At 42.9% G+C, this 72089-nt stretch overlaps 1 protein-coding gene across 1 annotated transcript; it reads right to left on the bottom strand.

Moving 5' to 3' along the window:
• Positions 1 to 15512: 15512 nt before the first annotated feature.
• SYDE2 (synapse defective Rho GTPase homolog 2) lies at positions 15513 to 64422 on the bottom strand. The gene is made up of 7 exons (XM_084848219.1): positions 62649 to 64422; positions 51729 to 52436; positions 38944 to 40040; positions 35542 to 35668; positions 25991 to 26172; positions 22567 to 22798; positions 15513 to 16003 (listed from the first exon to the last, which is right to left on the bottom strand). The coding sequence occupies exons 1-7, from the start codon at positions 64204 to 64206 to the stop codon at positions 15513 to 15515; spliced, it is 4395 nt and encodes a 1464-aa protein (XP_084704345.1). The 5' UTR covers positions 64207 to 64422.
• Positions 64423 to 72089: the final 7667 nt, after the last annotated feature.

The following is a 72089-nucleotide window of genomic DNA, read 5'->3' as shown; positions in this document are numbered from 1 at the left end:
AAAGACTTGTCAGCCCCGCTTGATTACAGCAGGGGGATATTTCAAATGTGGTGTTTTTGGTGCCAAGTGAAGACCATTTTATTTCCCCTGGCTTTTTACGCCTTCAGTTTTGTTTTTAAATGTGTTGGTGTGTTTTAGATCCTTACACTGCTGCTGGCTTTTACCCTGGTTTTTACTTGGGTTTTATTCTGTTTTAAACTTACTTAAAGGTTTTATATTTTGTAATGTATTTTATCATGTATTTTTGAAGTTTGAACTTTTGTGACCCACCCAGGGAGCTTTGGCTATTGGGCAGTATAAAAATGTAGCAAATAAAATAAAAATGAGTGGGAAGCTAACATTAAAAATATAACAATTATACAAGAACTAAAAAGACACAAACTGACTAAGGCCATTTAAATTTATCTTTCTCCTCCTTTCCCCTGTGCAAATAAGGATCTTTCAGTAATTAGCTCTTTGATGTGCATGTTTCTCTCTCCCGCGCTTGCTTGCTTGCTTGCTTGCTCGCTCGCTGTCTCTCTCTCTCTCTCTCTCTCTCTCTCTCACACACACACACAGATAATACAGTGAATAACAAAGACAGCAGAAAAAACGAAGGTAGCCACGTTTGCATTTAAAAAACAAAACAAAATTCATGTTAGAATAATACCTTTTATTGAGCCTGCTCAAAGGTCACAAAATGCTTTGCAAGCTGTCGAGTTCCCCAGAACTCTTCATCCTGCAAGATGTTAAACAAAGAAAAAAAGGAGGAGGGAGATAAAGGGGCTGATGTTCAAGCCATGGAGTCTACATCTGGCTACAGTCTTAAGATCAAAAGTGGGAGGAGGCTGCAGACATTCAAATGAGGCTCTACCAGGTACTGAGTTGGTGTCAGGTTGTACCTGGGACTCTCCCAAGGGTTACTGGGAAGAAGAAACAAACAACCAATGGCTGATCCCCCATTTTTAAAAAGATACAATCCAGCTGTTACTCAGAAACATCTCCATCGTATAGATATAGTTTGATGTATATATACACTCTTTGTCTGAGAAGTAATACATGATTCTGGAAACACATTTGGATCTTAGGGCATACACAATCATTTAAAAAGATGGACAAGTAATGCCCTAAAACTATGTTCACCATCCTCCTGTATACCCAGCCAGCGAGACTAAAGTGCAGGAAAAGGTGGATTCCCTTTTCAAAATGTACCCACATGGCTCAAGTATTAGAGAACAGCCACAACTGCCATTTTTTAAAAACAAATCGACTATTGTGGACAACAGCACGCTGCAAATCTTGTCCTTGTGTGTTGTGTGCTAGACGAGCCCTCTAACATTAAAGGTTTGTTGCCTGGCAATCGAACTACCAGATGGGTCCCAAGTTTATCAGGTTTATCAGATTTAGAGATTTATGCTGTAGAAATCCCAGAGGATTGGCTTTTGCATGGGAAGTTTCCAACTATTTTTAGAATATCCATGTAGCCTTTTTTCTTTTTTTTAACTGGCTGGCCCATAAAACACTCGTTTTCTCAGTGACTTTTGCAAAATGAACTACCAAGGTACCCAAAGAATTAACTCAAAGGTTCAGCCCCGATTAAGACATATGGACCCTCCTGGTGAACCATATGGTGTGTATGTGGGGGGGGGGGGCTAGATCAATAAATGTGTACTTTACAATGTTCCCATCTGTCAGCAGGCATGCACAAAAGGTGGGCACAGACAAAGGGAGGCAGATATAGTGGGTGTAATTCAGCGATCTTTCTCAGACTCTCTGCTCTTATTCCTTTATTCACCATTATGGAATATGGGACAGCCACTCTAAACACCGAAGGGGGAAACTGCTGCAAACAGGAACTTAGCTACAATGGACATAATTGCAGTGTGTGGATTTTACAAAAAAGTAGTCACGCTGGGAAAGGCATTAAATGCATTTACTTCAAGCAAAAAAGAAAAAGGTTAAGAGCACATGCAGCCTTCAACTGAAGTTCCACGTGCACTGGAACTTCCACTGAAATAAAATAAATTAGACTTGCTCCCATGGAGATGTATTTAGAACTAAGGCATTGTGTTGCAGAGGGGCAGAAGAGATGCAGGTGTCTTTCACACATGAAAAGGACTATTCTATATAAAGGAGATTCTGTGCAGTATCCAATAAGATACAATCACTAACATAAATTAAGTTGCACTAATGATACGGTCTTCTAGCACAACGCCAATAGGGTTAACTGGCATGATGGGATTCCCCAGAAAACTGGTCATGCCAGCTAATGCGACTGGAAATGCGCTAGCACAGGGGTAGGGAACCTTTTTCAGCCTGAGGGCCAAATTCTATTTCAGATAAGCTTTCGGGGGCCGCATTCCAATTGTTGCAGAATTTCATCCTTCTGCCGGGCTCGGCCAGAGAACAGACACCAACTTTTGTTCAAGCGGTATTATTACCAGAACACCAAGGTGTGGTGCAGTCAAGAGTTGCCAATGTGGCCCCCTGGGGCTGGACCCAGAACAGTGCGCAACTTTGGTATTTATACAAACAAGTAACAAGGCACATGACGTCAGCTTCGGTCCCTATTTGGCGCAGTGCTGAGTCAATGGGCTACGAACGTCCTTCAGAGGAAGTTTTCCGGTTTCCAAAGAGAAGGGCCCTGCTAGGCATTGTGACTCATGCATAGTAAGTTAATCAGCCACCATCCTCTAGTACTAATTCAATCACTGCCTCCTTTTTCCTATGTGACTCTCGGCACCTCAGCAACACATGCCCATGCTAATAATGCATGTGGTATTTTTTCCACTTCACAGTGGAGGACGAAGGTAAAAGGGGCAGGGCCAACAATATCAGCATATTTTAGCTTAAAGCTCTTCCTGCCAGGAACAAAGCCTTAAAAGAGGCATTTCAACCTTTTAGAATGGGGGAAAAACTGCACAAAAGCCAGGAAACCAGCTGTCAGGGGAAGAGGGTGAAGCCAAGGGAAGGGGGAAGAGAGCTTCAGCTATTGGGCAGTATATAAATGAAATCAATCAATCAATGACTTTCTGGGGATCCCCAGATGGCTGGATTGGGACCCCAGGAGGGTCAGATTTGGCCACTGGGCCTGAAGTATCACACCCCTGTGCAGCGCTAGAGGCCCCTTATGCTGGCATGAAGTAATTTACATTCATATTCTTGTCTTATTGGATACTGTCCACTGAGGTGACATGGACATGGCAGGATAGGATAGGATAGCTAAGGGCGTGGGAGGCTGAGGAAAATGGAGCCAGATGTAGGGATGTCGTGGGCATCTGGCTGGGACTCAAGGACTGCCGAGGAACCACTGGCTCAGCCTCCTGGATGCCAGTCCGTGGATCCCCGCGTTTGCCCGACTCGACGCGTGCCAAGTCAGCAAGTGTGAGGATCATTGCTCCCTTCCAAGCAATGGTGGTTCGGCCTTTTTCATAAAAGCCGATTTTATGCAAATGGTGGCTGTAAAGCAATCATTTACGCAAGATCATAGGCATAAATGGCCAGTTACGCCTGTAATCTTGTGTAAATGGCTGCTTTATGGCTGCCATTTGTGTAAAATCGGGCTTTATGAAAAAGGCCGAACCACCATTTTTATGCAAAATGACGGCTCAGTGAGGGATCAGGCAGCCACGCACCGTTCACCGTGAGTGGCAAGCAGGGGTGGCCGGCCGGTGGAGGTCCAGCGAGTGGTGCACAACCCAGACCACAGTGAGTTTGCCCATCCCTAGCCAGATGTGCTAGAGGGGTTTTATTTATTTGTTTATTTATTTATTTATTTATTTATTTCATTTCTATACCACCCAATAGCCGAAGCTCTCTATAAATGTGTGTGTGCGCCTATATACATACACACACACACGCAATCAAGGAGGTGCTGAGAGAAAGTGGGCCCTGAACTTTTCATTTCTGCTGTTTTGTAATCCCAGAAATAGAGGGACTTTGAAGAAGCCAGGCATACTTCAAGATATAAAATAATAAAAAATGAATAACACTCTTTTCTCACAATACGCAAGTGGCCTATGGAATATACTGTGTCTTGCTCTGGGGTCCTGTTTCTGTCAGGGCCCAGTCAAAATTGATTCTTTTAGATAACCAAGAGGAAACAAAGCCACTTGTGCAAAAGAATGACAGTTTATTGATAGAAAATAGACGCAGAATAAATATGCAAAGAAAGCTCACACCTCTCCTCAGCCAATGAAGCTGTCACAGCTGGGTGTCTATCTGGGTCCCCAAGATAGACAAGAAGTTGTTCCTAGAGCCACAAGTTTCTCCAGGCTGGTATCACACTTTCCCCCATGAAGCGAGACCAGAAACCAAAACTAGCCTGCTTGATTGTATAGTTTTTTTCTCTCTAAGCCCAGGAGTTGATGGGGAGAAGGGGGTCTTGTCTTCCCATAGGAAGTGAAACTGATCTTCTAGGATGACATAATCCAGCTGACCAAAACAGCTTCCAAGTGAAGCTGCGAATTACTAGCCTGTGTGAAAGGGCTTCTTAATTAACTAGAAAGCTGCCAGCTAGGCCAAACTACACAAGTCTCTAGGTAGCTACCAACAACATATAGGATATGCTATGAAGTCCACCATATTGCTCACCAGCAAACTCACTACATACTGCTAAATGCCAATTTATACAGTAGCATTTAAAAGGGCTAGATCAGTTCATAAATACGTAAATGGGAAGCTGCCTTACACCAACCATGCCAGACACCAACCGTGCCTTACACCATCCATCTAGCTCAATTGATTGATTGATTGATTGCATTTATGTCCTGCCTTTTTTCCTCTTGCAAGAAACCCAAGGCAGCTTACATTTTCCTCCTCCTCTCCATTTTATCCTCACAACAACAACCCTGTGAGGTAGGTTGGGCTGAGAGTCTGTGACAGGCCCAAAATCACCCAGTGACCTTCCATGGCTGAGTGGGGACTAGAACCCGGAACTCCCAGCTCTCAGTCTGACCACTACACCACACTGGCTCTCAATATTGTCTCCTCCATGGCCTCAGGCAGAAAATCCATCACCTGCTACTTGATCTTTTTAACTGGAGATGCCAAGTATCGAACTGAAGACCTTCTGCACGCAAAGCATTTACCCAACCATTGAGTTATGACCCCTCCCATTAACCCTTCATGGTAGATGTAAAAATCTGTCAATTATTATTTATGATAGCAAAACCAAATATGCTCCTCCTCAGATCTGAATCTAAAAAGTCAGTTAGCAGAAACCTTAGAACTTAGAACATCTCCCACAGGTACCTGCTCAGACCCTTTGGTCATCTTCAGAGGCCCTGCTCCAGGCGCTCCCTCCAAAGGAAGCTAGGTGGGTGGCTACAAGAGAGAGGGCCTTTTCAGTGGTACCACCCCACTTTTGGGAAAAAAACTCCCCAGAGAGGTTTGCCTGGCATCTACATTGTTATCTTTTTGCTGCCAGGCAAATACCTTCCTTTTCTCCCAGGCATTTTAGAGACCTAGTTCTAGGTTATGTCCGTTGTATTGATTTCTGTGCTGTTTATTGTTTTGCATTATATTGTATTTTATTCTTTTAAATATTTGTATTATTGAAACATACTTAGACAGAAAAAAGGCCTACAACTCCCAGCATGCCCATGCTGGCTGGGGCATGCTGGGAGTTGTAGGCCTCTTTTCTGTCTAAACATGCATAGGATTGCACCTTTATTCTTTTAAATATTTGTATGTGTCTTAAAATGGCATTTAAGTTTTTTAACTGGTTGTAATCCACCCAGAGAACATTAGTTATTGGGTGGATTAAAAATGTATGAAAGAAAGAAAGAAAGAAAGAAAGAAAGAAAGAAAGAAAGAAAGAAAGAAAGAAAATAAATAAATATCTCTCATGTTACCTTTCGATAGGTGCACCGAGGAAAAATCTGTAGGGAGCAGCATCCATGAGGATATACCTGAAAAATGTTTCCTTTATGGGGAGGGGGAAGAGAGAACACATGTGTAGCATTGCTTACCACATGGATCCTCTGTTTCACGCAAGGAACCCACATTCCTGTTGGTAGCTGGCACTGGTATAGAGATTCTTGATGCAAAGCAAAGGGTCCACATTATCAGCATTACTTCTCACAACTCCTGCAGTGAAAAGCTGCCGTATGAAAATGGTTAGTGGACTCCATGTTAGTGGAAGACTTAAAATATAGGTAGATCCAACGGTCACATCCCTGAAAAGACACAGAAACAAATGCGGGTGGGGGACACAGATGACCCTGAACTGTAATAGATGTGCCTATAAGAACACAGGAAGCTGACTTATTCCAAGGCCACCCATTGGTCCGTCTTGCTCAGTATCGTCTCTACTGACTGGCAGTGACTGTCCATGGTTTCAGACCAGAGTGTTTCTTAGCCATACCCAGAGATGTCAGAGGCTGCACCCGGGGCCTTCTGCGTGCAAAGCCGGTGATCCGCCACCAAGCTACGGCCATTTCCCCATCTCGAAGAAGTATTGGGCCACATGTATGTTCTTCCTGAGAATTATATTTCTAGGAAAAGGGTGGTGTTGTTTGGCAAGTAGGTTGGAGTGCTGGAGAAAGGGAGATGCGGCAGAGCGAGTGTGGATGCCGCAGGAGGAAAGCAGGCCACCGAGGAGCAAGTGACCCACGAGGCTCTCTCGTGCTGCTTCTGGTGCAGCTGTTCCCTGCTCCCCCAAATAAACAAAGCCAACACAGCGCACAGTGTGCCACTTCCACCCTCCCTGCACAGAGTAGGGGAACGCTGCAGGATACTCCATGGCGGGTGCCCTACAGATGCACCCCACCCCCCTCTTGCTTCCTCCAGGTTGACAAAGGGAAGGGGAAAGACTTGCTGAGTCAGAGAGCTGCAGTGGGAGTGAAGGGTGGGCTTGCTTTGATCAAAATGAACACATGGGTCCAAACGGCTTCATTTAAACCCCTAGGATTTCCCCATGAAAAATCGAACTTCCTAGACTGCTCTGCTAGAAGATACGCTTATTCCCCTTCACTACAGCAAGCCTGTCTGATCCTTGCATTTACTGTCACTCGTATGCAACTCTAATTTGAAAGGCCCATAAGCTCAGTGGGTAGAGCAGCTCCTTTGCATGCAGAAGGTTCCAAGTTCAATCCTGGTCATCTTCAGGCTGGGAAAGAACCCTGTCTGAAACCCTGGAGAGCAGCTGCTGGTTGGTGTAGACCAGCCATGGCCAACCTGGTGCCCTCCAGATGTGTCAGACTACAACTGCCATCATCCCCAGCCGGTAGGGCCTGGATGACTGGATACGATGGGAGCTATAGCCCAACACATCTGAAGGGAACCAGGTTGGGGAAAGCTAGCATAGACAATACTGAGCTCAATGGTGCAATGATCTATATAAGGCAGCTTCAGATGTTCCTATGTTCTAATCCTGTTACTTAAGAAGGAATCTGTGTTACTTTGCCTGACTGAAAGATGTACATGCCTTTGGCCATGTTGGCTGGGAATTATGAGAGCTGTGGTCCCACACATCTGGAAGGCCCCTGGTTGCACTGGACTAGATCCTATTATATAAACCATTACATAACTAAGAACAGATTACACAAATACGTATTACCAGTTTGGATTATCAATTTTTTTTTGCAACAGACAGGTGGCATTTGGTACACATGCAGTGTAAGACAACCTTACTACAAAAAAGCCTGAAAATGGAACCAAGGCATAGGACTCGGTCCTGCATTTATTTACTTTACCAGCCATGGATCTCAGGGTTGGACTGCCAGCTAGGAATGTCTTTATACTTGCAGAATGAACACTGTGTTCACTAGGATAGAATTTAGATCCCCTTCTTGGTAAAAACAGTGTGATTGTTACATGGGATGGAGCATTCCAGAAAGCAAATAAGCACATCAAAACAAAACAGGACTTTGCACATCCAAATTTCCACCCATCTAATAAGTCGCAATCACATAGGTGCACAATCTATCCCTAAGTAGGGATTTACTGAAACATCTAAAATAGATTTGAAGTAATTTAATACAGGCTATCAAGAGGATCGCATTTTAATTTAACAAATACATTATCCCATTTTATCTTCACATATGAATTCCCATTTGGGAGACACATGTTTTCACATAAATTATTTTAGACCTTTTATTTTAAATTGTGCTCATTTCAACAGAGCAGAAACCATTCATATTAAAATACCATAATAAATAGCAATGTTCATGTACAAAATGTAGATATTTCTAGTACTTAACAGAAAATATCACACACACATATAGAGAGAGTGGGACCTAACAGAGCAGTAAAAAAAAAAAAATCCTCCTAATATGCCAAGAACTGCTGGTCAAACTACTGAGACACAGTACAGGAAATCTTGAAACTCATTCATAGAATTTACCCCATTAAGGCCTTGTTCATACAATACTGGGCTACCGAGTCTCTTCACTGGGTGGAGGAATGCACCTCCCTGTGAAGACTGCATGCAACTGGTCCTGCAAAGCGGTCCAGGCCAGGACACATTTCATTTTACTTATTTATTTAATGCTGACACTACTCACTTAATATACTCTAAATCTGAGGTGAAAACTCCAAGACCTATGGGTTAATTTCCTGGGCAAATATCTTCTGCATTCTACATTGGACAAACAGGCCAGTCTCTACACAAAGTAATAAATGGACACAAATCTGACACCAGAAATGGGATTATTCAAAAAACAGTGGGCTAACATTTCAACCTCCCAGTGACACCCTGTCACTGACCTTAGAGTGGCCGTTCTTGAACAAAGGAACTTCAGACAGAGTGCTACCCCAAACTGCTGAATTACAATTTATCAAGGAGTTCAGCTCTATCTCCTGTGGCTTGAACAAAGGCTTTTTATCACACTACATGAGTTCATCAGCTTACCGCTGTAGGGATGTCTGCATCACCATCCAACAAGTGTTTTGTGACTGGCTACTGCTAATAAGATAATTATCTCTATCTGTACTTTCTGCATTTCATTTCCTTCTGACCTCGGTTACGATCCCTCCCCTTTCAACGAGGTGTGTACTTGTAACTCAGTATAACACTTCGTGCATCTGATGAAGTGGGCTGCAGTCCATGAAAGCTTATGACATAATGAATGTATTAGTCTTTAAGGTGCCACAAAACTCCTTCTTGTTTCTTTGATGGAAAGACATTCCAAAGCTTCAGGGTAGCAACAGAGAAAGCCCTTCTTCTTATGGAGACCAACCTGGTACTTTCATCAGGGCCTCCTCAGTAGATCTTAACTCAACATCTTAGACTGCTCTGGGGTTACTTCACTTGAGTCCAAACACAATGGGCTGAGTCCAGACTTAAGTGTGTGCAACAGGGCTGGCAGAAGCAGACTTCCTGGCCCCCTACTCCCTATGGTTTTCAGGGAACCCCTCAGCTCCCTGCACCACAAGGGGCTGGGAGGGCTACTGTAGGGAAGTGGGGATGGCAAGAGTCCACTTTCACCAGCCCCATTGCATGGTCTTGAATCAGAATCTAACCCATTTTTTTTCAATAGAGGCCACTCACATTCAGTGTCAACTTATCAACTGTTAAATAATCAAGTGAAGAGAAATGAAGTATTGTACATGTGTATATCAGAAGTGAGAGGAAAATACCCAGCTAGATGATTCTGCTCTCCTATAACAAAAGGAAACCTTTTTTCTCATCTTCTCTGTGGTGGTTTAGGCAATTATTGGTAGTAGTAGTAGTAGTAGTAATGATTTTATTATGGCATAACAAAGTGACATATGGTAGTAGATTAAATAAGATTTACAGATCACAAGGCAAGTCCCCTTACATGACAATCCTACACATGACTATTCAGTAGTCCCACTGAGTTCAGTGGGGCTTACTCCCAGGTAAGTGGGTACACATTGCTGCCTTAGTAAAAGATCAAAACTCCTTACTACTATGGGAGTACCTCCACAGGGGAACGTTCTTTCCCTTAATTCTAGTACACTTTTTAGCGTAAGCTTCAAACATAGGACAGAAGAACTGATGCGAGTCAGGTTTTTGATGGAAAACCACATTTTCCCTTATGGGCTGTAAACTGTACATAACTCACAATTCCCCGCATGTGCCATAGTAGGCGGGGGGGGGGGATCAGGGTGGTCTATGTTTCAGGTTGAATAATTGCACCCAATATCCCCCTGCCCCACCCCAAAACGAAACCTCTATCAAGAAGCTTTCTTGCTTTCATTTGGTCTGCATACAAATATTAAAACAAAATTTTATGCCCCCCACCAAATATAGCAAGATCATCTGCACAGGACAGTTACATACATTTTTCTTTAAGCCAAGGGTTTTGTGCCTTTGGTAACATCCTCACATTTAACTGCTGAACATAAGCAGCTTTATACTAGAGATGCACATTAGTTCATCCCCACAAGTGCATCGAACAGTAGAAATGGGACTGCACCTGCTGGCCACACATTCAACATTAATGAGAAAGGGCTGCACGAGAGCAGGGATCTTCCTTGCGATCAGCAACCTTGAATGGCCTAGTGCTCCCATTTGTGAGGAAGACGCCTACACACATAGGACTCTCTCATTAATGCTGTACATGTAGCATTACAAGGGTGTGCCTGGGAGGCACATTAGCATTAGGGCAGGGCTAGCAGGCACACATGTTCAGTGAACATATAAGAGAGTTGTGTGAAGAGCCCTGTTGATTCAGTCCATTAGCATATCTATTCTACTTTGGATCACTAAGGCCCAGGGACTCAGGCCTGCTACATTTAGTTGCAAATGCCAAGGACTGGACCTGGAACATTATGCATGCAAAACATGTGCTATAACAAGGATTCATTTATTGAACTGGACTGGAAGATAAAGCTGTCAATGACTACTAGTCATGATGGCTAGAGCCTTTTCTCTTTTTCTGAGAAAAGCTTCTGAATTTTAATAACAACGGCTATGCATTACCTCCAGTATCAGAGGCAATATGCCTCCAACTGCCAGCTCCTGAGTCACATAAGTGGGAGGATGCTAATGCACTCATGTCCTGTTTGTGGACTGTCCATAGGTATCCAATTGGCCACTGATGGAACAGAATGCTGGGCTAGATAGGCTTTTTGTCTAAACATAGAATGATAGAATAATAGGTTTGGAAGGGGCCTATAAGACCATTGAGTCCAACCCCCTGCTCAATGCAGGGATCCAAGTCAAGCATCCCTGACAGATGGCTGTCGAGCTTCAACTTGAATGCCTCCAGTGTGGGAGAGCCCACCACCTCCCTACATAATTGGTTTCATTGTCATATTGCTCTAATAAAGCACAGTTCATCTTACATTCTTAAATATGGGTGCCCCTCTTCTGATAACATTGTGGGTGCTAAGCTTCGCCTGACTCCATCCCCAAACTTACTAAACGGCACTTCTGGGTGAAAGGACACAGCATCAAAATCACCACCCAAACTCATCATGAGATTAGGCCTGCGACCTCCTCCCAGTTTCAGTGTATTCAATTAACAGGTCTGAAAATATGAATAATTCTATTCATGCCCCTAGCAACTTTTGAAATAAGTTTTTCAATATATTTTTCAAAATCAGAAATATGTATAGGTCACAAAGACATCCCTTCAAATAACAGCAACATTTAACAAAATACAATCCCTTTTTATTCATATTCAGGTTTTATTCAGAATTAACATTTATAGTTCAAAAATAATCCATTTCCTGTACATATATTTTAAAAAAATACATCAGCTTATCAATAAATGCTTCAGGTTAAAATTTTCAAACAGTTCCACTGTTACTGTATTGTAATGATTGTATTTGTGTATTGCCACAGTAATAATAATAAATTAATAAAAGGAGACTGGATAAAATGCTGAGATATTTAAGTGGGAAAATGTGGCAAAAATCATGCACCAAATTTGGTCACCCTATCATAAATAAATAACTAAATAATAATAATAATAATAATAATAATAATAATAATAATAATAATAGACAATATACAGGAACAAGTTAAATAGCACTTACACCAGGTCCATAGAAAAGACAGGGGCTGTCAATGTAAGAAAACAGGAGAAAATTAAGCCCAACCGCGTAGAGTGAATAAGTGAAATTCAGAACACTCTTTAAAAGATAACCAGCCCCCTTTGCTAACTGGTATTTCTAAAAGATTGCCATTTTAAAAGCATGCACATCTATGTTACTAACTCAGACTTTGTATTTTATGAGGCAAGTGATCGTATAATTTTTATTGCTTGGATCTTATTGCTAGACAGAGGATAGGAATTCAGTTTTCATTTAGACTTGTGTAAGACTTGTGTTTGCTTTGGTTAACTACTAAGGTATCAAGCATTTGAGGACAAATTTAATAAGGGTTTATCACATTCACCCTTCCAAGGGTAGGGCTGAGGAGATGCCAATGCTCATTTAAGACAACTGGCAAAATAAACAGTAAATTGATAGTCTTAGTATGTAATACTTTATTTCTGGTATTAAAGAAAAATCAACAACATTTGAACCCAGAACTTCAAAATGTTTTCAGGCCTTTTAGATATATTATTAATTTTAAAAGGCACTCTCTCTATTCACATATCAACCTGAAAATGGGGATAGTCTTTGGGGGAGGGGTTCTTACAATGCTATAATTCTCTATTAAGCTTGAAGAACATCTGAAAAATCCCACTCATACCAATATGACTGCCTCTCCCCCTACACTCTCCCCCTACTCATATATCTGTGCACGTGATGCACAAGAGCTATGCAGGTGGGCCTACAGGAGTAGACCCAAGAGACTATATTGCAAGATGCGGCCTCCTTCCAACCATTGTTGTGCAAAGGAAGGGCCAGTTCACAACAGATTGGCATGTAAAATGTACATGCAGCACACTGTGGGAACCTTAGGCTTGTGCACACTTTCTTACAAACATGCACGCACACATAGAATGTGCATTACAATTGGACTCATACATGCACATATCCCCATAGTCATACACCCTACGTTGGGATGTTGAACATCTTTCAGCTTCAGGGCCAAATTCTGTTTTCAAGAAGCTCTCAAGGGCAGCATTTGAGTGGCCAAAGGAAAAGGGGACTGGATCAAAAATACCAGCATATTTTAGCATTGTTGCCAGTAATGAAGCCTTCGGAGCGGCATTTCAACCTTTTAGAATGAGGAAAAAACTGCACAAAAGCCAAGAAACCACCAATGGTTGGTGGTCTGGGAAAAGGGAGGGCTGTTTGGCCCCTGGGCCTGAGGTTCTCGAAGCCTGACCTACATAGACAAGCGTAAGTTTGATTGCAAGACCCCCTTCTACATGTCTGTGAGGTTAGGGACTCCTGCATCACCTCAGGACTTGCTCCCACATGCTGCTTTTTGTACCACTTGCATACCAGGCCATTTTGTGAACCAGCCTGATAGTTCCAGAGAATCTCAGTTTTTATGTCTTACTAGCCTTACGAGCAATGTTTGAACACATTAAGATAGGCCTGAATTAGCCGTTACACTAAGACCACAACCCTAATTACACTGACTACGGAGTAAGCTCCCTCGAACTCAGAAAGACGTCTGAATCAATACACTTGCTATCATGCTGCAGGTAACCTATGGAATACAACATCTGAATCAATATGCTTGCGATCATGCTGCAGGTAACCTATGGAATACAATTACAGCCTAGCTGTGGTCCCCTTATACTCATGTAAATTATCAACTTTTGGGGGAGAGTTATAGATTTTGCCTGACTTGATCAACATCGTGGACTCCCTTAAAATCCCATGAGCTTAGTCCTTAGGGGCTGGTTCTTCGTCACAAGACAGAGGGCCAGTTGACAACATTCCCAACTACTGGGAAATTTTGAATTCAAGCAGCCAGCCCTGATGAGCATGAGAAAAGGCAAAAAAACCCTATACAGGAAACATTGGGGCGGGGGGGGGGGGCACAAGTAACGGAGGACATACATACCAACATGCCAGCCTCCCAAACCCTTGAATTAAGTCCAAAGGTTGAGGCTCAAACAGAAAGGATATTAAGCCCCCAAGCCCAGCCTGCTTTAAATCTCATCTCTCTCTCTCTCTTTCTTTTAACATACATCTAACTGATCTGAACATTTGGCATTATCAAAGCCAGGGCCATTGACGATGTATGAAATTATTGCTTGGGCTATCATTAGAATCTGGCTGATCTTTGTACAGGTCACAAAAATGTGTATTTGAGGGCAACGTGCATTTTAAACAATGTGCACATTTGTGAGCAATCACAGTGTGAAACTATGGACAAACAATGGACAAACAACCACTCATCTCTAAGGCTCCTCTACAAACCCCCCATATCTCACTGTGGAAATTGCACAAATGGCAAAATAGGGCAACAAGCAAACCATTAGGGACAAGTTACGATTCTGGGCCAATTAAAGGAATTAGCTGTGGCCCTCAAACTCCTGAAAGATGTTCAGCAACTCCCCTCTGGTCCAACACACCCCACCACTGCTTATGAGGCTGCCTACTTTGGCATCACAAAATGAACGTCTCTTTTAGAAGTTGGGTTCTTATTCAAATTTAATATGCCCCTTACCCAACACAAAGGGCTTGATCCAGGCAGCCATAGTATCCCCGTACAGAGCATGTTCATTAGGGCACAACCCTGACCCTCCCTCCCCCCTCCCCCCAGACTCTAGCCTCTTGACTATGTGTGGTGGGGGGAGGCTGGACGGGATATCGGAGTGCTGCACATTCCTCCGGTTTCCCACAATGGCCAGGCCTGCACATGCATCCATGCATATACTCTGCATCAGAAGTGGGGTTCTCCTATGTTATGCTCTATTACGTCCTATGGCGATTGCTCAATGCACTGCATCCAAAGTGGAACAGCTCAAGTCCAATGTTTTTAATACATAAATATGTACAAAACAAAAGTTAGAAAAATATTTAATTTCTGCAATTTTAAATAATTGCTGGAAAGTGTTAATACAGGAATACATTAATATTTGTACAATTAAACTTTTTCATATATATATATATATATATATAGAGAGAGAGAGAGAGAGAGAGAGCGAGCGCACGCGCGCGCAAGCTTCATTTTTCATAGCAGCCTTTGCATTGCAAGTGAAAAGGTGTCAAAATATGGTAGAATATGATCTACCTACAGTTTGCGCTGCATATTATCGCATAAGCAGCAATATTAATCCTCCCTTCTGGGAGAACATCCGTACCAGGGCTAAAGTTTCAGGAACAAGGAGTGCTGTTCCTGGGTAATGTAGACAGAGCTGATGCCTTGCATATCTTGCATAAACCATCCGAATTTCATAAGTGCACAGTACTTTGAAGGGGAAGGGGGAAATCCTAGAATCATTTCACAAACATATCAATTTAAACCCAGAAGGTCAAGCTGACACCTTCTTCAAATGAGAAGGGGGGCGGGGTGGACAGAGAGAGAGGTACTATCAATGCGACAACAGCCTGTGCAATGGGAACGCACTTACGCTATGGTGGAACAAAGCCACTGCACAATGCAATTACAATACCAGCACTCCACCCAAGGTTGGGTGCTTTCCCCACTCTCTCTTGGGGAAAAGGGCATACCAAAAAAGGAGGTGTTGCCAAGGGAGAGTATATCAGTAACTAATATTGAGCTTGTTTTTATTGAGTTCCTGTTCCAGATTTCCTATCAGAACATCAATGCTTTCCTGCAAGTCTTTGAGGTTTACCCGGTGGTTCACTGTAGAATCCATTGTTTGCATTGTCAAATAAGCCTGAAATGTATGTTCTTTGGACATGCAATTGGGTCGCACAAGCAACTTATCTGAACCATCCACTCTGCTGCCGTCATCCCCACTTTCTGCATCTTCGGAAGGGACGTCGTCATAGTCTGCTTCATTCAGAGCCTCTTTGGGGCTGATAAAGTACCTCTCTCCGCAGCCACTCCAGTCTCCAGCATAGCGGTTACTTGAAGGGCTATCCAGTCTGGCTGGTCTGGACCTTAGGATCCCAGACACCTCGGTACCACTTAAGTTCAACATTTGAGGCCGCTGCTTCTTGGGTCTCAGATAATTCACTGAGCACTGCTGCTCAGGCACAGCAGATCCTTTGGCAGTCAAAGGTTGCACTAAGACAAAACACAGTTTTAATACATATTAGCTGAACTTCATGTATCAAAAGAAACTAGCAGTGCAACGGTTGCCATTCTTTCCGCTTTGATACAACTTGGAACATGCATTTATGCATGCAGATTTAACAGCCAATATATTCTACTATTTTGGTTTTGGTACTAGCTAGTAATCTTATATTAGGAGGGGAAAGCCTAACAGAAAAAGTTCTGTCTAAAAACTACCATGCCTTAGTCAATCTACAACTGCAGGAGTCCATTAAACTTAGAAGTGCCTTGATTAACTTTGCCAGTTAATCACAATCCATAATCACAATACAGTTCAAGTAAGAGCTGAAGAGCTTCCATCTGCCATCCGCATTCAGTTGTGTAAGAGAAAGCAGGCACAGCAAGGGTTAAATCATTTGTAAATAAAGTCACCACTCTAGAAAGCTGTCCTTTTGGGATCCAAATGTGTGCAAAGCCAGCTGAAGCTTTCCAATGTTTCTTTCTAAGCAGCCATTAACTCCAGCTCAGAGGGAGGAAAAATAAACTCAACACACATTTGGTATCTTTATTACCTGGACTCATGGTTTTACAGCCCAAGAAACTAAGGTCTCCTCTTGTTACCGGCTTCCTACAGTAAACAGTACAAATGTTTTATTGATCAATCACTACTGCATATTTCAACTGCAAATTCCTTTGTCCTGTGGGTATTGCTATTACTAATGCATCTACCACCACGCCAGTTTTGTGTAATTTTAAGATGCGCTGGCTGCTTTGTGGAACACGAAAGGGGCACCATTCAGGCCCAGAAGGCTTAAATCTATCAGTAGGGGTTTGTAAGGGATAGGGAAAAGGAAAAGGTCTAAACAGAGGAGACGGAGCCTCCAGATGTTGCTGGACCACAACTCTCATCAGCCCTAGCCAGTATAGCCAATGGTTAAGGAATATGGAAGCTGCAGTTCAACAACATCTCAAGGGCCGCATGTCCCCCACCCTGGCCTAACAGATGACAGCACAGAATATTGAAGGTTATCAGGATCCAGAAGGAAGCTGAGAGACCTGGGAACAGTGTGCCAATTATAGGGGGAACAGAGGGGGGTTGGCCCCCTTATCTTTTGTGACAGCTTCCCCAGCTACTGTTTTAGAAGGCTATAGGTGTGGGGGAGGGGGTGCAATGATTTGGCTAAAACTGATAAGAGTCCAGGGGTGGGCATTGTGGATTTCATTACACAATCTTTCCCTCATAATTCAAGCACTGGGTAGCGTGAATTGGTCCAAGTAGGGGGATGGCTTGTTAGAAGGCATGAAGATGGAAGAAACAGGGCTAAGAAACAGGGGAGGAAAGGATCTTGCATGACCTGGAGTTTGTAAGAAGAGGAAAAAAGAGAAAAGGGTGAGAGAGTTTGAAAGAAAGTATGGGCTTTCACATACAACACTTAAAGGTACATTTCAAGCTTTTTATGCAGTGTATGCATCACGTGGTAAAGAGTGCAGAAGATAACGTGATTGAACATACTAGCAAGTATAGTTTTGGCAAATGCACTACAGAAAGCAGCAGTACAAAACCACTTATGTGGGGGAAAAAATCCTAAATTGTAAGGATTAGGAGCTTGAATGTGAACAAGCTTCCTTGGGCAAAAGGCTAGAGAAAAGTGGTAGAAAACATACTTTGTATGCGGAATGTCCCAGGTCCAATCCTGGCATCTCCAGGTAGGTTTGAGTAAGGCTCCTGTCCAAAACCCTAGAGGACTACTGCCAGTCTCTGAAGATGATACTGGGCTAGATGGAAGAACAGTCTGACTCGGTATAGGGCGGCTTCCTGTGTTCCAAGTGCAGTGAATATTACTATTTAGAAATGCAACATGTGCATGTAAACAGAGGGAAGAAATCCAGCTCCGCTTTTCTTTCATTAATGACCACTAATTTTAAGCATAAAACAGGCCTAAAGAGTACACGACCATTCTTCACATTGGGCATCAGGCAGAAAAGGGAAAAGTGTTGGAAAAGCTCCTTCTGTTTGAGGCACAGAATGGATACTACATGTAACCACTAGTGTGCGCAACATGTTATGTCTGATACACAACTACAAATTATTAGACACTTTTCTACTAGAAGTATCCAAAGTGGCATACTTTTAGTAGAAAAATAGAAAGGTCAGCATGGTGCAGTGGTTAGAGTGCTGGACCGGGACTCAGGAGATCTGTGTTCTAGTCGCCACTTGGCCATGAAGTTCACTGGGTGACTTTGGGCCAGTCACCTACCTCACAAGGTTGTTGTGAGGATAAAATGGAGAGGACGAGGACTAATTAAGCCATCTTGGGTTCCTTGCAAGAGGAAAAAAGGTGGGATATAAATGTAATAATAAACAAATACAACATAAAACAAGCAAAACATCTTCTTTTCAAAAATGGCACCAACCCACTTGTGAAGCCACTGCTGTTTTCCCCCACCCCCCATTTTAATCCAATGCCATTTTTAGGTTTGTACTGAAATTTGATGGGTTTTTTTAAAAAAAATATTCTATAACGGTAAACCACTGTGGGAGTTCTAACCACTTTGAACTGAAGGAGGTGATATCAGATTTTAAAGAAATAAAGCAAACTGTAGTATTAAGTCTTGGAAAAGCAACATTTGCAGGAGTATACCAAAAGCCAAATCCTGCACAGCAGCAGCATGACACAAGCTAGGAGCCAACATATGCAAGTGTTTACTGTGGCCACCACTTTTCTAGATGATAATGTGAACGAGCTCTCGTTTGAGCCCAAATGCCTCCCTACAGAAGTGAGTCGGGGGGGGGGGGGTGTCTCTTCTTAGTCTTTAACAGTTCTGCTTTTTTTTTTTTTTTTAAGAAAAGGAGGGGGGAACACCCTGCACATCAACAAAAGCTCTTCTGTTTAGGCTTTGCTCTCTTAAGGCAAAGGGGTCATGTGTTAAACCTTAAGTGCCAGCTTTGTTACGCTTGCTGACTTAACAAGGACTATGTGTTTTCTATTTATTAAAAAAATGAGGAGCTGAACTGGGGCACAAGCATGTTATCAGGTTTTCCAAATCCATAGGATTAATTCTGGAGAACTGATGCTCTGGCGTTGTTTCCTTCAGAGCAACGGAGCTCACTCCACGATGTTTAATTAAATTCTTGAAGAGCCAAAGGACACTGCATGATACCATGCAGCTACAGAAGCATTAGAAATTCTCTCATTTATGCCACCATTTGCTTCTTTGACAATAAACACATAGCTATACAGAATGGAGAAAAGCCTTGTCCTCACATGTGATGGTTTATAACTCCACTTTAAATCAGTGATACATCAATCCTAGGCCAACCATATGCAACCCTAATTTTCTAGGCATTTTACCTGGACAAACAGGTTGATTTGTCCAATTGCTGATAAAACCTCAGCTTTCCACTGTTAATTGACATCCTGGTCATCCTGGCTGCAACAGACTTTGAATGTAGGGCTGCAGACATCTGTGCTGTCTCACACACTGGCATTACACACACGGCCACCAGAAGATGCTGCTGCTGAAGCACAGTCACATTGCTCAGAAAGCACTTTCCTCTTTCAGCCTGGCCTACGCAAAGCAGTTTGGAAAGCAGCTGCCTTGAACGACTACTAGGCTCAGAGTTGCATTTATAAGGGCCTGCCTTGAGAGGATTCAGGAGTAACGGTTGTGAAAAAGGTTATGGAGAACAACAAGTAGAGAAAAAGAAGGGAGTGGCAGAGGCTCTCCGTAACAAGGTCAAAGAAAGGCAAGAGGGCCCATAAATAGGATTCTTTTCAGGATATGCTCTTTGGACAAAGGGTGTTATGGTGGCAAGAGACATAGTTACTGAGCCAGTACTGACAGGGATATTTCAAGGCATTTGGATAATAAGTACATGTTCCTAGATATTGAACCTGTGCAGGGGCTTGGACCTGTCAAGTTTTTGTCTTCTTTGCATAGGGGCATCAATACTCTCCTCTGCCCCTAATTCTGTAAAATTTAATTACAGAACCTGCTTGCTTGTATATTAACACATACATCCAGAGAGAACACACTCATGAAGTTGTTAAGCATTGGATGGATCCACGTGTAGATAACAGAGAATCATCTGCACACCACATAAGTTGGCAGCGAAGGTGCAGTTATTACATACCTGTCCTTACCAACCTGCCCAGTCACTGAGGTCATCAGAGGGCATGTCCCTGGTGGTTCCACATGGACCCACGGCCTGACTGGAGTCCACCAGGAAAAGAGCTTTCAGTGTGGTTGCCCCTCCCTATGGAATTCCCTGCCTTTGGAGGTCAGACAGGCGCCAATGTTGTGCTGCTTCTGATGCCTCCTGAAGACATTGTTAGGTCAGGAGGCCTTCCTTAAGTGACCAGCCACAGTTGGTCAAAACTCACTTTAAAAACATTAATTATTTTAACACAATGTTTTTATTATTTTATCCTATCTGCTGTTCACTGCTCCGAAATCTTTGGATGTGGAGCAGTATACAAATATTGTAAACAAACAAACAAATAAGACACTAGACAGCCGGGCAGGAGATGGAAGATCAAGCGCTGGCATTGTTACTCATGCAACATCTGTCTCTAAGACTGAGCTGGCTTCCTGAACATTACTGACCTCCAACTTGTGCAGCACAACGAAGTTAGAATTTTATTCTGCACACTCCATCTTTCCTGTCTTCATGACTGATGACAGAGCTTGAATGGGAGGAGACAAGGGCAGCTTCTAAACATGGTTCTAGGACCTCAAAGCCAGTTGAAGTAGAGCGGCATTGCAGCAAGTGTTCCATTCCCTCTGTAGTCCATATCAACCATCAGATAGGAGCAAGTGGGTAGCACCAAGGAATTCTCTACCCCCTTAGGGAGAATTCAGATGGCCCATTTGATCTAGCAAGAACTTATCAAGAAATGAATTTGTCTGGTAATCTTTAATACACCACAGATATATGACAAGGTTGGAAACTGCAGTAAATCCACGTGGAGCTTTGAATTGGTTCCCTATCCTCATTGCTTGTCTTCTAGAGGGTAACGTCGTAAATCTAACGCTGTTTTTATAATCCCACACACAGCCTCAGGGATTTGCTACAGCAGCCTGGAATGGGTGCAAAAAAAGAAAGGATACAACCTTATCTTTCAAAAATAAAAAATCAAGGTGGAAGAAGGGGCTCAAGACCAGCCTGACATTAATTAAATTTGTCTACTCAGTAAAAAAAAAAATGTGTTAAAACCCAATCTATCCCCTACAAAACATTTGTTCGTACTAAACACATTGTTGAGAATGTTCTGTGAGCATCTCTTCAGCTTGTGTTGATTAACCAATATCACACTTAGTTTGAAGATATATAACGCAAGTATCACTTGCACAAAGGTCCTATACTATTTCAAAGAGACATAACACTTGATCACAGTTAACCTTAAAAAGTTTGAATTGCAATTAGCCCATCTTAATAAACTCAAGGCATGGCTCATTCAAAACTGCTACTCCTCAATACAAAAGGCATACAACAACAAAAAACACTTATGTAAAAATGACACTATCTTCCACTGCGCAATCAGATTTCCCAGTCTGTTTTGCCTACTTGATTTACTGGGATCATCATCTTTACTCCTGACTACTGAAATAGTTCTGCTTGAAATGGAATTAAGCTCTTGATACCAAGTATTTTTGGCTTCAGCAAACATTCTGAAAATACTCCTAGGGTGTAAGTTATCTGTTGAGACACAAGTGACTGGTGAGAGGGGGGAAAGCAAGAAGAGAGGGAGCCTCTTCCACCACTGCCACCCCAACTATATGAGTACCAGTGTTCTGAAATGCTACAAGTTATATTGAAAACATGGCATTTTTGCTAAACTACTTTCCAGTAATTGTGCAGGGAAAGAGCACTTTAGCCTACATTTCCTATTTTTCCACTTCCTCTACTGCAGCTCACGTGCAACAAAATTAGAAGTTATTACTGCTACCACCTTTTATTTAAAATATTGTTTCCCCTCTTTCCTCACAGAAACTCAAAAGGAGTTTACAATAAACAATGCAATAAAAGTTAAAAACATTGCCTCCTAGGACACTGTTACTGACCTTAAAAGTGGCCATTCCTGGGGTGGGGACTTCAAATGGGAGCCTCTAGCACAAAACTGAAGGCCAATTACAACTTACCAGGAAGTTAAATTCTATCATCAGTGGCCTGAATTGAGATAATGAGTTTTTATCTTGCTACAGACATTGATTAGCTTACCAATGCCAAGATATTTGTGTTACCATCAATGCTGCTTTTTGAATGGTCATTATGACCATATTACAACATAACTGTCAGTCTATACCTCTGCATTTTATTTCCCTCTGACCTCAGTGCTTACAAATTTCCCCTCTCTATAAACACGGGTGTATATAACTGCCACCTTAGGATAACACTGTGTGCATCTGATGAAGTGGACTTCAATCCATGAAAGCTTATGCCATAATAAATTTGCTAGTCTATAAGATGCCACCACACTCTTTGTTGCTTTTGCTGCAATGGATTAACACAGCTACTCCTCTGGAAACAAAAGTGAGATCTTCTCAACACACACGCCGCTAAGACTTTTTACCTGGCCACAACTGGAGTAGGTAATGTAAAACTTCTATGTGTTTTTTGAAATCCAAGGCACTGGCAAGCTCTTCTGAATCTGTGAAAACTCTGTTGTTATGATTGGTGGTTTCCTGCCGCTGGCTCAGTAACACAGGCCCGAAACATACAGCTAAGTTCTGGCACGTCATTCTGTTTACTTCATGGTGTGAAGCCACCAATTTTAGATGGTCCAACAGCATCCTTAGAGTTGCCTAAAATAAATTTTGAAAAAAAAGAACTGTTTTGGTTAGTTATCTGCAGAAAAAAAGAGCCAGGTTTTATCTTCCTGAAGGTCTTGTCCTTTTAATGTAGCCACAACATTGTCATTTATGCACAATGCCAACAGTCAACAGAAGATAACCTTCTGATAGTACCTTTGTGTGTGTTAAACAGAAGGGCACTGGTGTTTTTACAGCTGCTCACTATTCTGTAATTCCTCTTCCAGGAAAGTTTTGTAAAGGGTACTAAGCTGCAATCCCATGCACACTTATCTAGAAGTAAGCCCCACGCAATAGAGTATATGCACAGAATTGTGCTGTACAACATATTGGATGCGTAATTAGTGACAGACAGGCATGGGGCCATTTTAGCTATGGTTCATATCATCTTTAGTCCAGAGAGAGAGGCTTTTACAATCAGCCCAGTCCCATGAACTGCTTTAATGGCAACCCATTGGATTAATGTTTAAGATTGAAGCCAAAGCTGATGGATGAGGAAAGGGTAAGATAATAGAGAAAAACATAAATAGTCCTTTTTGTAAGGCTTCAGAGTTAAGTAACTCTGCTTAGAAAAACGTTGCCAATGTCTAGCTGCCTGCCTATAAAATGGTACAGCTGGTTCTTTTCATTGGAGTCCTTGACAGAAGGTTAGAATACCACATTGCAATAAAGCATGTGCCGACTGTATGTACAAAAATGAAGCAACCGCTTTTAGTTAGAAGTGCCTGAACATCATAGTGCAGAAGGAAAAAGTCACCATCTGGTAGCTTATCAAGTCACTTAAAAAAAAACACCCTGATATTCAAAACAGGTACATGATTGTTGACTGATGGTTAAATATTCACTGTGTTCTACTTTGTTCAAAATCAATTTCTGTTTCTATCAACAACATTGAATTAAATCCTTTCATTTATGTTTAGTCACTCACAGCCATTGCACAATCTCACTCAATTTCATAAACCCTATGTAACGTCTGAGTATTTATTTCTCGCTATGTGAAAAGGACCACACAGTACTGTGGTCCTTTTCTCGCTATGTGAAAAGGACCACAAGCTGTTCTGCCTGACAGGGATCTAAAAAGGGGTATGTATGTATGAAAGAGCTGGAGCTTTTTTTTTTTGTTTTACTGCTGAAGAGGCAAGCCATGGTTCAGTTTAGAGAACTGTTTCTCTCTTTAGTAGAAGGAACTGTGCAGCAAATAAACAAATATTCAAAAGTGGGACTGCAGCTGCATGTGTTGTTTGCTACCACATACATATGTTTCTTCTTTGGCTCCTGCATCATTATATACATGGGAATAATCCACCAATGCTACTGCATTCATAGGGTACACAGTAGCTGAGCTTGGCGGATTGCTTCAAATATCTATAGTTCACTTTGCTCACTACTGGTACAGGTGCTGTAACTGAACACGAACCTTCTTTCACCACACAGCAACCTGACACTTCATTGATACACTCGGCAATTCCTGGGTTGTTTAACCCAGGAATTGCAGGGACAAGAACAGCATGCGAACCATGCACTTGTTCTTCCCATTTTTAATTAACAATCCAGGAATGACTGGTTCCTGGGTTGTTTCATGATGTGTGAACCCAGAAACTCTGGGTTTATGGATTAAACAACCCAAAGTTAGCCCAACAACAAACCATGGGCAACTGCTGGGTTAACTCTGGGTTGTTTAACCCATAAACAACCCAGAGTTTCTGGGTTTGCACATCACAAAACAACTCAGGAACCGCGCGTTCCTGGGTTGTTAATTAAAACTGGAAATGATGAGTGCATGTCTCGCACTCTCCACTCATCCCTACAATTCTTGGGTTAAACAATCCAGGAATTGCCAGCGTGACATGAACTGGCCCATATTCTCTGCAAAGTCTGTCCCCATGCCTTTAGGTTTAGGGAGATATGGGACATTTTATAAGGATTAGAGAAAATTAAATTATTTCCTCAGCATCAGAACTTGAGATCTTCCAATGAAAGTACCTGGCAGTAGGTTCAGGACAAACAAAGGACCCTGGTCTTTAATCTTTAAGCAACACGGAATTGATCATAATACTTTGGATTTCTATAGCATTTTAGCTAGGTTTTCAAAGCATTTAATATACATTAGCTTTATAATAATTACAACCATCTGAAAGGCCAGTAATGTCCTCTCTGTTTTACAGATAGGTGCCAAGATAGAGACAGTGATTTGCTTAAGGTGATTCTACTTCATGGTTCAGCTTATACTGGAAGCAGAGACTCCCAATATGCTCTGAAACACCACGCCGCAACAAACATTAATTTACAAAAATGGTTTTCCATCTAGTGATGAACACCAGCATAGATGGATTTTAGAAAGGATCAGGCCTATTTTCCTTGACAAGGTAGCTAAAATGGAGCTTCCAATGCACCCAGAGGTTTATACATTTTGTATACATTATACAAATGCTAGGGACAAACAACGGGTATCGGGGCTGTCTCTAGGGAGATTCAGATGACACCCTCATGTATTGGAAGAATATGCGAGGGGAGGTAGTGAGGCTGTGTGGGATAGCCATGCTCCCACACACTGGCTCATCAAGGGGCTCTACACATGTAACTGGGTCAGGGTTCTCCTTCCTTGAGTTCTACATGTGCACATCAGTAAGTGTGTAAAACCCCTTCACATGCCATCCGAATGCACAGATGGCTGGGTGACCAGCCAGATGGGCGAGTAATAAATAAATAAATGGCTGGGGGGCTAACCCACACAGCCCCCTCACATGTTCTTTCAATGTGGGAGGGGGGTTGTCTGAACCTCCCTTCTATCGTGCCTTAAATGTGAGCTGCACAGGGACTGGCTACTTTTGGAGGCAGAATATAGGACTCTAGCAAATTCTTCTAATAAGACTTGAAAGCAAGTGCTTTGCATGAGATATGCCAATATAAATGTGGATAAAGATGTCAGCTAATGCTGTTTAATATTAGAGAGAAAAAACAGCAATAGAGAGATGAAAACAGCATAATATTGCCATGAGTAAGGGCGGATTCACTCAATGGGATATTTGCAGTCATCCCATTGTAAGATTCATGTAGTCCATCATCTTTTGAATGAACCCACTTGGCTCAGATGATGACACAATTTAATGCAAACTTCTTTTCTTTTAAACTAAGAGAGAGATTTGGCATTATATAAGCCATCCACAAGAGACCAATAATACTTACTTTCTCGACTTCTGGCAGACAATCCAAGAGAGCCACTGTATGCTCAGAATCACTAGGGTCATTCTCACATCCGTTTGCTGTCATTTGCAGGGGTTTTTTCACCATGGCATCCAATACTGCTTCGTAGAGTTGTTTGGTGATCAAAGGAGAAGGCAATTCTCTTAAATAATCCTTGAGGACACCTTCGCAAGAGATGCAAACAATGTGCAATGAACTTCCTATGAAGTGACACAGCAGCAGGAAACTCTGTGGGCACCCTGGACAAACTATAAGGTGGTATACCATTCTGTGTGCTCCCAGAACCACCACAAGATCTCAAATCATGTGCATGAGCAAGCATCACTACATGGCAAACTACTATTCGCAAATCCTGAAAATAATTCTGATTCTCAACTCTGAAAATGATTCCTAATTCTGATTTTAACTCTTCTCCCCTAAATCCTGGATTCATTGACCTAGTTCGTAAGCCACTGTGGCTTGTTTAAGCTGTGGTGAGCTTGTGAACTGGGCCAATTTTGTGCTTCATGAAGGCTTGCCAACATAAAAATAATACCTAATAATTAATATTTTAACACCTACATTTTGTTACTCAAAACATTTTAAGAACAGCCCACTGTATAAATTACTATCACTAAGAAGTGATCATTTTTCTTATTCATAATGCAGATCTTTCCACCACAGGTATCCTACCAAATTGTACCAAGTATCTTGATTCCATTGAGTTATGTCATATGATGACAGCCTTCCCCAATCAGGTGCCCTCCAGATGTGTTGGACTACAACTCCCATCATCTCCAGTGTGGTGTTGTAGGCCAACCCATCTGGAGGACACCTGGTTGAGGAAGGCTGTCATATGGTAACAGTAACCTCAAAATTGGACTTTCAGGGCAGAGTCACATACTCCCTTCTTTTTGCAGATTCTTTCTTCCGTCATATATTTTGCATCACAGAATCTGGTTTATCTATGCCAGCTTTCCTCAAGCTTAGTTTCCTAGATATTGCTGGACTACAACCCCCATAATCCCTGACTATTGACCATGCTGGGTGGGGATAACGGGAGCTGTAGTCCACCACATCTAAGGACCCAAGGTTAGGAAAAGCTGCCCTATGCTTTTTGGTAGTACAAGACAGGCTATGGTCTTATGTCAAGATTGCCGTTCCCCATATCAACAGATCTCGTTGTAGTGGCAGCAGCAGCTCTTGAAAACTGACAGGCTCTTTCCAGAAGTAAAAGTACTCTATAACTTTACCATTGTGACACTATCCAAAGCCACAGAACTGGCAGACTCACAAAACCCACAAAAATCACCCACTCACATCCGGGGAGGGGGGGATTCATAGCCTGAAGCAGCTGCTGCTCCACATCATTCCTCTGACCTGAACAGTACAGTGAGGATCATCCCAGATGAAGGTAAAAGATGAAGTATAGATTACAAATTTATACACTGTGGCTGGATCTACACCTGCAGTGAAATGAGATGGCAGAATAGACTACATTACTTCAAGCTAAAAGTAGAGCATCCCATTTTTGACTGATCCCCTACATAAAAATCTCCAAGGAAATGGAAAACACACTGTCTACCCCTTTGTCTGCTGTGCTGCCATTATTATTATTATTATTATTATTATTATTAGACAGTTCTTGACATAGGGGAGCATTCAAAAACATGGTCTCCCACCTGAAGTCTGAAGTGGTTCGGTCGATTCTGCCACCTTGTTCTGTTGCATGGGTAGACAAGACCCAAGATTCCATCTGCCACAGGAACGCATAAAGTGTTGTGGCTGTGGACAAGGAATTGGACCAAGGAGCGATCAGGAATTTCTCCCACATGCCCACTATTGAAAGAAGTAGAGGGAAACCTTTAGCAGCTACTGAATTCCTCTGCTACAGTTTACATTGGTTCATTGCCTATATGTCTTATATGGTGCCTATTGAGCCAAGACTAACAGTAGAAGCCTCACTAGGCTTTCCCCCTTTAACATAAGTAAATGTTCATTTAAACACAACGGGGACTCTAAACAGATTCCACATGGATGGATGGATTTTAAAATAGTATTCACATGTCTATGTAAGATTATTTTGTATTTCAAGCATTTCATCTATTTTGCATCACAGAATTTGTAATACTTTTTATTTCAGGCCCAACACTTGCTTTAAGAAACTCACATCAAGCAGCCAGGATGAACAATACACCATAGGCAAACCATCACAAACTCTTACAACTGTAAAATTTTAATCTGCTCTATCCTACTTATTTTAGGAATATCCAAAATCCCAGTCAAAATCTATATTCTGTGGTACAAAATATCTAGGCACAAAAATCAAAGCATCTAACTTTATAAACTGTTAAAATCTCAGGTCAGTTACCCATCTTTTAAATTAAAAAAACACACCTTTCATAAACATTTAAGAGCCGTTAACCAACTCGGTAGGCACAACCTGTGCTCCAATAAATAGCACCATTTAATGTAGAATGAAAACAACGAGAGCTGGAAGTAGGAAGCTGAGATACCAGTTTAAGTATCTGCCAAATAAAGGCCCTGTTAATCCCCGAACCATGACAGAAATACCACTGCTGAGTGTTCTTTAACAAAGCAAGACTTGTTGCAAGCCTCAGTGTGCCTACCACAAATCCTGCCCTATGACCCAACTGTAATGTGAACTGTGTTAATTGAAGACTTTGTTAAGAGCAAAATCCTTAAGAGTAAAGTGAGGGATTCCATCTTCACTCTTCATTAAAGGGGGGCTCAAAAAGCCCTAAAGACTACATAATTTCAGTGTCAAGGAATACTGGAACCAGTCAGAATGTAAAGACTAATTGTATAATCATAACATGACAGTAAACAGCTCCTTATGAATTCCACAGCTACTAAGAGGCACAGGAGATCCATCAGACACCAAATCTGCAAACCCAATTGGCAAGCGAGGGGAGTTTGCTGGTTTCTTGCAACCCAAAGGGCTGCATTTTACACAATTATTTTGAGTGAGCAACATAAACCAACACAGGGAATAAATGGACAGAAACCAGTCCTTGTAAATTATCGGTTTACACGGTGAAAAAAGTGAAGATACATAAAGTACCTCAAGAAGAGTTCTGCTACCTTGCTGGAAAAAAAAATGGTCTTGTAGACGACTCCAGCACCAAATATACACGTCAGGGAAAGCAATCTATTCTACAGTTTTAAAGCATTCAATACAGAGGCACTACTTGGAACATCTATTAACAGCATCAGCACTGAGCTATGCAACAGAGTCACCTGGTATTTCCTTCTCAAAACACTTTCTCTTGCTTAATTCCTGAACAGAATAACTTGTGAGCCCTCTGACCCACCTCCAAATCCTTTTACTAACTGAGCCCTGTAAGAGATGGCAGTTATTTTTATGGACCTGCCTCTTCTGACAGCTGCATTTTTCTTGATACAACCATTGTCTGCACCAAACCAATTTAGGCAGCAAGCAGAAAACACATACCTCCCCCAATCCACCTCATTAATTTCTCATTTTTCTGACCCGCTGAACTGTTAACTGTATGACATGTTTTACTCCAAGATGAGAGTTCACATGGCTGGAAGCAGACATGATGCAGCAATATCAGAAAGCAGCCAGCTTCTAAATCTAGCAGGGCACATTATTCTGAATCACATGTGCATTTAATTGCACGTAAGCCAGTGCCAGCCATAGCAGCATTTCTCAGTCAAGGTTTAATAATTAAATGTGCATTCCTTGACCAACTGGGGAGCTTTTAACAGAGAATGCCTTTAAAGTCTTAGGGAAAAAATGGACAATAAAATACCACATTTTAAAAAAAAAGTTTTAAAGGAAAACACCATCAAACAAGAAGAAGCTTTTTAAGAGCTACAATTTAGACTGAGGATTCAACAAAATACTTTTAACAAGAAACATGTGTATCATATTCTTGTATGCATCAGTTTGACCGTTACAAGTATAAGAGCTAAAACTGTCTCTAACCCCCAAAGTGCAACTGCATTCATTTCACTCATATAGCTAGAGATATTTCTCTCCCCACCTTCACAGGTCAGCAGATGCACCTTCTAAGAACAGAATTCAATTCTGATGTTGAATGCGGCACCCAAAGAGCCACAGTCTTATTTTTACAAGGCAAGCTTCTAGTCCTCATGGTTAAGAGCTTGTAAATGCCTAGGATGTGTGCAGGCCCTTGAAGGAGTCACAGGGTGGGCTTTAAAGAAATACAGTAATCACTGTTTTCATAATTACTGGCCTCCCGGCACAATTAATATGTTTGCCGTTTCCATGTTCTCTCCTCTCTTTTGGGCATCATAGGAGTCTCCTCTCTCTTTTTATCAGCACTTCATTTGGAAACCGTGAGTGAGGCAGAGGGTGCCATTTGGGTGTTGCTGGCAAAGGCTCTTGGGATGCCTTTGAGCAGTGGCAGCCAAGCAAGCTCCTTTGTTCAGTGTTTCCTGCTCTTGATCAGGAAAGGCAGGGAGGGGAGTTTGCCACAAAGGTGCTCCAGGGGCACTGGCCATACAGCTGCCAAACAACCCTCAGCCTTTCTCCCAACTCTGGAGCTGACGAGAAGGTGGAAATCTCAGTGCAACCGCCGGGATGATCCCCACCCAGCCCTGCAGCTTTGAGGCTGGAAGTCTGGTTGCTTGTCATGCTTGCCAGAGTGCGGTGCCACACTGCTGTGGCAAACCAAAAATGCCAGTGGTTCTGCTTTACCAGATATGACCTTATCACAAAAAAAATTCGCAGGCTGTTAAAAACCTGATCACCAGAAGCAGAACCACTGGCATTATTTATTCTGACAGTAGAATTTTGATTGTCTTAAGAGCATCCCAATTTGGATTTTTGTTACAGAGTATGCATAGGCATTTATTGCATGCATACTCTCAATGCATACTCTCACTTATTGCAACAAATGGCACAGGCCTTATCTGAACTGCTGCTGAAGTTCAAGTTAAGTCCTTGCTGACACACAGGGTTGTGTATACTGTCCAACTGGCGGTCTGACTAGCCTAGTACTGTCTACTCTGAGTAGCACCACTCTCCATGGTTTTGGGAAGAATCTTTTCCAGTCTTGATATCTGAGATCCTGTTAACTGGAGATGTCAGGAACTGAATCTGGGACTTTCTCTATACAAAACATGTACTTAACCACTAAGTTATAATTCCCCCCTCCACACACTTTTCTTTTTTTACTCTGATTTCTGAGCTTTCAACAGGTGCTGCTTTGGCATTAATTATCAGAGAGCTTCGGCTATTGGGCAGTATAGAAATGAAATAAATAATAAATTAATGAGGACTAGAACATTAATGCATCTTTTAAAAACATTAATGCATTTTTAATTGAAAATTGAGATACCTAGGGTGCTGAACTGTATGCTCCACACCGTTTTTTATGTTTGCATAATGCAATCCCAAAATTCACTCGACTCTGTCAATGTCTGCAGAATAAATCACTAGCAATGAGTTTTGAAGACTAACAATTCAGTTATCATACACACAAGTTAATCCACATATTACTGACATTTGCATCAGCTGGGAGGTAACTTTCTTTTCTTTTTTTCAAAGAAGGCTACCTCCTAAATTAGGATATAGGCACTGCAATGTACACTGTAGCTGTGACGTATCTGATATTTTCACCCATTCTCAACTAGAAAGTCATATTTTAATATAATATATAGGTTTCATTAGACTAGGTAGCTTTTTTCTTTGAAGTTTTAGACAAATTCGTGTCAGGCTGGGAGACACTAGAGACAGGGACTTCTCAGTAGTGACTCCTGCTCTGTGAAACTCCCTCTCCAAACACATAGAGCTGGCCCCATCTGTTCCTGTTTTTAAAACTTATTTCCCTTTAAGCTTTTGACTGAAGGTATTTTACACATGCTGCTTTTGCTACTGGTTTATTTTAAATTGGTTTTTAAATGATTTTATGAACTTGTTATTTATATAGAATTGTATGGTTTATGCTGTAAGCCTCCTTGGGAAGACTGCAATCTTGAAATGTGGTTAAGAAACGCATTTTTAAAAATAACAGCTATTAGTCACGGTAGTCAGATGGAACTGCATGCCTCTGAATACCAGATGCTAGGGACACACTATGGTGAAGGCCTATTGTTTTCATGCCCCACTTATAGGCTTCCCATAGGCTAGACACTGGTGGAAACAAGATGTTAGCCTGGGTAGAACCTTGGTCTAAGCCAGCAAGGCTACGTAAGAACATAAGGAGAGCCATGTTGGATCAGAGCCAAGGGTCCACTTACCAGCATTCTGTTCACACAGTGGCCAACCAGCTGCCTGTGGGAAACCCTGAAGTAGGATATGAATGCAATAACACCCTCCCACTCATGTACCCCAGCCACTGGTGTCCATAGCCATATTACCTCTGATACTGAAAGCAGTATATAGCCATCAAGACTAATAGCTATTGACAGCCTTATCCTCCATGAATTTGTCTAACCCCCTTTTAAAGCCATCCAACTTGGTAGCCATCGCTACATCTTGTGTTTGCGAATTCCATCGCTTAACTATGCTCTGTGTGAAGAAGTCCTTCCTCTGATTTGTCCTGAATCTCCCACCAATCAGCTTCAAGGGATGGCCCTGGGCTCTAGTATTATGAGAGATGGAGAAAAATGTCTCCCTATCCACTTTCTCCACACCATACACAATTTTGTACACCTCTGTCATGTCTTCCCTTACTTGTCTTTTTTCTAAGCTAAATAGTCCCAGATGCTGTAATCTTCCCCCATAGGGGAATTGCTTCTGCCCCTTGATCATGTTAGTTGCCCTTTTCTGCACTTTTTCCAACTCTACAATCCTTTTTTAGGTGCGGTGACCTGAACTGTACACGGTATTCCATGTGTGGTCACACCATAGATTTGTATAAGGGATTTGTGTAAGATATTGGCAGTTTTATTTTTGATGCCTTTCCTAATTATGCCTAACATGGTGTTTGCCTTTTTCACAACAGTAGCATACTAGGTCATTTGCATCAAGCTGTCAATCACATCCCCAAGATCTCTTTCTTGGTCAGTCACCACAGCTCAGATCCCATCAGTATATACATGAAGTTATTCTCATTACTGCACGTACTAAAAAGCAAAGTTTGTGCACAGAAATAAAAGCAGCTGCAGCAGCTCAAATTCAAAGAGGCAAGAATACAAGACACATTCTACTTCTAAAACAGCTGTAATTCAAATGGTGTTGCTTGAAACTCTCCATCCCACAGGAAATTCCACTCTTGAGATTTGTTGTCATCCAAAATGAAGGAGGACAGCAAAACAAAAATTTTCCATGAAAGGGAATCCAGGAACGTTTTTATTCAACTGAGTGAAAACTTAAATCACAACACATTTTTATCAAATGACTCCAGATAGCCCAGGAAAGCTACTCCAATTCATCTACACCAGAGATGGGTCTTAGAATGCTATAAGTGGGAACTGGAGTGCTGCTGCTGTTCAGGATTCCAGCCACTCCATTCTACCACGCTCATCCACCCAGTCACCCAGTCAGTCAAGGCTTTTCTACATGAGGCATTTATCGTGCGCTCATCATTTCCTACTCATGGTTGTTTATGAGTTCTTTAGATGACATCATGACCCTCCAGTTTCGTTTCTGTGTCTAAAGAGCACTTTGGGGGAGGGTTTTTGGGGCAGGGAAAGTGCGGCATTTAATTGTAAAACTGGAAGAAAACAGGTTTTTTACTTGTGTATTTGTGCTATTCTGCTATACCATAGGGCCACCTAGAGGTTATGTAGTGGAAAAGCAGGCAAGGATATGTGCCTTGCGTAGTGCTTGAATCTCAACAAAACCGAAAGGAGATACAGCTGATTAACAGCTGTTTAACAACCTCATGTAGAAAAGCTTTTAGTAAGTACTGAGGGTGAACAAGCTGAAACTTAATCCAGACAAAACGGAGGTACTGTGGCTTGGGAAACCAACTACTTCAGATGGAGGTTTACAACTAGTCTTAGATGGGGTTGCACTCCCCCTGAAAGACCAAGTGCGCAGTCTGGGAGTCCTCATGGACTCTGAGCTAACTGGGGAAGCCCAGGTGGCTGCTGTGTCCAGGAGTGCTTTTTACCAGCTGGTACGCCAACTGCAGCCCTATTTGGAGAGGATGGACCTTGCCTCAGTTATCCACACACTAGTCACATCCAGGCTGGACTACTGTAATGTGCTATACATGGGGCTGCCTTTGAAGATGGTTCAGAAACTCCAGCTTGTGCAGAATGCAGCCACCCGAGTATTGGTGGGGGTGAGGAAATTCGATCATACAACGCCTACACTGCACCAGCTGCACTGGTTACTGGTGCATTTCCGAGCCCAATTCAAAGTGCTGGTTTTGACCTTTAAAGCCTTAAACGGTTTGGGACCAAGTTACTTGAAGGACCGCCTACACCCATATCAGCCTGCCCACACTTTAAGTTCAGAAAGAGAGGCCCTTCTTATTTGCCCACCCATGAGAGCAATCAGGTGGGTGAAAACACGTGAGAGGGCCTTCTCTAAAGTGGCCCCACATCTTTGGAAAAAGCTGCCATCAGAGGTCCACCATTACAGACTTTTAAGAAGGCCTTGAAAACGTATTATTTTACCTTGGCCTTCTATTGATATGACTGCTGCTGTTGCTGTTGCTGATGTTAACATCATTGTTGGTTTTAATTGTTGGCTTTTATAGTTGTTTTTATAGTTTTCATGTTTTTATCACTTTTAGTATTCTATTTTTATGTATTTTATTGTTGTAAGCTGCCTTGGGAGGGCTTCTGCCCTGAAAGATGGCTAAGAAATATTTTAAATAAATAAAATAAATAAAAATATTCTATGGCCACTGAGCACACACAGTCCTTCCTGAGCTGTTTGGGGATTTTCAGCCCATCAGGGCATTGCGGGGGGGGGGCTAAAGAATGTTTGTACCCCTGCAAGCACTGAGTAACTGTTGAAGTTGAAGACCTCAAATTCTAAGAAAGCTTGGCTTGCACATCAGCCGAGTTATAGCTGATGGCTTGCACATCGTTATAGAAAATTGATCTCTTCTATCTCTGTTAACTTTTACCTCACTGCACAGGAATCCCTTGCAATGGATCAAGATATAAAACTGCAGGAGAGTTCTCACACACACACAGACCATCTATGTCACTTTCAGGAGAGCGAAAAAGACAGGAGATGTAATATGATGAAATGGCATGAATTCCCCACAGTAGTTTTCAGTTCCCCCACTCATGCCACAGGAAGTTACAATAGCATAGCTGGCTGGGGAATGCTGGGAGTTGACTTTTTTCTGTCTTAACATGCATAGGATTGCACCCTAAATGACCAAAGAAGCCCCCTCAACTTGCAGCAGAGACAGTGTTACCATAGCAGGCAACCTCCAGGCAAAAAAATAAAAATAAAATAAATTGTCACTGATTGGACATTATTTCCTAAAAACTACTTTCAGGATTTGCTTATGCAATATAATATCAAAGTATCCACCTTGGCCCATCAAATTAAAAATGTTATTTTCAAAATGACATTCTGGATATTTCAAGCATGTATTCACTTCTTCTTTAAAAAGCAAGTTTGTTACCTGTTATCACATTTATATCTGGGTACTGGGTTTCACAGAGAGTTACCGCTTTGCTATCCTTCTCAAATGCCTCCCGAAGCTCTTTCTTGACAGCAGCTGAGCCACATAAACGGTACAAGCCTACAACCTAGAAGCAAAATCACAGCCTTACCACACAGCCCAAGTTTGCCACTGAAGGAGTACTAAGCATGTAAATCAAATATCAAGCATAAATGCAATGTTAAATATTCTCAGTAAGAGTACCAAGGTGTTCATGTAAGATTTCAAAAAGACCTGGGAGACAAACAGCATGTATCATTAGCATGCAATAAAACCTTTCCCCAGAAAAAGAAATAATGGTTACCAATGTTGTATGGAGTACAGTGCCAGTACTAACACAAATTAAAATAAGGTGATTATTTCAATCCAATGGTGTAGAAACTCAGAGCCAAGGATTTCCTCCTACATATAGGCACTGCCAGCCCTGAGGAAATCACATTTAGGCTATTTGCAACCCAGATGTTTAGGAACAGGCTAAAAAGGCTCTTTTTATTGGGAACCCACAGAAGTTTAATAAATAAGCCACAAAAAGCAGGTATTTAGGGTCCATTTCAGGCCAGACCTAATTCAATAATTAAAGGCACAATCCTATGCATACTTAGTCAGAAAAAAGTCCTACAACCTCAAGCATGCCCCAGCCAGCATGACTAGCTGAGGCATGCTGGGAGGGGTAGGACTTTTTTCTGTCTAAACATGCACAGGATTGTGCTGTAACAAAATTCCAAATCACAGAATGGTGCGCTTTGTTTCATAGCAACCCTACAATTTATCACTAGGGGTTTTTCAGATGGCAATTTCCTCTACAACTAGATGTTCTAGAGCCAATCCAGAAGCGGAGAAAAGATACAGCAAGGAAGATGTAGTCACTTTGGGCATTTTTAAACATAAAAGATGGGGTATAAATGTAACAAATAATAATAATAATAACAACAACAACAACAACAACTTATGCTGGGATGGAGCACATCTATTATGCTTCTGGATGTACCATTAAAACAGATCTTTGGTCCCCCATTTGGACTAGCAGGGATAACCGCCATTCCCAGTGTACAGCTTATGAGCGTTAGATGCTGAATACAACTGACACTCAAAGAACTGTATCTGGAAGCATCGTATTATAGTGGTAAAGTCTAATCAAAACCAAATGAGGAGTAATCCTGTCTACATGCAAATTCAATTTTATATTTTCTCTAACAGATGTGGAAACAGATGAACAACTGCTTCGCAATCCAAATTAAAGCTTCTGCTTTAGTTATCTACATTAAATGACAAAGAATCTTGTGGCACCTTAAAGACTAACAAATTAATTACGGCATAAGCTTTCCTGTGGGCTACAGTCCACTTCACCAGATGCAATAAGACTCTCTGTTATTTTTGCTATAATGGACTAGCACAGCTACTCCTCTGGAAGCAACTACAATAAATGCTTTTTGATGCTCTTAAAACAGCTAATTTCCTGAATTGTTATGGGACAGGGTAAAGTATGAATATATTTGTAGTCATACAGATATCTGCAAACCAATTAAAGTAGAGAACTATTACTGCATTTGTTCTCAATTACCTTCAAGGCTCATTCAAGATGCTGGTTCTGACCTAAAAAAGCCCTAAGGCCCGAAGTAGATGTGTCACCATTCATATAATTAGCAATTGCATGAATAGCATGTTAGATCTTTTTTTGAGTAAATAGCAGGTGGGGGAACTGATCTGGATTGGGACCTTGATGGGAGAAGGAGCTTTGACCTCCCCACCCCCATGCTGGAGTCTGCTATTTGCGCTGGAAGGCCACCATTTTCACCAATGGAAGCTTTCCTTCCTATCCAAATAGCAGGCACAGGTTCCCTGAGTCAGATGAGGAACAGAGTGGGGAACAAAGGGTTAAAGCTCCCCTCCCATCTCCACACCAGGGTCCTGATCCAACAGGTTCCCTGCACTTGCTGTTTACTATTTTAAGAATCACACCATTGTAAATTGCATCATGGCTACCTTGGTCCTTGATGACAAAAATTGTAAATTTGTGAAGGACTACCTTTATCCCAAAGGTTGAACAAATGCGCCTTCTTAAAATTTCCATCTATGGTTAGGATTCCAGAGGCATACAGAGACACTGGCTGAGGAGTGCCTTCCTCTAAAGCATCACTTAGGTCTGAGCCCAAGTATTTTCTGAAATCAGTGTAAGACTTTAACAAAATCAGCCTCTTCATGGGATTTGAGATTTGGTAGGCAGGGAGACAAGGGTTATTTAATCATTCTAATGAACTTCATGATTTCAGCATTGTTACCCACTTCGAGACTTTCAGATGGGGTATAAATCAAATAAATGTATGCATAAATTGCCTGAGGGAGTGAAATTAATTAATCCAATTATGACTGGATGAGACAATAACCAGTGATAGCAGTTACACACTCTGAGCTTATCATGTGATGACTGCAATCCCCACAGAAGCAACAAAACATGTAAATTTTATCTATGAATAATCTCGCCATCAAAACTGTTTACCACAATTTCATCTTCCATACTGAGACCTTTTAAACTAGCTATTCAGTTGGGTCAGTTTGTCTATATCACAGGTGGGCAGACCTCAGGTTAGTGGGATCTTTTTTTTTTTACTAGAATGCTCTACCAACCAGAGCCAGACACAAAAAGTGGCTCAGGTGTTGGAAGTCAATTATCTGTTGCATCTCACTGAGATATAGACAAATCTGCATGTGAGTTACCAGAAATTCTAACACAACTCTTGAAACTGGCCAGCACAGAGGAACAAAGACCAAGTCAAAAAGTACTCATATTCTACGTATGAGAAACACCGATGCCAAGAGATAAGCAGTTAGCATGAGGCCAGCCATGTCAGTGTTTTTTTCTTGCTCTTATTAAAGTATTTGGGATCAGAGAAACCCTTGAAGATCTACTGCAAATCACCCAGAGATCTATCAGTAAATCCCAATCTACGTTCTGCCTACCCCTGGTCTATATGGGCAAAACCCCCAAGGTATTTCCCAATTACCATTGCCATATGCTAGGTTTGGAAGTCCCAAAGGTCATCTGAAACTTAGCAAACACAGTAGATTTGTTGGTCTCCCAAAATGTGCTGATTCCTTTCATCCCTCAACATGCTGTACCATAAAAACCACATCATGCTCCCATTGCAGTGCAGAGCAGGATAGCTTAGCTTCATTCTGATACAAGGCAATTAATGACAGCCAACTATCCAAATTAAGGAAGTGAAGGAATGAAGGGTGCACCCAAAAAAGATGAAGTTATATTCTTTGTAGCATAAATACATACATAAAAACGTAATAGTGCCCAAAACATCAAAAATGAAATACAGAAATATTAACAGAGGCAATTTTAATAAAAATGGCTACCTGGCAGCCTCTTTTTTCAATCTCCATAATGCACTTCTTCATCAAGAGGGGCACCACCAAGCCTACGTTCTCCTTCTCAACAACTTTATGAGCATCTACCCCGAACATGACCGGTTCTCGTTCTCCATCTAGTCCATTGAGAGAATTCTCCCACTGTTCCAGAAGGGTCAGCTTGACATAAATAAGGCCCCTAGGCTCCAGCTTTACTGCCAACTGATGAGTCTTTGTCACCCGAAAAAGAGCAGGAAGAACCACCGTACCATGGCAGCAAACTCGGTTTTTCCTTGGCATGGGCTCCCAACTGAAGACCACCAATTTTAAATACTGAGCATTTTCTATTTCTATGTTGAAAGTGTGATCCATGTCCAAAAACGTCGCTCGGCACGTCAGCAAGGCAGTCCTTGCTTTATTCACTGAATCTACCTGAATGGCACAGAAGACATCTTTTGAGTCCATCCGTGGTGGTTTCAGATCCTCTGCACCATAGAAGTGAATGCTCATGAGTCCGGATATGTATTGGGAACATTTGGGCTGGTCAGAAAAGCTGTAGTGTCGGAAAGCATCAATGTCTATTTCTGTTTTACTACCACTGTTGTTTGGGTGTGCTTCCTTTCCTTTCCCAGTCCTGCTTTCAGCTGCATGTTTCCCCGATTTCGTTATAAGCTCAGGAGAGTCTCCATCACTGAGGTAGCCCCCTTTTCTGGAGGATTTGGAACTCCCATTGCTTTTCTTTTTGTAGCTGTGTTGAGAGGATACACTGCTATCAAGATGATACCGGCTTATGACATTCCTGCTAGCAGCTGCTGTTATGTTCCCAGAAGAAGGTAATGATGCATGGCCTATATCCTGGCAATTAGTTTTAAGCAATGAAGAATTGTCTGAGCTACTATGGCTTGAATTTCCTTTGACACTCAGCTTCCTGCTGAGCTCTGGCAATTTTTTCATTTTAATGGAAAGTTTCCTCACCGTTCTTGGGGATTTTATTTTATCCGGGAAAGACCAGTTTATTGAACCACCTTTTTTCAAAGGGTTAGGACTTGGAGGAGAACAGTCTGCTGTTCCTGTCTCAGCTTTGCTTGCAGACAAGATTCCAGGTCCTTCAAAAAAGAGAACAAAGAACCCCATGTTAAAAGTAAATAAAAGAATACTTTGAAATAAGAAGCCAGTGCTTCATCATGTTCTGAAAAAGTGTATGTACTCTTCAGTAAGATGCTGAGCATCAGCTGTGCCCACACACACCCTACCTGTGTACTGTACTTCACTGGCTTGTTCTGCCAAGAGCAGAACAACTGGAAACCTGTCCCATAGTTTCCTTAAGAAACTGCACAAAAGACAAAAGAAGCAGACACAACCTAGGAACAATTAACCCATCCCTGCAACTCATGTCCTATTCTGTCTGCCTTGTCTTCTCATACATGTCAATTTAACTTCTTTCAGAGGATAAGATCACTGAATGCAACAGTTCTGTCTAAGCAAGTCTTTTGAATACAGAATTTCGTGCCATGTCTGCATGCCAAAGCTCTGGAAAAGAAAGGAAAATCTAGAGGGCCAGTTTCACTTTAGCACTGGTATCTTTTAACAGCTGTGCCCTGGCCTTTTACCATCCCTTCAAAAGAGGCCTAGAATGGTATTTCACAGTAATTTGCTTCTTTCCATTTCTTCACAGCAAACAACCATGTTGTTGTTGTTCAGTCGTTCAGTTGTGTCCGACTCTTCGTGACCCCATGGACCATAGCACGCCAGGCCTTCCTGTCCTGCGCTCTCTCCCGGAGTGTGCTCAGGTTCATATTCACTGCATCGGTGATGCTATCTAACAACCATGTACCCCTCCGCTTATTACAGCAGAGTGGAGGTGGAATGCATTTAGAATGTCTTCCTACCAATGATTCCAACATGTCTTGTCTGTTTAAGCCCCCAAATGCTTCCTTTCTTTCTTGAACAATGGCCCTTACATATCTCATGGAAATTTGTCTGCTCCCTGGTGATAGCCACCTAAGAAAGGGTCCCATGGATTCAACAAAGTGTTACCAGTTTGTGTGCTTATCTATGATAAGTTTTTTTAAAACCTCATTAATGGGAGGGGGGAAATGGATGGAGTGAATCAGAAGACTTGCACACAATGGCTGTATTTAGATGTCACAATAAACCATGGCTTATTATAGTGGAATGAGCATAAGCAAGCTTTGGGCTCACATGTTCCTCTTCCCTCCTTTTCCAATGTGGCTGTGAGGAGATTAGAAGCTTTCACTTCCCTTTTTTGAGTAACCGCAGTTAAGCATTACATCTGAACCCTGAACTGTGGTTAATCTTACCTATGGTTTGCTGAAACAAGCCAACTTCATAACCCATGGCTAAAGGTTGGCTAGTTTCAAAAAACTCAAAAAATTCTACTTAAGATTAACTGCAATTTGCTGGGTTTGTTGGAAGTGACAAACCACGATTAATCAAAAACAGAAGCAAAAGCTACCATGCTTAGCCTGTACAATGGGGAGCTCAAACCACAAATTGGGTTCTAAACTATCGCTAGCGAAGCCATGCTTTGGAAGGATGTCTGAATAGACCCAGGGATGCTGGTTTTATTCTGAGTTTCTCTTGGGTGTACCAAGGACCTGATCCATGGGAGTTAACAGAGTTACACCAGAAATAGGTTCCATAATTCCACAGCAATTGATTAGGTGATATTCTAGATTTTCAATATTTTTCTGACAAGTTTTCTTTAGCAGCAGTTGCCATTGTCTGCTTTCTACTTTTTGATACCAAAGCAGCCTCTACTAAGAGATCACTAACTGCCACTTCACAAGAACCTACTAACAAGAGGCCAAAACACCTGGAGGGACACAAGTTGCCCACTCTTGCTCTAATGGAAGGTCATCTCCATCCCTCTTCTTTGGGTCTGGCAGCTCATGGGCAAAAGACAGCATGTACATGGTATTAAGCGATAAAGAACCCTTCCCTCATCATAGGGCCAGTCCAAGAATTCCATGTAACCCAGAAGATTGTATACTCCCAAACCAACAAAATTACCTTTCCAACAAATGGTTATATCCATAATTTTAGCCAAGGCCACATTTTTAAAAGAATAAAGGTTGAAAATCTAACAACATTAGCATTGCCCAACAACCCACTCTCATGCAAGCTGACAGACAAAATATTACATGAGAAAATACTTAGGAAACATAATAAGTGGAATGTTTTTAGCATCATTGGCTGTGCAAGGGGCAGGTAAGGCCATAAGGCTATCTCTTGCCTAGCTCTATTGTATGCATACAATGAACACAGATACTCCAGAAGCATTCCTATAAACCTGAGCAGCAAAAAGTTCAAACAGTCACATCTTTATCTTCCCCCAAATTTGGTTTCTCAGACTTTCTGGTGACAGAAATTCCTGCTCAAAAAAAAAAAAATCCAAAAAAAATCGAATGAACATCTAAGCAATATTACAAAAACACTGTCAAATGCCCATCATACATATATGATGTATAATTAAGGTCACTCTGTTGGGAATATCAACCCTACTATTCACAGGACTCTAAGCAAGTATGAATCTACAACATCATCCAGATAATTCAATTTTCTTGCCACACTTCAGTTTAGAAAGTGAAGCTCAAAAAGTTAGCATTCATCAGCATTCTGCAGGATCCATTTATTTGCCCTTTTATTAACTGGTGGCTGAATAACTCTCTTCCAAGATACAACTTCACAAGGAGGCTTCATTTTAAAAAAAAGTTCAGAAGACAATACTGCACAAAGTCTGTTTTCAAGAAGCCTCAATGAATTTTCTTGTTTCTCCCAGTTGCTACGTTTCTGTTGAAGCTGTTTCCTTACATGGAATAGACTATTTCTAGCACTCCTGCTGTGCTTTTCTGGCAAGCACCTCGTAAGAAATGTGGTATTTGATAAAATCGGACAAAGGCTTCCCTTGTACTGCAAATCACAGCATCGTCCCACTGGTGAGCTGCTCTGAGGCATTCTATAGTCATCTGTGCCATGCTTTAGCCTGCTAACATTAATCTTCCTTTTCTGTCAGAAGCCTCTGGCAAAGGCTTAGAGTAGCGAGCCAAGATATTAAAAACTTTCCTCAGCTTCATTACAACTGAGAAGTCAATCTAACATTCTTGACATTTTGTGTCTAACTTCCGGTGGCTTCAGCACTTTTTTTCTGAAGTGTTAGAATGACAAATGATGTCAAAAGAACACTGGAATCTTTCATGGCAGTGTGGCACCTGTTTATTACATATGTAGATGGTGAAAATGTCTCTATTGCTAAACCATCCAAGTTGGTTATACCTTTTCCTTATATCAGTGGTGAGGAGGTTCGTAATTAAAGCTGGGATGCTGGCACTGCACCCTCTTTCTTAAGATATATATTCAGGTTCAAGCTTCTTTCTTTCTTTTTTTAAAAAGAAATATCACTATCTTATAACAGACATACAATCATGAGTGTAGTTGATTAATTCTGTTAACTTTTATTTTATTCATTTTGATCCATTATTAGTACAGGGTGTTTTCTTTGCCTCTGAACTATGCTTTCCTTATTTTTCTTCCTAGCCAGCTCTGTACTTCTTTGTATGAATTAAAACCTAATTAAAAATACAATGTGTGTGTGGGCAGGGGAGGTGGAATTATGACAAAGGATATGTGAATAAGTGTATAACTTTAAAGAACAGTGTCAGCTAAACACAGGCAGGTATTTCCCCCATGAGTTGTAAGCTATATGGCTGTTCTGAATCAATCCAGAAAATCTGCTTACAGCAGGAATACAATTTTGGACACAGTACACTGAACATCACGTAACAAACGTGCAAACTGCAGCATCTGTACAGGCCTTCATAGCACTCACTCCACAGAAACCTATTCATTTCAAAATGGGGACTTCCACCAGGGCTTTAAAAGGTCAAATGTTCTCTGTATATCCGAGTGATAAGGAAGTACATAATTAACAGGAAGGTTCTGTTTGTATTTATGATGGAACCTAGAATTAAGCACAGGTTTAATTTAATCCTATCATTAGTGGGCTATTATGATTTATGTTTGGATTAGTAGATCTTTAAACAATCCCTCCAAAGGAAGACTGCATTGGGTAAAGAGTCACCTGTTTAAATGGTACTACAATTTAGTTATTTATTTTAGAAAAATGCTTTTGCGATATATATTTTAATCATTTGTTTTGCTTCTGCCACATATTGCCCCTAATTCACAAGGCTTTGAAAGTGAGGAAAAAGACATTAAGAAATAATGTCACTAGAACAAGTGGGAGTGTCACTGTTTGTTTGAATGCTGCTTTTGCCCATTCTCACAGATTTGCAGTGAAAAGAAAGCACCTTGAATATCCTTACAAGTCAGTTTTGATGGCTTTTGCCTTTATAAATACTCATATAGGCACTCGTACACAAGTAACGGAGACAGAAAAGACTGTTTTTGTGGTCCATTAAAATTCAGTTTGGCACTGAGATGTCTGAAAGCGGTCACAGATGGTACTACTTAAAAAAATTACACAAGATTATTCATTGCCTCCAACAATTAAGCCTTTATTATATAGTTTTTAGAAGTTGTACAGCTTTTGCAATAAAGTAATTGTATGCATGCATGTGCACAGATACTTTTTCATAACTGAAAACCAACAAGCATCACACGTGGAAATAATTGTATTTCATGAATTCAGGCCTCCTTTTCTCCACACAAGCTTCACTGACTGAACTGAAGTCCATTTAATCCAGGAAGCTAAACCTAATTAAATTAGCACGTACACAACTCTGCTGAGAGAGAGACTTGCTCAAACTAACCTCAGAGATCAATATGCAGAGTACTCAACATGCTTTTCCTCTGGAATACTAGATTGACACATCTATTGGCTTCCACCGAACACTTTAAGTTGGCCATAATTAAGGCCAGCAAGTACAACCGCAACAATTTTTTCTATTTTTAAGGGAATTCTAGGTCCTTTCCTACAGCTCTGCCCTTTGGTTCTGCCATTGGGAGTCACCACCTTCAGGTACCTGGAGCAGTACTTCTCGAAGGCTCCCCCGCCTCACGGTTCCTGGAGCATGTGTACATGTTATCTGTGTGTGTGCACATGTGTGTATGCATGTGTGAGAGAAAGAGTGTGGGGTAGCTCCACCTGCTCACTACCTTCATGCTGCCCCTGACAGGATTCTACCAAGGCTGTTTAGCCTTTTGGCCAAGAAAGGTTCCTCACCCCTGCTGTAGACTTAAACCTTGTATTTTTGTTTCCACCAAGAAGCCTTAAAAACTCAAGAGCTATAATTCTTATATAAAAAAGGAACACATTAAGATAAAATCAGCAAGCACTTTATCCAAATGTGGACTCGTTGACTTCAGGAAGGAAAACAAATAATGTTCTTTTTGGTTCCCCCTCAACTAAAAATACTACTTTCCCTAATTTGGGGGGGGGGGAGCCTTAGGGATGCTAGGTATAATTCTGTAAACATTATCTCCAAAAACCTCAACAGCAAACACTATAGTTAAGATGGAAATAGCAGTACCAATAAAGAGACACGTTTATTTTGAGAAGGCTTGCAATTGTCTAAAAAAGGTTTTCCTCTAGGATAGGCAGTTGTTCTTGTCATAAGAAAAGCCTGCTGCTTAATTCTGGAATGATTTAAAACAAAAACAAAAAAACCAGCATACCATACAGGAGAGATCTGTGCTAAGAAAATAAAACAGTAACATTTAAGTGACTTAGAGTGTATTAAACATTTTGACACCTGCTGAGAACAAAATTCATGACACCCTTCTGTGGCCAAACAGTTCAAGACTTACTTCTCAGTAGCCCTTCAGGAGGAGTGGTTACATTGCCAGGTTTAGAAATACGCACACAGAATTGGAAGATAAAATTGCTTCCTCTTTAAAGAGGAATCAGTGTGTTATTTGCCTTCCATTGGTTTTAAGAGTTGGGAGGTAAGCGGGAGAAGCGCAGAGCAGAATGACAAATGAACAAAGAATGGCTGCCACACCATGAACAGCATCTCCATGTTGAGTGCACCCTTTTGCAATATTTAGCAAAACTTGTCATATGTCCTATCATCACAGTGTATGTCACTCCATTCTATCAGCAACAGCCTTCCCAACCTGGTGACTTCTAGATATTTTGGACTACAACCTCCATCAGCGCCAGCCAGCATGACTAACGGTCAGGGTTGGTGAGGGTTGTAGTACAGCACACCAGGTTGGAGAAGGCTGACCAACAGAACTGTTCCAGGAGGCATTTCTTAACTGACCAGCCACGGTTTTATTGGCATTGGTTTTTTTTAAGCATAATTTTAATATGGTGTTCTAATTTTTTTATCCTTTTACTATTTTACATTTTATGTTCACCGCTCCAAAATCTGTTTTAGATATGGAGCGGTATACAAACATTGTAAATAAATAAATGAGGTGGAGCAGGGGCAGGAAACTACATCAGGACATGGGGTAGGTTTACCTGCATGCTGCAGCGAGGAAGAACTTGACATGTGGAGCCATTTTTGATGGCAGCTCAAGCTCCACCCTCAGTTGCAGGAAACAAACAATAAAGAATATACTCAGGGTGACTCGGGATTTGGGGAAAAGAGTAAGGGCGCAATCCTATGTGTGTTTAGACAGAAAAAAAGTCCTACAACTCCCAGCATTCGCATGCTGGGAGTTGCGGGGCTTTTTTCTGTCTAAACATGCATAGGATTGCGCCCTAAAGAAACCATCCAAAGCATATTTACTAGCTCATCACCAACCATGGTGAATAGCCTGCTGTCAGCTAAATATGTAGGAAGAGAGATTTTCTGGGCAATATAGCAATCATGCCTGTTGTGCTACTTCGAACAGAGGTGAAGCAGGATTGGAAAAATATTTCAAATTAATATACATGCAGCGTACGAATTTTACATAGGCATGTATCTGTTTTCCCCAGTGCAGAACTTTACCCCTTTTCCATAAGTATTTAGAACATCAAAAGGCAGAAGACAAGAATTGCTCACTACGATTTAAACCCATGCACACATGTAAACACTGCTTGATCATAACAACTGCATGTGCTACCCAGTGCCACACATTCATACAAATAGCGTTTATTTGCCCCGCTGCCCTTTATGTGGTAAGTTTGTATGGATGAGCTGTCATTTGAATTTTGACTGAAATTAACTGTAGACACCTTAACAGGATTAAAAGAATCCTTAAGTACTCCTTAGCGATAAAGCCAATTACTTAACAGCAGGGACTCTCTTCATCAATTAATGCATTCAATGTGATAGCTATTCAACACGCATGGTACACACAGAGGCAAAGCTGCATTTAAAATAACTTAATTAACTCAGTACACAAGAAACAGTGTAAGATAAATTCACAACCAATTTCGTCGGAGTTCGTTACAGGCACACAATCAGGGCTAATCTCAATTTAGTTATGCAACACATTTTCCTCTATGGTATGAAAGCCTCAATTTATTTTCCCTAATACAAGGAAGAATTTACTATAACACAAGACCTCTGTTAATACTAGTGAGAGCAATACACATATTAGAAACATGGTACAAAATACATGTAGATTTCCTATGATGGTCATATTTACACCACCCCCACTGGCAAATGAAATCCATTATTAGCAATGTAGTAGAAACTACAAAAATGACTAGAGTTCCACAGAAAAAGCGTAGTAATGCTATTCCAGAAAAAAAAAAATCCAGGTCCCCATGAAAAAATATTGAATGCACAAAAGTTTTGTTTGCCCCTGTCCCGAAATACAAAAACCCTGGGGCTGCAATCCGATACCCACTTACGTGAAATAAGCAGCATGAATGTAATGGACTTACTTCTGAGTAAACATGTACAGGATCATGCTGTAAGAAGCCAAAGCCAATTTAGAATTTTCCTAATGTGTCTGGTGTACCCCTATCGACAGCTCTGTTAAGAAATATGTTCAATAAACAGCAATGGGCAATTTGTATGCTGTGTATTGTACTAAGAAATGGACAAAGAATAACATATTGTCAATGCTTTCTAAACAAAAATCAATGGCTGACCTCATATTGTAGTAGACCACGTTCAGTTCCTGACCGTGACTAAACATAAACTATTTCAGCAAAAGCAATTAAGGGAGCAATCAAATCTAGATAGGTGGTCGCCTCCGAACTCGGAGGCAACTGCCTATCCAAAGCAGGGCAGGAGAAGCACAGACGGGATTGTTCCCTCCACGTGTCTCCTGCCCTGCTTTTTTGGCTAGACAGCCAATTGTGGTTGTCTAGCCGTGGGAGAATGGAGTGGGGAAGGAGGCTGCTGTGTGACACATAGAATGTGTCATATAGGCAGTTATGCTCTCCCCGCCCCGGAACGCCCCCAGCCACGCCCCTTTCCAGCCGCTCTGCGCTCCTTTCGCAAGCATGGAAGACAGGGCTGTTCCACGCTGCGTCCGAGGAAGTGCAGAAGTGGGGGGAGGTCAGTTCTCCGGGAACCAACCTCGGATTGCAGGCTCCGAGGACGGTTCCCAGTAAACAAGATCTCCTGTGGCCATCTAGCCTCTGTCTAGAGGCCATAGGATTGCTCCCTAAAGAACTATTGAAGATTTTGCTTTAGGACCAAACTAAAGTATCAATGCTTCTTTTCTTTTCTTTTTTACAGAAGTAACACAGAAGAGGCATATGAAAATAAAACTCAGACATCAATGCACGAATACCGAGATATTAAATGAAAATTTAAAATCAGTAAAGGGGTTCAGTGTTGCCAATGTTGTGATTGGTTTATACAATACATTGATTTATGAGTGTAAGCACCATTTAACAATGAGATAGACTAGTCCAGAGTGGTTTAGTGCACTGGGCTTGGACTCGGGAGACCCGGGTTGAAATCCTCATTCAGCTGTGAACTGCACTGGATTATCTTGAGCGAGTCACTACCTTTCAACCTAACCCACCCGACAGTGAGGATAACACGGAGAAAATTATACAAGTCACCTTGAACTCCCCCACTTACAGTTGGATTTTCACCGTACTAGTAGTCCCTTTCATGTAGGTGAGTATAATGATCATTCATTGCCTCTATACATTTATTGCACAAATGTGAACATTTGAACTTCACAGTCCATGCTTAAACACTGCTGTGCCAATCCCTAACAGTGTCTTCACTCTTTCTTCTTCACAGGCCATATATCGTAACCATTGTCAAAGTCTAAAGTTGACCTTAGAACCTTTTACTATTGTTCTAAGTGAGAACTTATGACGTGTCACTAGAGACAGGGAGAGGCTGCAGTCCTATACCCACTTTCCTGTAAGTAAGTAAAGGCCATAGCTCAGTGGTTTGCAAACAGAAGGTCCCAAGTTCAATCTCTGACATCTCCAGGTAGAACTGGAAAAACTCCTGCCTAAAACTCTGGAGTGCTACTGCCAGTCAGTGTTGACAGTACTGGGCAAAATGGACCAAGGGTCTGACTCAGGATAAGGCAGGTTCCTATGTTCCTAAGTAAGCCCCATTAAACTCAATGGGACTTACTTTTTATTAGACATGTATAGGATTGCATCAAGTCCCCTTGAAACTATTGGCACATTAGCAGCACAAATTCAGATTTTGTTTTTAGATACTCCAAATAATGTGGCCTATGATATAAGAAGAGAGATGCAGCCAAAGCTATATCTGATTCCAGTTTTCCTGTAGAGATGGATCAAGGCTTTTGCAGACTATAAGAAGTAGAAGGAATGTAAAGGTAGGCATAAAGTGGACTACTGAGCCCAATTTAGAAGCACACTCACTGGATGCAATCTACACAAACTTTTCCTTTCAAAGGTTAAACTCTTGGGAAAAAATGGCTATGCAAGTTTGCAGCATAAGCTGATTGGTTGGTGCCATATAATATCACACACACACACCCAAATCCCTTCCCAGAGCAGTTTATACTATAGCACACTCCCCTGCAACATTCCCCAGAGCAGTTTTGCACTTTAACAAATAGTCTTAATAATTTGTCATCTTAACAGATGAACTGATAAATTTACATGTAGCACTTTTTAAAAAAAATCAAGCAAACAGACAACCTGAAACATAAGGAACCAGTCCAGACTCACAGAAGAATCGGTATTAGATTTGTCAATCATTCAGTTTGCAAAAGTGGGAGGAAGCCAAGCTCCTGCACAGCTGCGGAATGTGCTGCAAGTTCTCTTACAGTGCAATTCTATATGTGTCTACTCAGAAGTAAACCCCATTGGGTTCAGTGGGACTTAGGGCCGATCTACATTGCGCCCACCATCGCAATGAATTCGGTGTCCCGTCAGGTTAAACGCTCTCACATTAAAACGTGATTATTCACACTCACCCATTTTCCCCGTTGCAGTGCTTCATCGAATGCGCAAGCTCGGTTCACACTCGAGCTCTGTGCTGTTTTCCTGCGCGTGCTTGTCTGATCTCAGATGCTAAGTGGGGTCGGCCCCAGCCAGTAGTTGGATGGGCGACTGCCTGGGAATCAGGCTTCCTGCACGGAGCAGGGGGTTGTTGTATCCCTCCAAATGAGACTAGGTTTTACCCCCTCCTATCCCCCGCTCCAGATGTTTTTTTTTAAATTAAGGCGTTATCCTCGCAGAATCGAGGCTTCTCCGCAATGTTTTTTTCTTCTAATTCAGGCATGATCTTCACAACTTCAAAGCTTCCTGCTCAGTGCAGGAAGCCTGATTCCCACACGGTCTCCCATCCAAGCACTGACTAGGACCAGCCCCGCTTAGCTTCCGAGATCAGACAAGCGCACGCAGATCCAGCCCTTTGCTTGTTGCTGAGGAAACGGGGGCTGCTGAGGAAGCTATGCGATCCGTAGCTGGAAGAAGACATGGGGCCGTCGAGAGCTGTGATTGGACAGGAGTGGAATACAAACACTGCCGCATATGGACAGGCGGGGGAGGGGACTACGACCGGATATGGTAGCGAAGGCAGAAAATCGGAGCACATTAAGGGGAAATACCAGGATATTACGGTATTGAAAGCGGGAGCACGGAAGTGGGAAATTCCGGTTCCAATTCAAGGCGGCTACTGCATAGTGTGAAAGGCGGGCGGTGGAACCTCATTGGAAGCGAAAAAAGGCGGTAAGTGCAGATCCAGCCTCACTCCTAGACAAGCGGTAATATATCGCCATTCTCATCCCCTCTCTTTCCAATGTTCAGGCTATGAGTGCTTTGTTTATGGAGCCAAATAGCACCATGGAAACACAAGAAGGAGGTATCGGCAAGCCCCAAGATTTGCAAAAGTATACAAACCTTTTTTTTAAAAGACCTATGTCAGGGGAACCCCAAACAGCCCAGTGAGGACTGAGCATGCTCCATGGTCACAGAATGCTGACTGGGGGCGGGGGGGGGGTATGAAAAACATGGTGAGAGGAGGAATGCAATAGTGTATCAAAGAACAGGGCATGCCTGATTGACAAACAGTGGGCGGGAGCACTCCACACTGCAACGTTTTGTTGTAGGTCCCACTTCTTATTGTCTGTTTTCACCATGAGGCTACAAACCTAAACACAGTTGCTTAAGAATAAGTTGAAGTCCTGCTTGACGTCCATGGATTTCTGAGTGAACATGCATAGATCATGCTGTATGAGCGGAGTCAATTGTTACAATATATACAAATGATGGCTTGTGTGAGTGTGCTACTCACATGAGCAATCATTTGCACAGATAGCGATATATGAATTGGCTCCAAGACAAATTTGAATGTTCAGAGAAACTGAATTTAAGCACACTAAAGACATGGCTACCGCCATTTTGGCAGCAATGCTAAATGCAGTGTTTATAAGCATCAATGTTAGTGAAACGTCTACACTCCTCTTACCTCCCAAAGAACCTTTTAATGTAGGACTGTCCTCCGTTGCAAACCCAGTCAGAATACTGCATCCAGGCTTTGGCTTGGGCACTTGCAAGTGTTCCATGGAATGCACACCATTTACTTGATTGATTTCCCTCAGCTGAGCATTTCCAACACAGCCTGAGAAGCGTAGAAGGCCCTCATCATCCCCTATGACTTTAACCAACTCGTTCCCAGAGGGCATCTTGTAACTCATTGGCCGAGAGTCCGAATGATCAGCATTACTACCTACAAAACAAGGGAAGTCAGGCTCATCATCTTCAGGGATAGGATTGTACCATATTTCTCCTTCATCGTCTGCATCATTATCTTCACCAAAATCTAAAGTACGTTTTCGCAGCGTCAAAGGGCTCATCCCATTCTCAGCAGCATGTACAGAACGGATTCTTCTTTTGGGGCTTTCGTGCCCTAGAAATTTGGAGAAAGTCAGAGGCATCTTCGGCTCAAGCAAAGGACTGGGAGATTTCAGTACCTGATGACTTTCCCCTGAAATTTTCTTACAAGAGTTTCCTTTTTCCAAATTAGGTACCCTTGGAGAACTTTGATGTAACCAGTTCCGCTTCTTGGACACTGTGATGCTCGTAATCTGAGACCTGCATTCAGCACCTTCTGTGGATTTAATGTTCTTAAGTTCTCTTCTGCTTACAGAAGGGATGTAAACATTTTCAATCAAATCTGTAAAAAGACCGGACCGGGGGGGGGGGGGGGAATGAGAGAGCATTATTCCAGATTTCAAGTGTCTATCAATAGAATCAAGTTTACATTTAATGCTTTAAAAAAAGACACAATGGACTGGTTACATGTAAAAACAATCCATGGTTATTTAAACCATAGATTGCTGGGGCCATGTGGGAGTGAGCGAGTGAGTGTGCTGCCTCCAGCCTGCTCACCACTTCCACTTTATAGCAGCTCTCATCAAGAATAAACCTATAGTTTGTTATTGGGTTAAAACTCTTCGTTATTTGTCCCTCAACAACCCAGAATTCCACATTCTGCATCATCCAACCTCAGAACAGGGCATTCCTGGGTTGTTGATGAAAACAGATAAAAAGCAGAAGCAGTGGCTGGGTGGGAGGCAGAGGCCCTGCCAATTCATGTATTAAACCACCCATAAATTGGTGTTATGTACGAACCAGATTATTGTGTCACAATGCAATCAGACTTCAGCCATGGAGGGAGCAATCCTATGGGCGCTACACAGTGGCTAGACAGCCATAGGATATGCTGTTGTCCGGGAACCGACCTCCTCCCACTTCCGCACTGCCTCGGGAGGTAGCGCGGAACAGCCTTGTCCTCCGCGCTCACAAAAGGAGCGCAGAGCGGCCGGAAAGGGGTGTAGCTGGGGGCATTCCGGGGCGGGGAGAGCTTAGCTGCCTGTACGACACATCCACAGCAGCCTCCTCCCTGTCTCCGTGCTCCTGCAACTAGACAGCCACAATCGGCTGTCTAACAGAAAAAGCAGGGCAGGAGGAGTGCGGAGGGAACGATCCCCTCCGTGCTTCTCCTGCCTTGCTTTGGATAGGCGGTTGCCTCCGAGTTCGGAGGCAGCCACCTATCTAGATAGGATTGAGCCCTAAGACCATAAAAGTTCAGTTGCAAATTGGAAGATCAAATGTGTCCTGCAAGTCTAATATGACAATATGTACTGTGCATAAATACTAAATGTAATAGACTTGCTGACCAAATATACCAGACAGGGGTAAATAGCTATTGTCTTATTCTAATAAATGTACTGCTGGCTCGTTTGACTGTGGTTTACACTATTTCTTGAATCATGTAGGTCATTTTTTTCTGCCTGTGTTGACACATCAGTACCTGCTTATGGCTAGCTAACCCAGACAACATGGTTAATCTGAAGAGGCTATATTGCTTGGAAAAGATGTTTATGAAGGCAATATCTAAACACATTATACTGAGATACTACATATACACAGAAACTAATATTTTTGTAACAGGGCTGCAATTTTATTCACATTTTAAAAAAATAGTTGAATTGGCCTTCGATTACCATTGAACTCTGTGAGAGTTACTTCCAAGGATACCAGCAGAATATTGCCATGTAATAGAATGAAAATAGGCCTTCTCAGTAGTGGCACCCGCCCTGTGGAACACTCTTCCATGCATGGTTCAAGAGGTAGAAACTGTGGCAAGTTTCAAATGCCGTTTGAAAATGTATTTGTTTACCCAGGCTTTTCCTCACTTATAATTGACTGTGACGCTGCTTTGTTTTCCTGTTTTATATTTCTGCTGTAATGTTTTTGTTTTTATTTTATACTGTTTTATATTGTATTATGTATGTACTTATGTGTAAACCATTTAAAGATTTTATTATAAAGTATTATAAATAAAAATTAATTAAAATAAGTACATATTGAATAGGATCAGGCTACTCTGATGCTTAATCCTCTGCATGTTTACTCGATTGTCCAATTGATTTCCGTGGAACGTATGCCAAGTGTGCAGAGGATTACAGCATAACACATGGCCCAATGCTTAGTATGTTTACTCAGAAGTAAATCTCACTGTGTCCAATGGGGCTTCCTCCCAGGTAAGAGTATGCAGAAGAACTGCAGCCTTCGTTTCACAGAAGGCCAAATTCAGATCAGGTTGAAAGTCACCATACAACGAAAAACAGAGAAAGGAGCACATCAGAAACCAATGAAAACTTGAATCAACACTTCATGACTTCACATTGTGTTCAGCACATTTTTTATGGGATGTATTTAGTTAATGCTGAGGTCACTATGTACACAGCATGGTTTAGCAGAGTACTTAAGTATGCTTTTGTGCCACTTCAAGCTCTAAAATATTTGCCACTGAATTGCTGAGCATGCAGAGTGGAGTGATTTTTTAAAAAAATTGTGGGGAGGGGCAAAAGGCCCAGAACAGCACATTTCATCTGTCTAGAAGGCCTGAAAAGACCTACTGTTTAAAGCTAAAGCCCTGATCAAAACAGCACTCAAGAACTCCCTTAGATTCACATGATTTTGTTTCCCCTCTTTTTATCAAAGGACTATATATGCTATATAGTTCATGATATAGGCATTCCGCATACACAGTTTTACTGTAACCTCAAGACAGACAGACCACAGTTTGAGGGAGCAGGAGCAGGGGAGAAGAGATAGGGAAAAGCTACATACTTTGATGGCTAAGTATTCAAATCAGATGCACCGACTGCAGTAAAAGTCTTGACAGAACTATTGTCATGTCTGAACCTGCATCACATTCCAAGTACACAAACATTGCAAAAAGAGAATCCCCCCCCCCCCATATCAGACATCGCTTACATCTCTTGATAAATGTTCATTTACGGAGCATGTTACAGTGGAGCTATTATGACCCACCAAGAGACAGGATTCTTGACTAGTGTGGCTTTCATTCTTCTGGGAGAGAAGTATTTACAGCAAATGCTTAAATAGCAGATCTATTTGAGTTGCATTTCTAAGAAACCTACTCCTCCTGCTTTGAATAAAACAAGCACATCGGCACATCTGTCTAAAAACAAAAAATCTCTTTCAAAAACTACTTTGTTCTCTACACACACATCAAAAATATAAGGGTGAAGGAAACTGATGCAATTATATTGTAGAGTGTATTTCATGTGTTACACTTTCTTGCTCACAAAGCTTTCATGTCTAATATAGTGGAGAGAAAAAATAGCAATGCAGATAAAAAGTTTAAGGATGCAATCCTATGCATGTTTAGACAGAGAAAAGGCCTACAACTCCCAGCATTTCCCAGCCAGCTGGCTGGGGCATGCTAGGAGTTGTAGGCCTTTTCTCTGTCTAAACATGCATAGGATTGCACCCTAAATTGACTAAAGCTAGAAGTAAATCCTGTCCAGCTCATTGGATTTCTAATTTTCTTTAGTGCAAGGGGTGCCATTTAGGGAGGGTAGGAAGGTTGCCTCCAACCCCATTTCAGACCACATGGGATTATTTCGCAGGAGAACTTATATCTCTGGCCAGCTTGCTGATTATAATTGTAGTTGATCAGTCTGTAGAAACAATTAAATGGTCCTATGTGCAAGGTACAAATGTCAAAAGGCATGAATCCCTTTGCCTGGGGGCTGGGGGAGAAAGGCGGAGTTCAAATTTGTCTTGCACAGATAATACTGCTATAGTTATTATAAGGGTGTGTGTGAGATATAGATATAGATATATTAGGGAGGAGGAGGAGGAGGAGAAAATAACTGCAGCAGCAAATAGTTAATACACACTATTTTGTAATTTAATCTGGAATATATGTAACAGCAGACCCTTTAATCTTTGTATGAATCTTTGCAGCCCTTACCAAAATCCAGAATGGGACCCTGAATTAAGTCCTTGGCCTATTTGGATAGATATTTCTGATGCTAAATTCGAGCCTGGTTCTTAGACTACACATGTGCCTTTTGCTCTGCTCCTACTGGCAAGCCATCTCAGCTTGGACAGTACCTATCGAATAAACTCTTGGGAGTGTTCTGGACCCTGATGTTGCCTCCATAAGATTCTGTTTCTGTGCAACTTGCTTCAACACATGCCTGGCTGAAATCCTGCAAGACAGAGAACTAGCCCTAATCTGATTCTCCAACACTTTGACCTGGTTCACACGTAACAACAAACCAGAGCACAGGTTGAGTTCAGGTTGCTGTTGAATCGTGGGTTGTTCTTCAATCATGAGTTGTCATTACATGCAAACCCTGCACTATGGTTTAACAATGAACTATGAGCAACCCAGAGTTCACAAACCAACAACAAACCACAGGTTCTCTTCCTGGGTTGTCTGTGGTTAACAACCCATAATTAAACCATAGTGCAGGGTTCACACATAACAACAACCCACGATTCAACAACAATCCATACTCTGGGATGTTGTTATGCGAGAACCAGGCCAATGTCACCTTTTATCATCCAGGCTTCAATGTTAAGATCCTGGACTAAAGGTTTGAAGATATGCTAAACAAATATTACTAGAAAATTAACTACTTTAATTGTAATCAAATGTTGAAGGGCATTTAAGAAATGTTTCATTATATTATGGTATCTCTAATAAAACAGTTATGCAAACAATTCCCATCAGTCAATCAAATGTAATGTTACAACCAATAATAGAATTTACATTCAGTCCATTTAATTTTACTCATGTCTCCATACCATACGAATAAATGCAGTGAATACCTATTTAAGTACACAGAGGGAATTCTGACTATTTAAAAAAATGCAAGCATATACTGTATGTTCTTTGTAATAATTGCTCACTAAATTGGTTTTTATATTGTATTATTACTTAAGTCCAAGCAAGAAGCCACTATTATATGGAGCAAACATATTCTCTACACTTCTGGAACAAGTCTATTTCTTTAACCATGACTATTCAAGTCTGTACAATTAACAGAAACCTTGTAATTATATCCATTTTAACCTTCCTATGCCTGTAAAACAATACATAGAATGTAATGTTATTGTGCAACCAATACTTAGAATGCTTTTGCTAATTATATTTTTCTGAAGCAGCGTTCTGCAATAAATCTAGGGGGATTGGAGCAATGAAACTTTAAACCAGGCATAATCCTAAAACAGAACTTAAAACAGTGAGAGGGAACCACCCTTGAAGAGCATTTTCCAATGCAGCTATTTAGTATGTACTTATCTGGAAATGTTATAACATGAAAGAAACTATACTAGAAAGTAACTACTTCTTACAGTTAACAAGAGACCACACACTGTTAAGAGGGCAACACTTGGAGTATCTGAATTCCTATCAACATAACATAGAGTTGGTTCATGCATTATAGAAATGTGTAAACACCTGCTAATGCAAGTGGTCTTTTCACGTGAGCATTGGAAGAGGGAACTTGAACGAGACTGCAGCTTTGTTTAAGTGCTTGCATTTTCGAGCAAGGTCTAGGGAGAACACATACAGAAGGAGAACAAGACCCCTGTAACTTTAACACCTCCGTAGAAGAAATGTTAGCGGCTGCACTTGCTGAAATTCCCTTTGCTGCACAGCCAATAATCCTTGTATTCCTTTGCATGTGGTCATGTTAGATCCCAAACATACACAGCTTCACATATGGAGGTCAGCGAAACAACCTTATGGCAACAATCCTAAAAACACTTACTTGGAAGTCCTCACTGAAATAACTTGGTATTGCTTCCAAATAAATTTACAGTACAATCTTATACAGGTCTATTCAGAAGTAAGCCCTACTGCATTCAATGGGGCTTACTCCCAGGTAAGTACAGGATTGCAGCTTTAGTTAGGGTAAGACTTGATGCCAACATGCATAATACAAGAGTGTATGTACAGTACTAAGATATACACCTCTGTGTTTGTAGGACAGAGTAGAAAAAAATAACAGTTCAAGAATGTTCTTCCTACATTAAAATATAAAGTTTTTCCTCCTGCATTATAAACACTTGTACCTTAAGGACAACTTAGGAAAGCTTACAGTCCCCTGGAGATTCTAAATACATAACTCATATCCGTACCTACACTCACATTAATCACATAAGTATAAACTCCACCTAAGGCTATGTCTAGTTTTTAAAAACAAAGCACAAAGCAACTATCCAAAGTACTACAACGATCCTGTGGATTGATCCCAAGTATCCCAATTAGCAGTTGTTTGAGAAAAAAGGCTAACATGTAATGACAAAAATATGCTCAGAGTTCAGTAACACCTTCTAACTGCATAATCTTATGCATACTTATCTGGGAGTAAGCTCCGCTGAACACAGTGAGACTTACTTCCAAGTTAACATGCATAGGATTGCACTGTATGGCTCCAAGACTTACAGAATTTAAGCTTGTGCCACCACTGACCATTTAAAAAACACTGCTTCCACTCTCAGAGTCTTTCTCAACTGACACTGCATGAGGTCAGTGACAGAAAACTCTGAACAATTCTCCTCATAATCAGTGCCACCTCCAGGTTTTGTGGACCCACTGGGCAAGATGCCCTTAGTAGGCTCCCTTCTTTGAGTGGGTCCCCTCCTCTTCGCCACCATCACCACGACTGCATGTCACGGCAGGAATTCCTGGGTTTTGTGATGTGCGAATCTGGAACTCTGGGTTGTTTGTAGGTTAAGCAACCCAGAGTTAACAATTGCCCATGGTTTGTTGTTTGACTAACTCTGGGTTGTTTAACCCATAAAGAACCCAGTTTCCAGGTTTGTAATCACAAAACAACCCTGGAACAGGGCGTTTGTGGGTTGTTAATTAAAAGTGGAAATGACAAGCGTGTGATTCATCCCCACAAAAACTGGGTTAAACAACTCAAGAATTGCCACCATGATGTGCAAACTGGGTCATTCATGTGCCCTCTCCTTCTGGGCCCAATCCACACTGCTGTCCAGGGCAAGGCAAGTGGGGGTTTCTGTTCCTCTCCCTTGTCATGCATTATACGCTTGGAGAGGACAGGTGAACAGGCAGAAAAATGAAAAAGGAAGAGGAGCAGGGCCAGAAGGCAGGTAGTGGGCCCCCTGCTGGAGTGTGGGCCTTGGCAGGTGCCCAACTATGTCAGCCTTGCTTATATTTGCTAAGTACTGGTATTCTTGGGTGACTTGGCCATTGTGAAAGATGTCTGAGGTTTCATCTGATATAGCAAGGAAGGGCCATAGCTCAATGGTAAAGCACCAGCTTTGAATGCAGAAAGTTCCAGGTTCAATCACCGGCATCTCCAGGTAGGGCTAGGGAAGAATTCTGCCTGAAACCCCAGAGTTGCTGCCAGTCAGTGTCAGCAATACCGGGCTAGATGGGGCCAATGGTCTGGCTCAGTATAAGGCAGCTTCTTATGTTCCTAATTTGTTGCTCTCCAGATGTTTTGGCCTACAGTCCTAGCCAGCATAACCAATGGTCAGGTGGGAGTTGTAGAGCAACACATTTGGAGGGTAAGTTTCCAACTCCTGTGATATAGCAAACACTTTGGACTTGGACTGGTTGCTACTGAGCAGCAAGCCCTCCATCCCGTCTTACCTGAGGAGTGAATGTATCTGCTCTGGGATACTTTAGACGTAGAGCACAATCCAGCCAAAGATAAGCCCCATTAATTGCAATGGAGGGATAAACACATGCTGAAATCTCCCTAACAACTTGCCTAACTTTGGCTGGTTCCTGCCTTCTAAGTTCTGCAAAGTTGGATTCAACTACTACAATGGCTGCAGTACCAAGCAGGGCTTACGCTGTGAACATACCTGGGTGTGTTTATTCTTAAGGGCTGGGTCTAAATTTTTCTTACTACCATCTTTAATATCCCTTCATACCTTAGTCTGAGGAACTAGACAATGAAATGTTTATTCATCCACTGAGCTTAAGCACAGGCTGATACAGCAGAAAATTGTTCAGAATGCACTAAATAATGCAACTGGACAAGTTAGATACAACAAGCTTCGTTTGCTGGCTTGCCCAGGAAAAGAACCACTCTGACAGTAAATAATTAAGCATATTCTCTTTTTGGGGTTGTTGTTCAATCCATAGCTTCTTATTTCTACGTACTATACTGGACTATTTGGAGTAATTAGGGCTAAAGAGAAATAAATGCAGAGAGACTTGGAAACTGGGAGAGTTGGTTCAAATATAGGTACTTGAATAAGTGACTTATTAACTCCCTTTAGCAACACATGTGAAATTAATATATAAAGGGAGGCATTTTCTGGAAGTATCCATGTTGATTAGGCAACGTTTCTTGGAAGGCCTCACCCCTTAGAGCCCATAGGAATAAAATAAGGTAGTGGTGTTTGACCAGATACATGAATGCACTTCCCACCTTCCTTCTCCGCACTCTGCCCCACTTTCTTTTCTCACCAGAGTTGCTGAGGTACTCCTTAAATCTGCACTGGATAGAAATTGCTGGAGAGGGGTGGGGAGACGGGGGGGGGGGGTCTTCATTGGCATTTCTTATCTTCAAACTAATGTTTTTTTAATGGAAGAAAATGATTAAGAAATGTCTCATTTCTTAAATTCCATGCAGATTTTAATGAAAATACTCTTGAAATAATTATTAGTTTGCAAAATGTGGTTGGTTGGTGGGTGGGTGGGTGGGGGAAGTAGGGAAAAATTGTTCAGGACCAAGGATGAATGCTTGCACGATATATTTGCGATGTGGGGGAGTGCAACAGCAGCCTCCCCCAACCTGGCGCCCCCCAGATGTGTTGGACTACAACTCCCATCATCCACAGGCAGCATCTGGAAGGCACCAGAACGGGGAAGGCTGTGCTACTGCATGGCTCTTTCTTCTGCCACTTGGATAAAGTGAGAAGTGCATGGGGCAGACCCTCCTCTTGGCAGCATCACCCCTGGGGCAACACTGGCACGGAGAGAACTTCCATGGGGGTGTTTGGATGATCACAGGGGGAAAAGAAGCCACCGTGGCCTCTCCCCCCATTCCCACGCATGATGCACGCGCACCCGTTGTTTATACAACTGCCCACGCTCCAGTGTGAGTTGCTGTGTCATGAGAACCCAGCGCGTGGTGTGATGGGAATAGCTTTGTGCCCACTCTACAACCCCTACTGCACACGGTGGGTTGTAGAACTGGTATGAAGCCACCCCCGCCACGCCACGCCCTGGGTTTGCATGACACACCAACCCGCAGTGCAGCGCAAGTAATTATGTAAACAGGTGCATGCATTACATGTGGGGTGGCTTCTCCTCCGCTCCCCCGTGATCGCCTGAACCCGGTGCATGTGGGCCGTCAGAGTAGCGCAGCATGCTCCTGCGCTGCAAACGTGATGTGAGAAGACCCCCGCTCGTATTTTAATTCTCCCCCAGATTTTTTAAAGAAGATGAAACCTCCCTGCACACGATGAATAGCAGGTCAGCAATAACGTTGGGCTAGCAGCTCTCACCTTGTCATGCCACAACTTTGCACAGGCGATGGCATTAGCTGTGGAACAGCGGTCAAATATGCCAATTGCTCACGCACATTTGCATTCTGTGCAATAAGAGGCTCAGAACCATTGTGCCACATGCCTTTATAGTTTGGCTTTTAAAAACCCAGGGTGCCATCCAGCCAAATGCAGGCATTTGTAAGTCCCACTGACCTGAATGGGACAGATTTCTACACGTGCTTAACTGTCCTGCTGAAATCAGTGGGGAACAAACGTGCTTAAATTTTGCTGGCACAGGCCATGGGGAAAGGAGAAGTTATGCCAGAAAGGTCGCTTCAACTGTAGTCCTCTTCCTAAGCTACAGGCACCTTCTTTCCCCTAACAAACCTACTAGTGTGTTGGTCTACAAGCATGAGCATCATTCATGTGCTTTTTTCCTCCTGCGAATTTGGCACACCACTTGCAAATTAAGATTTGGCATGGAAACTTTGTGAAAGCCCAATCTCTTTCTCAAAACTTCACATGCCTTTTATACGATGCTTGCTGTTTTATATGATACTATACAGAGCAGAGAGACCTGTGCCCCCACCCCCACTCCAATGTTGACAAACTACTACTCCCATCATCCCTCACCATTGGCCAGCCTTGCTGGTGCTGATGGGAAGTGGAGTCCCAGAACGTCTGGAAGGCCCCAGCTTCCCTGGCCCTGTAGCATGTTCAATCAGGTTCACATGTCTTTGTCCTAAATAATGTGCTCAGAAGAGGTATGGGGTGGGTGGGTTTGCTTTTAGAACTTACTGAGTAGTTCAGCTGTTTTGTAGAAGGCAACAGAACAAATGAGGCGTGAGTAGGACTGACATATTTTAAAAGGCAGGTCTCTTGTGCCTAACAGTAATTCAACAAGTTAAGATTTTCCAAGCACGGAGATGCAAGTGTCAGGCAAACTGCCTGGTCAGCTTTTCTGCTCACCGGGCAGCTGTTAAAAGCATAGGACCACTGCCCATGAAAATGGGGTGGCCGCCTTAAGCTAGCAAGACCCCACCAAGGGGAAGCGAGGGGAGGCAGAAACCATTACCTGTCAGCAAGATTCTTTGGTCTGAAGGGGACACTAGAGCTTTGTCGCTGGGCCCCCTCAAGGGGGCAGGGGGCGGCGTGGCAGAGCCCTCTTCTCTGCCAAGAAGGGGCCCGCAGGTGCCGAGGGCCTTTGCAGGAGAAGAAGGAGAGGAAGTCCCAGCTGCGCCGCCGCGGCCTCTCATGCCCAGGGAGAGCAGGCGTCCTTTGTACATCCACTTCTGCAGCTTCCGAACAGTCACGGCAGGAGGCTTGGAGAGGCTCTCGTGGGCACCTGCGGCCGAGGGGCGCTGGTGACTTCTCTCGCCACCCGCCTCTGCTGGATCCTCGCTGCCCTTCAGCGTCACTGCCTCGCCCAGGGCGGCGCACAGCTCCGGGCCAAATTTCGGGAGCAGCACCTGCCCCAAGTCGTCCGGGAGCGCCGACGGGCCCACCTCGCGAGCGCTCCGGCCGCTGGGGCTCTGTTCGCGGCTGCCGTGGCCAGAGCGGCCGGCGGCAGCTGACGAGAAACAGGCTTCCCGCCTTATGCCAGGCGGCGGCGGCTGCTCCTGCAGCAGGTGGCCCTGGGGCGCCAGCGGCTCTTGGCGCAGCGATGGGAGCGCGCTGTCGCTCCCGCACCTCCCCAGCGACGGCGGCTGGGCAAAGAAGAGGCTCTCCAGGCTCTTGCTGATGCCCTGGCGCCAGGCGGGGCCCCTGGCCGAGCCTCGGGAGCCGGCATCGGACCCTTGCAACTGCGAGCAGCCATCCCCGCACGAGGCAGACCAGCGTAGCGCATCCTTCCTCCCCCCAGCCTCGGAGAAGGGCCGGTGGGTATGAGGCTGGGGGGAGCGGCCCCCGACGGTGGGGCTGGCCGGGGGCAGATCGTGCATCGCGTGGATCAGCAGGTAATAGGCCTCCTGCAGCTGGCTGCGCAGCCTGCCGGCGCTCTCCCGTGCCCTGGCCCTGCTGCCGCCGCTGCCTACAGCGGCCACGCTGCCCGCCTTGTCTCCCCGCGCCTCGTCCGGCGCTCCGGACGCTCCTTGGCAGCCCCAGCCAGGCAGGCTCTGGTTATCGTAGTAATCGTCTTCCTCACTCCCGCCGCCCCGCTCCACGGCAGACCCGGAGTCCGCGCCCCTCGGGAAGGAGGAGGAGGGCGTCAAGCGGCGCGCGGCAGGCGGAGGCGCGCGGAGCCCTGGGGGGCTAGGCGGCCGCGGCGGAGTCCCTTCCACGCGGCTTCTCGGAGGGCGAGGGCGGGCTGTGGAAGTCCCAGGCAACCGTTCCCCAGGCATCGCCGCCTTCCCCCGCCGGGACCCAGCGGGCGACTCCCGCAGCCCCGGGCCCTCCAGAGGGGACACGAGGACTTCACAGCCTCCCGCTGGGCTGCCCAGGAGGGCGCACGGCGCCGCCGCCGCCGCCGCGTTTCCTCGGTGCTGCAAACTCCGTGGGGCTTTGCCTCGCAGGACGCCGCCGCCGCGGCCACCTCCCCCGTTGGGGTGCCCGGCGGCTTCCCCCGCGCCTGTTGCCCCTCGCTGCGACCGCCTGCCCCGCAGCTTGGAGAGAGTTCGGCGCAGCGGGTCAGCCATGCCTGGTCTTCTCGCCTCCTTCACTTAGTCGCGGCTGCCGCCGTCGAGCACGAGGCTGCTGCTGGCTGGCCCCCTGAGGAAGGCGGCGGCGGCGGCGACAAGCGCAGCAGCCCGTAGCCCGGTTGGCAGGAGCGCCCCATGGTCGAGTTGGTCCGCGCGCGCGTCTCGCTCGCCCCTTGTGCGGCTGCTGCTGCTGCTGCTGCTCACATACTTGGCATAGCTGAGCGGGGTGAGAGGGCGCCCTGCAATGCGCATGTCTCGCTGCCAGCAGCTGGGCTGAGCGCTCTTACAGGAGCACACACGGCCTTGCCTCCTCCTCGCTCCAGCCCCGAGGCTGCACAGGCTGGGATAGGACGTCGGAGAACAACAGGAGAGGCGAGGTTTTCACCCACCCACCTCCAACACGCGCAGGGGCGGGACGAGGAGAGCGGAGTTCCAGTCGCTCGCCCGCCCTGAGAATTAACCCTTTAACTGGCCCTCTCATAAATCCACTGGAGGTGAGCCTCAGCGGGCCACCTCGGGTATAAAGTTGGACGTGGCTCTAGGGCTGGCATTTGCCTTTTTCTGAGGAGGCTTCCTTCTCTCGGAGACCTAGCTACCTGGTAGTAAAGCATCCCACGTCAGCATATCTCAAAGAAAGCAAAGTAGAGTTGACTGGATATCTGCCAGTTTTGCCATCCTGCCCAGTTCTGCGGTGGTTTGATGTTCAGATCCCACCTTTGCTATGGGCAAAAGTTGTTAAGTGCCTCAGTTCCCCCATCTGTACAATGGGAACATCCCCCATCTCCACTGGCAGAGTTGTGACAAGAAGGAACTCAAAAGTTAATAATAATGTATTCCTTATAAATGAATAAATAAATGAATTAGAATTGCAAACTTTTTGGAAACCCAACACATTATTTTGAAGAAAGTTTAGCAGTAGATAACATGGTAACTTCTTACTCAGGTGGGTAGGGCCGTACATGTTCTCCCCCAAAGGTACCTATCAAAGGAATTTGAGCAATATATGATTACACTCCAAAGAGACTTAACACATCTGCAAGTGCACTTATGAAGTGGGCCATTGTCTTTGGGACCCACCTTGTGACCTTGCACAGACCTATGTGTTTGCTTGTAGTGACACAAATAACGGCTTATGTGTCTTCAAAATGTACAACCTTGTGCAAGAAACAGAGGTTCAGTTCAGCACAACAGCTAGATTTCTCCCTATCGCACAATTGCTCAAGTCATGGCAACAGAGTCTTTTAGGGGATTAGAAAATGGGAGCCCCAGCCTAACTTAGAAGTCACCCCTGTTGTCTCTAAAAACATGACAGTCTATCCTCAAAGGGCGGTGGGTGGGGAGAGTGACCTGTCCCACTATTGGGAATGATCCATTACAACCTGCAATATCCCTTTTTCAGGACCAACACTGAGAGAAGGCTCTCAACCATTTCTCCACTGCAGTATGGCAAATGGGGCGCAACAGTTGCCTGCCTGCCTGCCTTCCTAAGGGCAGGTTGCTCTTGACTTTCAAAGGGGCAAACAGAAAGCAGGGATGGTGGCAGCTGGTCAAAATAAACACTCTTTGGTGGTGGCAGCTGCCTTGGGCACTACCGCCCGTCCCTTTGGCGTTGGTGTACCAGCTGGCAGACAGGAGAGCTTTCAGGGCCAGCTGCTGTCTCCTGGCCAGGGCAAGGTTAGGTAAGGACGCTTCGCTGTTACACAGTGTCCCAAATGGCTGGAATCTTCTAGCCAAAGGGAAATCTCAAGATAAGATCAGATACTACTCTGCAACTTGCTCATGAGCTGGAGAGGTAGATGAATTACTCAAACTCAGAAATTGTGTAACCAACCCCTGGAATGATGTTCTGATCATCATAAGGGTTACAGAACAAGATAAATTTGTGTTGTTTTTTCTCCTCATTTGGAAATTTGTTATCGGTGAGTAAACAACAGAGCTGACATTGTCCACAGTGATAAAGTTCCAAGCTTCATTTCCAAGAAGGGACTGACATTATTAAATGGTATAATAACTGAGCTTATAACTGTTTTTAGTACACAGTAAGAACTATTACATGGAGATTAATGTATGTGTTTTTAAAAACAAAACAAAAAACCTCCAAACACTTTCTTTTCCTTCTTTCTTCTGTTACATACATTCCTTAAATTAATACATTATGGAAAATATCCAGAAATGCACTGAAACATATTATGATTTGGTCTAAAAGTAGTGAAAATACTGAAATGTGATGATTACCTATGTAACATACAGTCAACATTATATAGCAACTATTTCTTTATCTAGTATTTCTTTCTCAGCCAACATTTCAGAAAAACAAAACAATAGAAAGCATCAGGGGATGGTGGCGTTGCAGAGAATTTTTGTTGGTTTGTTTGCTTTTGTGCGGGGATGCCAAGGGAGGAGACAAAGAGGTGCTACAGCTGGCCTCATACAACAGCAAATGTGCCGTGGAATTGGTCACAACGTGGTTTCTGAGGAAGCGCCTTTCGAACAAGCCTCACAAGCTGATCTTAAAAATGTTCTCACTGTTCTTCCACTAACTCAGCTTCATCTTGGGAGCTCATTCGATTGAAGACGAATTTGAAATAGGGAGGCCAGATGTCCCTTGTTTAAAATGGGTAGCCTTTATGTAAGCCCTTTATTGCTGAGCACATTCTTATCTCCACGGAACTCCCTGGACCATGCTGATTTATCGTCAGCTGGTGGAAACTTTTAATGTCACCCAAGGTGTCAGCTACATGGTAAATGGTGCCAAAAGGCCAAATTGTGTCACTCCGGGGCAGTCATTCACTCAAGGCCCACTTTCGAGTCAGCATTAGCTATCATGTCCCCTCAATATACTTATGGCAAAATGACCCTGTGAATGTCTCCCCCATGATAAAATTGCAAAATTAAGACAGCTTGAGTTTCGGCTGGGTTTGCATTTTTCCAGGATGTGAAAATTTGCTAGAACAGAGAAGACAGTTTCATAGGCCCACATTATGTATTGCATGAATATGACATTTTTAAAGGGCCTAGGGCTGTACCCAATGCTGCTGTACTGCTGACAGAAGCAGTTCTGCTGACAGAAGCAGTTCTGTCAGTGGAATTGGGGAGAGGACCATTCCCCCTGCAGCCCCCAGCATGCTCTCAAAGTCTGCTCTAGAAGGATGGGAAACTCTCGGAGCAGATTTTAGGGCAGTGTTAAGGGATGCAGAGTGGGGGAGTAAGTCACATCGTGTTAGTGGATGACCTAGAAAGGACATTCTTTCTTGGGGCTGATTTTTAGACCTGGTTCTCACATTCAGAAGATGAGGAAGCAAACCTGGGTCTGGGCTGTATCACTTCAAACTTTGGTGAAGGCTCAAACAATTGAATGATTTTCCATTTTTTAAAATCCCTACATATGGAAAATCACCATATCTAGAAGAAGAGTTCAAGACTAGCCTTATACTGATATGACAGTTTTGTATATATATATATATATATATATGACTCTTTTTTTGTGGGGTAGCATTGTATCATGTGAACCTCCACTTTCAGACTGAAGTGGCACACTTGGGGGTTACAGTTGTCAAAGAAATCTTTACTGCATGATGAGTGTTCACTTCTTTATTGAAAGAAAAAAGAAAGGAAGAATACGTATGTGGAGATTCCTACAAGCATCTTGTGAGGAGGTTCTCCCCAAACACAGTTAAAACAAAACTTTTATACATCAAATGACAAGGCACAGCCATGGGTAACACTAATTGGATACAGAACACTACAGAGGCGGAACAAACTGCATGGCACTTCTGATTGGTTAGTATTTGCCACATAGAAAAACAATTGCCAGTGTGATGGACAGTACCTACCATTCTGATTCTATCTGGTTACTCAGGTGGCATTGAAGCCAGGACATGAATATTTCCTCTTTCACCCAGACTTCTATCTCCTTGCTTTGTTATGTACAGGGTCAGTGTTTAATTACTTTTCTTCCACACAGTCAAGCCCCCCAAATATACTAGCTTGCAAAAAAAGAAAAGAAAAAAAAAAGAATACTAACCTGCTGAGGACTGGCAGGGAAGGGACAGAGAGATGAATTTCTGTGGAGGGGTGGGGGCATCCCATCTCAAGTAACCCACTTCCTTTCTATGCTGGGCACAGAACAGGGACAGGGCACGCCATCCCTCTTCCACCACTTACTCACCTGCATGGAAATCCTGGTCACCTATGGCTACCAGGCTAGTGCTTAAATACAAAGCTGGTTTACTACTGCATCTGTTGTTTGTGAGATCTAGTCCTAAGGCTCAGACCTTAATAGAAAAGTACAATAACATGATATGCATTTTCTCAAAATAAACACAAAAGTATTAATGGACTGAATAAATGCTGACTCTGTTACTGCAACCCACATTTCCTTTTAAAATTTCCAAGCTATTTTTCATAGCCCAAAAGACTGTTGATCTTTCTCTGAGACAAGTAATAGCTTCATCCTATCTTTCCCACAATATCCCTTGGCATTTGAAAGAAAACATTGCTACAGGTCTTTGTTTTCTTTCACAATACGGAGAGCCAATGGGGAAAATTAAACTTGTATTTACCTAAGTGTGTCTTTGAAACTGGGCTCAAGAGCAAAATGTAATGTGGTGGCATGTGTCAATGGATCCATTATCACCCACCAACAAGGGACTATTAATGCATCTTGCTTTCATGTAATTGGCTTACACAAGATATTCCACATATGGGTAAAGAGAAGTCCAAACCCTTCCTTTACACGTGTGTTATTACTTGTTTTGGGGGAGAAACAGACCATTCTGCAGCCATTCTCACATGACACTTGACACATGATTTTTTATATAATTCTGAGTTATACAATGCCAGCAGTGTGCATGGCACTTTAGGAAATAACATAGTCTCACACACACAATTTAAAAATGTAAGCCTATGCACAAGAAGCTTACAGTTTAGATTTTCCTTGGGAATGGAATGGAGAGACAAAAGAAGGGAAAGAAACAAGAAAGAGAAGGAATGAGTGAGAGGGCCCAGTGCAACAAGACACAGTTACAGAGACTTAAATTGCTTTACAGCTGGGGATGAGGACTAAAAGTATGTCAGAAGTCCAAACATGTATTTATTTTTACTTTTTATGTTACATCGCACCTTTCCTGAAGGAGCTCAAGGTGGCATATATATTTCTCTTCCCCCACCCTTCCATTTTATCGTCACAGCAACCCTGTGAGGCAGATTAGGCCAAAATATAGGGAGTGACTGGCCCAAGGAGAGTGGGAATTTAAAATAGGGGTTCTCCAGTCCTAGTCCAACACTCTAATATACTCCACACTGGCTCTTCAGTGTAGGTATTAACCTTCATTTTGGAAAGAAATCCAAAATTAACACATCTACTTAGTCAACTGGAGGGTGGAAGATTACAGGGTGAGGAAGATAATACTTTTATTAAGATCAACCAGCACTCACAATGTAGTATTCAGTGTTTCGAGCTGCACACTTTCAAAATAATAATGTTAGAGTTTACTCTGACATTTTGGTAATGAAAATATCAACGCGACAATATATTAAATATGATATTCTTAATCGTGGTATTTCTTTGGCTTGGTGTTAGGGTGCCCCCTATGGAGGGAAAGAAGTGTTTACCAACATAAAGTAGGCAAAATCAAACTTAACAATAATATGTTGTAAATAAGTAGGGAAGGCAGCTCAAGAGGTTAACCAGCCAGGATATAACTCCAGAAGTTGTTTTCAGTGCCAGGGATGGAATACTTGAAGCATCAACAGTAGGAAAAAGCACATTTTCCTCTGAGCACATGCAGAATGTTTCTGCCTTGCATTTGAATAGCTAAAATCAGTCCCCACACAGCCTGTTTCTTTTATATTTTATTTTTCAGTGTGGGAGTTAGCTGAGGCTGAATTCATGCAATTGCACAAAGTGTGATCAAGAAGGAAAAAATCAAACCAATAACACCCATTTTTTAACCAGGGAGAAAAGCAGTGTGGTATCTTGGAGGAAAAATGTGTTCTGGGCAAAACAAGTGTTTTAAAATACATTTATATGCAGCCCGCATAAGACTGACATGCATGGAAAAATGTCAAAATCCAGCACGTCCAGCACGAGCTAGAACTCAGCCTTAGAACACATGCAGCGAAAACAAAACGGAATTGACTTAGGGTGTTCCAAGCTCTTGCTCAGATTATGGCCTGATTATTTCCTCCAGAGGACACCTTGCATGTTTCCTCTGTTATCTGAAAGCAAGGACTGCACATGGAAGAGCAAAAGACATGTCATTTTTGCATAGCCAAACCACAGTGGTATCACTTTGTGACCACTCTTTATTAAATCTTAAGTTTTGAAAACCTTGCTTGATCACTAAGGTTATGCAACTAATAAATTACTACTAATAAAGTAACAATAGATGATTATTAACAAATGATCCCATTGTAATAAATGGGAATTCCCAGTAAGTTTATTTAGGGTCAGGTTTTAAGTGGAGAAGATGGAATTTTTACACTGACACAGGACAACTCAAGCTGCAGTCTGTAAATACCGCTCAGTCTATATGGGCATGATCCAGCCAAAGTTAAGAACTTTTAAGTCCCCTTGATTCCAGTGGGGAGAGTTAAGCACAAGCTCAGATTATTTCCACTGGAATTAGTGGGAATTTAGAGATGCTTAACTTTGGTTGGACTGCTCTCTGAAATAGGAGATTTCTTCTAGCAGATTGGCGGTCGCAAAAACACTTCTTAAAAATGGTAAGCCTTTTTCTAAACCTCATGAAGCATCCTATATTTGCAAAGATTTTGAAAAAGAAGATCACATCGAGGACTTGTCTTAAATAGACTTCAGCCAAGTACTGTAGAGCCTCGTCCGTAACAGCACAATCCTATGCATTTCTACAGAGAAGTCTGTCCTATTTAATTCAGTGGGGCTTACTCCTAGGCAAATGGGTTGTATAGGCCCCTAAACAGCATTCCAGGTGTTCTAGGATGCAGTGGACCTCATCCACCAAGGCTGGAGACAAAGCTCCAACCTCGGAGGTGATCCTGCTGCAGATGCCTACCTTGACCCCATCCAAGCCTTTCACAGTCACCACGGAAATCTCCGTGGTGGCTCTCTCACTGGAGGTCAGAACTCTGACCTTGGGAAGAGGGGATAGCAGGTGCAGCAGGGGGGTGCCAGTGGACAGGGAGGGAGAGGCCATGGATCTGCTGAATCCAACAGCTGTTCAGCCTCCACCCTGCCCCCCCATCCCCGGAAAAGGGAGTTGTTTTTCTTCTGACCACCAACCTGCCTTTCCCTGTCAGGGGCTTAGGATGGAGCAGAGCCTCCAATATCGGAGGCTCTGCTTGAAGAACTTAGGATTGCTCTCTAAGGGAGAAATCTTATGGCCACTAGTCAGCAGCTAGACAGCCATAGGATATGTCGGTTTCCAGGAACCAACCTCAAAGCCCACGCTCCGAGGTCAGTTGCCAGAAAACCAACCTTCTCCCCTTCCTGTGCTGCCTCACAGGCAGCTCAGAATGGCTCCGCATTCAGAAAAGGAGTGTGGAGTGGCCAAAGCGGGGCGTTCTGGGGGGCATTCCAGGGTGTGGAAGGCGGAAATGCCGGTACGACACATCCTATGTGTCATCTGGCAGCCGCCTCCCACACTCTGCCTTCCCGTAGCTAGACAGCCAAAATCAGCTGTCTAGCTGCAAATGCAGGGCAGCTGAAGTGCAGAGGGGACGATCCCCTCCATGCTTCTCCTGCCCTGCACTGGATAGGTGGTCGCCTCGAAGTTCAGAGGTGGCCCCTATCCCCACAGGATTGAGCTCTAAGTCACTGTGTGCTGTAAAGTTGTTACAAAATAAGACTTCTGATGTCCAACAGCACTCTGCGAAAGAATGTGTGCCTGAGTTCTGAAACT

This window comes from Heloderma suspectum, chromosome 4, assembly GCF_057233095.1.
Source record: "Heloderma suspectum isolate Gila_16-S chromosome 4, 16-S_ref, whole genome shotgun sequence".
NCBI lineage: Eukaryota > Metazoa > Chordata > Lepidosauria > Squamata > Helodermatidae > Heloderma > Heloderma suspectum.
This window is presented reverse-complemented; position numbering and strand designations above follow the sequence as displayed.

What these genes read in the sequence shown, in the direction of transcription:
- SYDE2 (XM_084848219.1), bottom strand. Translation starts at nt 64,206, where the DNA reads ATGGCTGACCCGCTGCGCCGAACTCTCTCCAAGCTGCGGGGCAGGCGG. An exon ending in CCAAAGAATCTTGCTGACAG is followed by an intron (nt 52,437 to 62,648) that starts GTAATGGTTTCT and finishes GTCTTTTTACAG; the next exon opens with ATTTGATTGAAAATGTTTAC. An exon ending in CCTACTCCAGTTGTGGCCAG is followed by an intron (nt 16,004 to 22,566) that starts GTAAAAAGTCTT and finishes GTTTTGTCTTAG; the next exon opens with TGCAACCTTTGACTGCCAAA.